We start from the raw sequence: 72,089 nt of genomic DNA on the forward strand, positions 1-72,089 counted from the left end.
CCTTGCGCAACAGCTCCCAACAACTCGCACAAAAAAGAACAGGGTGTGAAAACAAACGCAACATGTAAAATCCAAAAACAGTTGGGAGTTGTTGGCCAACAATTTTGCGTCCATTACGTTTGCACTGGCTTTAAAATGACTGTGTTGTACTCATCTGTATTTTAAAGCATTGCCCTGCAATGGACTTTTATATAAGATGGAAGTAAAACTAGATAAAAATTCATGACACCACCCCTACCACGTTATACACATGTAGTCGCACCACGAAAAAGAAAATGGAATCAAGGTCAAACACAATATCCTTGCTCCCTGCATGCATATCAACAGGTATCAACCCCCGAGCTCCCATCTAACATCCTCCTTTTATTCTTCAGAACAAATTAGCCTTGGTAATTGTTCTCGATTCACCAACCGGCATGTTTAAAATCGTATCTACATAAGCCACCATCAACTAGCAGTTCTTGCTGTTTCCTGCAGTAAATTGCTTTCTGACCCTGTAGGATGATATAAGATCATCACACGTTAAAGAAAATTCAGTTTTGTCGTTCCCCTTGCTGTTAAAAATAGTTTGTGAACATAAGCTTAATTAATTATCGGGCATGTTACAACTTGAATCAACGTCAACAAAAGAGATATAATTATATTCCCGATGCAGAAGGATCAACAGATATCCACAATAGATTAAAAAATCAGCATATCTTTCATGTTTAAGCCTCCATTAGGTAACTATGCATAATGTTATTTCCATTATCTACGATTACGACCAAATCTTTTTTCAAAATTATACTTGAGTCAGTCTATTTAAGCAACAGAAGACGCTTTCCGTGTTTGCGTAGACTGATTATAAACACGAGAGGGGTTGGGAGAATTCGAGACAGTCTTGCAATCCCGACACGAAGTCGAGGGTCTGCGTAACAACCAATCAGAGTGCGCGTACTAACTTCAGTTATTTTATAAAACTGGCTTGTTCTTCCCTGGTGTTTTTCCGTGGGAAGAAACGAGCTGAGTTTAGATATTTTTTTCTACCCCTACAACAGGCCCAGTGGGAACCGGGAATTCAACCTGAGGAAACCTTTGAAAGTTATATGTGAAAAGGAAATGTTGAAATTACATAGAAAGACTAATAACCTGCTGACTGTTTAATTCTAGTTTCATGTAGATCACAGGTGAGTATATTAAAATAAGGAATAGGCTACATTTGCGGAGTAAGCAATTGCCGTGAGAAATCCAAGGGATGTAAATTCATCTCCCATTTCGAAATTAATCATGTCGAAACTAGGACGGAGATGTTTTCCATTTAACCCTTTACATCTTGAAAAGCTGACAGAACCGACACCGAATAAGCAATCGGGTTGACAATTCGTTTACATAACAAAAAGGAAGTTTAATCTTCGCATGAGTCCGGGCTAAGTGGCCGGGATTTGTTTCTAATGCCTCCGGCCGAGCTTTGCCACCTTCGCTTAATGAATACACCAAAAGTGCTAAAAAGGTTGTTTGTTTCCTATTCATCCTTGAATGAAAAGGTAATGTTTCTTGAAACCGTCATCTTCGTTGAAGCGGAGGGTTTTATGGGAAAACGATCACTTTATCTGATAAAATACCCTGGCTTTAATTAAATTTTTCCTTTCACAGGCAGTGATATTCCTGTCCTCCACGTAAGATCCAAGATAAACTACGGTGGTAATGCTCACCGCCCTGGAGATTTCTTCGCTTTTGTTTCCTAACACGGCGTCGTATCCTTAGTATCTGCTAAGGGCATATTGGACCACTGAACCTGATTCTTAACAGGTCGGTTTCATTTTCCAAACCTAGTTACTTGTCACTGAGAAAACAAATAAGCAACACTGTTGAATTTCTTGCTACGTTCTGGCTACACAGCTGTCTCAAGGTAGTAATCAATATGGTTGTTTTTATGTGAAACAGAATATATTAATATATGCCATTGTCACGATTGTAATATTTCGTTCAACTGAACGCAATTATTTTAAGGTATGATCCTTTAAGTTTTTTTATGACAACTGACAGAGGAACAAAAAAAATTTTTATGAGCATATATATTAATGAAAATTTCATTTTCTTTTCTTTTCTAGCTTGATCTGATGAACATAAGAGTAAGCTGAGTTAACGAGGAAAAAATGTCCCAGTTTCATTTCCTATTGTTATGGTTTTTGATGCACTGTTCGCCAGCTTCCACCATCGACCCGAAACGATTCTACCAACCGGGCAACGTTACTCTAGGTGTCTTGCTTCCTCTTCACGTCAGAACCGCCCAGGATAAATGCGGTGAGTTTTACGCTTTCGGTCTTGGATACACCGAGGCTATAACTTTTGCAATCGAGCGTATTAACAAGGATCCTGAGCTTCTACCAAATGTGACAATGGGCTTCGATATTCGAGACTACTGCGACACACCTGTTCTCGCCATGAAAATAGCCAATGACTTCGTGAAAAGTAATTATCTCAACGAATTGCTTGAAGAACAAGGTGATAAGAAGTTTAGGTCAAAGCTTACAATAAATATGGATTATCTAACGGAACCGATTTCTGCGGTTATTGGCACGGAAGATTCAAGTAGCACTACTCTCGTCTCGAGTTTATTGCATGTGGCTGCCATTCCAACCATAAGTCCTTTCGCTACCAGCGAAGAGTTGAGCTCACCGTATTTTAACTCCTTTTTTCGCACCATTCCACCCGATGGCCAACAAGCTAAAGCCATGGTTGACATAATAGAGTATTATCAATGGACGTATATTGCAGCCGTAGCCGTTGACCATTCCTACGGTCGTTACGGCTTACGTGCGTTGGAACGAGAAGCTTATGATCGAAAAACGTTCTGCATCGCGTTTTCGGAGTACATCACTCGTTCGGGATACAAAGGAAAAATAACATCAATCGTCAGAAAACTCAAAGATGCTCAAAACATCAAAGTGGTCGTCTTATGGAGCAACTATGAACCTGCAAAAAGATTTCTGGAAGAAGCGACTGCGCAGGGGCTTGAAGGACGAACATTTCTTATTAGTGAAGCAATAGCTTTCATCAATCCAGACGTTTTGGAAAAAAACGCTGTCATACTCAAAGGAGCAATAGGAATAAGGCCTTATCTATTCACAGACCATCTGTTTGAGGATTATCTTAAGGGAATCACACTAAATAAGACTCGAGAAAGCGCAAATCCGTGGTGGAAGGAGTTTTGGACAAGCCATCTAAACTGCTCCTCAATGTCTGAAGGTGCTTGCCTTAACCCGGCAAAAATAGACGATCGAGCCTTCGCCAAACTGCATAACGCGTTCATTCCTTATCTGACAGACGCCGTCCATGCCCTTGCACACGCGCTGGACTCTTTACTGAAGTGTAAAAAGCCCGGAGGTGGACCTTTAGCGAGTGGCTACTGTCCTGAGCAAAATGCAAACTTCACACCTGAAGCCATGCTTCTAAAACTCAGGAAAGTGAGCTTTCAAGGCATAACAGGGCAAGTGCAGTTCACCGAAAGTGGTGATCCCACTTTTTCGTCGTACGATATCGTGAACTTTCAGAAACAGGCCGAGAATTATGAAAATGTTAAGGTGGGGACATGGACAGGGGGAACTCGTACCAACCTCACAATCAACGACAAACAAATAAAATGGACTAATGAAGAAAGTGAGCCTCCCATATCCACGTGCAGCCACCGTTGTCCTCCGGGAACTAAGCAGACGATCACTGTGTCCTGTTGCTGGGAATGTATTAAGTGTCCAGTGGGCTCCATCAGTAAACAGCATAGCTCTCCCAACTGTACAAAGTGCCCACAACTGCATAAATCAAACGGCGACGGTACAGCATGCCTGCCTTTGCCAGTTATCAACATCAAGTGGTCAGATGTTACTGCAGTGGTATTTTTAATCCTAACGGTTATTGGATTGCTTGCAACAGGCATGGCCATCTTTGTTTTTATAAAGAACCAGAGTACACCATTGGTGAGCGTATCCAATCGCGAACTTAGCCTTCTTTTGCTTGTCGCCATCGCTTTGTGTTTTGTTCTCACCTTCCTCCATCTTGCTCAGCCCACAAAGACGTTATGTTGTATTATTTATCCCCTAAGGTACTTTATTAATACGACCTTTGTTTCCATCCTCTTCTTGAAGACAAACCGTTTGGTCCGCGCTTTTCAGACCAACATCATTCCAAACTGGTTCAAGCGATACATCGTGGATCGCAAACGTCAATTTCTTGTGGTCCTGGGACTCAACATAGTTGAAGTCGTTCTGGCAGTGTTGTGGCTAACTCTTGATCCACCTTACGAGCACCAGGAGATACGAGTACAGACACACGTGTTTTACACCTGTATGCCATTCAGATCAGCTATCGGAAGTGTCCTGAGGGCAACTATGTTTAGCTATTTCATTTTGCTGTCTCTAGTATGCGCTGGTTACGCCTTTAAAGCCAGGCGACTTCCGGAGAACTTTAACGAAACGAGATACATCGGGTTGGCGATGTACGTGCTCCTGATTTCCTGGGTGTCATTTTACCCGGTGGACACGTCCCTGGAGGGTTTTTACACAACCATTGTGGCCTGTGCCACCGCCCTCGTCACTGCATATGGAATTCTTTTGTGCGTTTTCGCGCCAAAACTATTTGTCATCCTGCTTCATCCAGAGCAAAACACAAACGAGTTTATGAAAGCTGAAATTGGACAGTTCACGAAGAGGGCTACGTTTTCAACAAGAATCCAACAAGCGAAGGTTCAGCCCACAAACGCGATTAAAAACAATTACACTTAGCTAGACAGTACATCGCAAACTAGACAGTTACCAGATCAGAACTAAACAAGAACGCTCTTAGTAGAGTTGAGTCTCGCTTGATTGGAGCCCATGGGGCTTGGAGATAAGTTTTGTTGTCAAAGGCGCTGGTGCTGTTATGCTATTTTTTCGTTTTGAATACAAAATGTCGGAGTGTTATATGTCATAATAAGGTAAATACTCAAAACGTAAAAATTACAAAAAGAGACAGGCCGCGCATCTTAGCTTCACACCAGTGTGAAAATTTTTGAAAACTTTGTACAAAGTGATATTGCTCCAGTGAGGAGCGCTCTTTCAGGGATTTTACACTCAAAATATTTAACGATGATTTTTATTAGTAGAAATACAGCTGTTTGCAAAAATTTTGAACCTCCCAGATATATAAACATATATTGACGTGATCTGTTAATATGGTGAGGTGTAATTTACCCATTGGCAAATATTGTTTTCTTTTGATATAAGAATACATACATGATGATGCAGTTACAGGCAGCTGTGAATTTCTCCTGTGTAAGTTATAGCAGAACCTGACATTGCATGCAGACAGTTAATTCAGTTCGCGCGTATTCCTGTTGAATTTTGTTGTCTGTTTTATAAGATATCAAAATCGCGTGAAAGTAATTACATTTTCCATAGCTGCTAAACATCTGCTTTTGATATCTCCGTGCAGTTGATGCTTACGCGATCCCAGATCACAATTTCTAGAGCTGTACACAACATGCATTTTATCATAGTATCGCTGGGATAAAGCGTTCCATTTTCCAGGAAAATTTCATTTTCTCGTCAAAAAAATCACTGACTCAGTCAGACTCGGAGTAGTTTACTTAAATTTAGTGCCCAGTACAGCGAACGGGGTTATATTCTGTGAAATTTATCTACAGTCTGCGGCCCACAATGACATCACCACGATCCACGATTTATTTTGAATTGATTTTATGTCAAGTTTTTCTAATTGATCGATCCTCGATGCTAGTTTTCCAGTAAACCTCGAAATTTTGCTGATTAAAATTGTTCTTTTTTTTGTTTTGACCACTGACGTAATCTCTTGCTCTAAAGTAATCAACGCTTTCCAGCGATAGAATTCGTGGATCGACCCGTTCCGGAAAAGCTCGATATGGGATGATGTTCTATGGACATGGATCGACATGAACTACTGCAAGTAGAGTGCGTGATGGTCAAGTACTAAGCTACCCTTATAAACACATCCGTGACATATACGTAACGTCAGACAGGTAGTTGAAGTTTCTTCCAGTAGTAGTCGAAGGTTAACTGAATCATTGATATCTCAAGTTCTTATAAAGTGCAACGCGACGTCACAGCTTAACAACTACGAAAATCGATCAATTAAATACATTCAACAAACTGAATTTTTTTAACCGTAGATTTCCAGTAATTGCGACAATATTCTGAGAAACGTAACGCCTCCATACACCACAAAACAGGATTTTTCCGATATAATATTTCCTCATCGAGTTATTTACTTTTTAATAGGCGTGCATAATTAAACGAAAATCAGCGGCCTCGAATCGGGGAAAATTTGAGTCGAAAAAGGTAAAAACGTTATCAAATTACATGCCAATTACGTCATTTCAGTCATCGCCGAAAATAAACCGCATGATCATCGAAAGACTCATCTACATACAACAAAAGTCGTCACGATTCTTATCCCCAGTTTCCACGGTCTCAGGAACCTTTGGGGAAAAACCGACGAAAAAAACGCCTGCATGTTTAGAGTCTCGCTCTGCTAAGGCAAGCTCGACCAATCAATTTCGCTACGTAACTTTATACTGAAAGGTACAAACAAGTCGCAGTTACTTCGAGGTGAAAATACTCCTCCTCATAGGAATCACCCTTTCAAATTTCTGGCACCCAAATTGTGGAATGTTAGTGTTAAATGAAGACTTGAAGAAGCTGTGTCATGAAATTCATGACAATTCAAACAGCGAGACTGACTACCACCGAATTTACACTGAGTGAAACATAAAAATAACCGCTCAAAACAATGGGTGAGAACAGAACATAAGGTATAACACAGCAAAAACCAAAGGTCAAGCATGGATGGACAAACTTTCGCTTATGCTTTTTAACAACTCGTTAGCCTAAAAGTTCATTTTTGGTTTTCTTGTAGAAATAGTGCTTGGGAGACATATCTGTCTGACACGATGTTGTCATTTTGCCATTTACAACGGTAATTTATAAAGTTCTATTAATAGCAAATAAGGATGCTTAATTTGCCATTATTATTACCACGCACGAGCTTGGTCTACTTTAGAAATACATAGCGAAATTTATTGAAACATTTTGTTAATTAATTAATCTAATTATTCGTCTCAAATTTATACTTAATTGTACTTTAGTTTTAAATTTTGATGAGAATAAACAATTTTCTTCTTTTTTCTCGCAAACAGGTGATTCTACTCTTAAATACTAGTTTTAAAATGTTTTTTCCTGGATCGAGTATATCAGCTACCAACATTAGGTCCCAAACTTTAGAAAACTGATGGCAGCAGCTAATCAAACGGAGATAACCACACCAAACACAAAAATAGAATAAAAAAGCCGAAGCAAAGAGTTCTAAACCCTTTCTATTCTCACGTCGACTCCATAGTTCGGGATCAGAGTGACACCAGCAAGAATTTCCAAAGGTACCTGGGTCTCGGGTGAAAGTTCAAACTTGTACTTCATCAAGAATTTAACAAAGCAATCTTGATCTCTACGGAGCAAATCTCATTCCAATGCAGGACCTTGGCCCTAAACCGAATGGCAAAACCTGATATTTGAGACGAGTGCCTTTGGCGGGGCTTTGGAATCTCTCGGGATCAGTTCTGGGTCGGGTCAGACATCATTACTCTAAGTTTCGTAACCTGCGAAAAGAAAGATCTGACACCAGCCATTTATTTGTTCATCGGTGAGTTTGGATGATCCCTTTTCATCTGAGTCCTCGTTCGCTTTCAGCATCAAATGCATCAAATCCAGTTGTTTTCCTGTTGGCCCAGTTTTTCTCCTTTGTTGTAAGATCTCTGAGGCGACCTTTTTGAAGTTAAGCTTGGAGTGCGCATGATTTGTGCCAGAATCCTCAAAAGATATATTGCAAAAGAAAGCCGTCTTAAAATGTCTATTATCCAAGGAGTGCGAAAAACCTCCTTCACGTTTTTAAATTTGTCTTTTGGAATGTCGTTTCGAAACCAAGCGCGGTGGAGAGTATAACTTCCAGCGTCATTCTACTGAAGGAGTCTAACATGTCTACATATTCGCTTAAAAGTACTGATTAGAATGGTCTGCGGCTTCAACGGATAGATAAGAGCCAACATCATATGTCCAAGTTGAGTTGGGTCAACTAAGTTGACTAACAAAATTACAGTTCTTTGATACAGATTTTAGTGCGCGATGGAGGGTTTATATTAAAGCAGTTACTTAACATATGAAAACTCATCTCATGCTAAACTATAATCCCTCAAACATTTTCAGAAGACTTGGCTCCCGTGCTCATGTGCTTAAACAGTTCTGAATCGTAGAGGAAAAAGTAAGGGGAGATATAAAATTGAGCGCATTTTACGAGAAACTATCCCTTACTAGCGTTTTCATTAAATTTGAATACTTTTCTAAGCTTTCCAACTGAATGGAAATCAAACAAATTTCTCACAATTTTATTGAAAATTAAATGTGAAGCATGGGCTGCATTCTGTTCGTTCGAAGTGTAATGATTCATGAATTTGCCTTTAACTAGATATAAATGCGACAATGCAGAAAAAAAGGCCATTTAGAACAAATTCAGTTCAAATAATAACCCCATTTACCTGTACAACGCCTTCTAATGTTTGCATCAATCTCTCAACCTATCTTCGATCAGGGATACCATCCCTTTCATTTTCTTTGCGCTGAATGACGGGGTGAGCGTTGCGCAGATGCAACTCCAAGCTTCATCGCGTTTAAGAAAAAAAAACGCTTTTGGCAATTGCCCTTTAGTCTTAATTACCGCAAAGCGATTTCGGAAGATCCAGAAATCTTTCACCAGAATCTTCTTCAGGATGTCAGGATCAGCAATAACAAGACTTGGCTTTCCAAACATACTAAAAGAAAACACTTTGCCATGATTTTTAATGTAGTAACACAACAAAAGGTGTACTCCATTAAGTCTTCTTGCATCAAGCATATTACCAATTATGGCCCAACCCTTGGTGTTTGGAGCGTTGGTTTTCTTGCGAAGGGCACAATTACATGCTTTTTGCCACCAGATGAACAACAGTACAACAACTCGAGCTGTTATGAACGCAGTGGGCAAAGGTTTTACTAAACTTGAGTTAAAATCTACATCAAGACCATCCATTGTCCTCTATCAAGATAAAGAGAAAAGTATGATACAGTGAAAACCCGCGACTAAGAACTTACATTTTCCCAAGTTAGCCTTAACAAGTCCTTATAAATGGTAATGTAAAAAGGAAAATGTTGGAAATTATAGCGGAGCTTCCGCCCGCGCTTTCGCGGCGGAGCCCCATTGCTAAGAGAAATTGGAAACCTATGAAAACAAGAAAATTTGGTTATGACATAGCGTACGCCCGCCCGCCAACCCGTGTACATGTACACACTACATGTAAGCTGATGTCAAAGGTCACATTAGATCTTGCACAAATTGGCACTAGCCTGTCAGTTATGTAAGCCATCCTCTGTATGAAGATGAATTGACAGCTGTCAAATTCAGACATTTGCTGATAAATATCACATAACCATCTCGCGGCCTCAGAAGAAATGCCAGTCGTTTTGCCCTTACATGTAAGCTCTGTAATATGTCACAATTACCAACACAAAAATGAAACTACGCTTTCACCGCGGAGTGCTGTCAGTAGTTTAAAGTTATATGTGCAAGCCAAATCGAGGTCAATTGACAGTTGTCGAAATGGAACATGTGCAGACCACTATCACAAAACTTACAAAGTTGGCTCAGGTACACGATTCGGCATTTAGCCCCTACTACAAGCCGCAATGAAGTATCTTACACTACGCTGTCATATTCGCAGTCCATTTATTCGAATATTCGCCATTCTTATGAAGGTCAATTGACAGCTCTCAAACAAGAGCATCCTCTGGAATTTTATTTGATCACGGGCTCAGTTCTGTTTTTTTAGAGCAGGCAACACATCTTAACGACACATCAGGCGTGTTAGGCTGATTTAGACGGTACGATTTTTACTTACGATTATCGTGCGCGACTAGCATGCGTCATGACTTCACGACAGATCGTGTCATGCAAATTAGACCCACGTAATTCGTACGACACGTTGTGGCTGTCGTAAATGAAAATTGTGCGCGTGGGGATGGTCGAAAGTCATGACGTTTGCTAGTCGCCCACGATAGTCGTAAGCAAATATCGTACCGTCTAAATCGGCCTTACACACTTGGTTAATTTGTTTGAATTATCTAATAAATGACTGAAAGAGTATATTTATCAGTCATTCACTGAACGTTGACCCCATCAGGAGTATGTTTTCTTTCTGTTTGCCAAATTATTTTACGAGGAAAAGGCAACGAAAAATGAATAGAAGATCTCTGAAAACAGAAGCAAACTCTCACTTGGCTTCACGGAGTAACCCCGACCATTGCACAATCGAAACACAACTCGCCACAAGACGAAAACAGAGTGCAGCTAATTAATTGAACGTCAGCCTAGAAGTTCATCCCCATTCATTACATCAGTCATTAATGAGGAGTTCACCATTACATGAGACATTAATGGCAGTTTGATACTTGTGGATATTTAAAGCTGCATAAAAGCAAACTATTTTTTAGTTTGTTATTATTGTACATGGACGGCTTCGTGCATTTATTACTATGCTGAGTTTTGCAATTAAATTTTCGTTTTGATTTTTACCCTCTACGGTATGTTGGGTTTCTAAAGTCTAAAGCTCGATGGCCGGAGAGCATCTATTTATTTCAAATGTGTTTCAACGGGAAAACTGAAACCCTTTCTCAAAAGACGGTAAATGAACGGCTCCAAAGGTTACGTGGGGATTTGAATATTTTTTTTGTCATGGCTTTAAGATGATAAGTTTTCAAGTTTATTGCTTTTATTAGAAGTATATAAACGGATGCTTCGCCTTTAGCCCTGGTTAAATCTATATATTACACCTGTAGTCGCACCACGAAAAAGAAAATGGATTTAACGTCAAACATAACTCCCTTGCTCCCTGTGTGCACATCAACCCCCACGCTCCCATCTATCATCTTCCTTTTATTCGTCAGAACAAATTAGCCTTAGTAATCGTTCTCGATTCACAAACCGGCATGTTTAAAATCGTGTCTACATTAGTCACCATCAACTAGCAGTTCTTGCTGTTTCCTGCAGTAAATTGCTTTATGACCCTGTAGGATATCAGATCATCACACGTTAAAGAAAATTCAGTTTTGTTGGTCCCCTATGCCTGCCCATATGTAGCAATATTTAATCCCTGTTGATTCATATTTGATTTGGACATGATTTCTTGTAAATTTAAACCTCGCATCTAAAATTTATTTAAATTTAAAAGAGTTTCATTTAATCCTTTGGAAATTTCATTTAAACTTCTTACGGAAATCCATTTAATCTTCGATTAAATTATGGTTTAAACTTTGACATTTTCATTTCAATTCATTCTATCCATTTAAATTTAAACTTTGGAATTCCCATTTAAAATTTACTGAAAAATGTCTGCTGAATTCTAACTTTATCTTTTAAATTGAAACGTTAACAAATTTCTTTTAAACTTACCAATGTAAATTATGTTTAAACTGCGAAAGTAAAATTCATTTAATCTTCCTGGGGCGAGCTCGGCCGGGATCACGTGCTCTTGTCACATGGCAAGGTCACATATCGTATCCTCGGCTGCCATTTTTATCTGCAGTAGAAAGTGTGGACGAAGGAACGAAAGGAAGAGTGAGCGAATTACTAAGCGAAGCATCAAGGCTTCTGTCTTCCAGCACCTCTTCTAATGCTGCTTCAAATTCCTCTCGTCCAGCTGCGATACCACAAAAAACATCGACTAGTTTTGAAAACTAGCTAGCTTTAATTTGTACCCTTATTCTTCATATTGGTATTCTTCGTTTTAAATAAGAAACTCTTCTTCAGTAATTGAGCCTTCTGCGAAAGAAATTACATGCGAGTTTCGCATATGACTTCACCATCCTCTGTTTTGTTGTCCGATCTTAAATTGCAAATTTTCGCGCCTTCTTACCGTCATGGGCCGAGGCCGCCCGTAAAGCATCCAACCGTCCCAGTCTACGGTAGAGAGCTATCTTAAATTCCCTAATCTTCTACAGAGACCGGTGGATGAACTCATACATTGTTCACAGCCCCCTATTTTCCCGTAAGATCGTCGAGATCGAGCGCTATGCGTTAGGGGTTGTCATCTTGGATGAGTGTCAAAACTACTTAGGGGGCGGAGGAAGGTTTGGGAGGAAGCGATAAAAATAGAGGGACTGTAATAACATCACTGCAGCTCGCCTTCAGGAGGCATGGCAGGAATTTTACGCCTTTAACCATTCATTCATTAAGAAACTCTGCTGGCAATGAAAAACATGCCAGACACATTTAGCATTGATTTCGCGTGTTTTCAAATATCTCCTTTCGAAACAGTGATTTTATACAGTTTCTGGGACATACCACAGATTAAAACGGTCAAACCTCCCGATAAAAAGCCAAGCATTTCTGACAGGTACTCTTTCTTGTGTCGGCGTAGCGTTAAATTTTAATTCGTTTAGGAGAAACGGTGTTACAACATTCCCCTGGCCGAGCTGCTTCAAAAGCATGTTGGCTTATGTGATTCATCTGCAAAATGCCCAAATTCCTTCGTGTGTTCGCGCAAGATGTGCCTTATGCTATTATGAAAGTGTACGTTTTATAGAAACGACGACTTGTCAAAGCCTTGTCAGTGTCGGCAACTTAAACTAAACCCGTTGTCACTTGACGCAAATTAACATCATCTATTGTCTAATTACCAATCAAACGCCTGCGTTGCTGGTACAACGCACTCCGTAAACGCGAGCTGCAGTGATGTTATTACAGGCCCTCTATTTTTCTCGCCCCCCACCCCCTAGAGCTACATGTATACATGATATCCGATGTCCGCCCCCTTGGTCATTTGAAAATCAAGATGGCCGCCATTAACTGTAAGACAAGCTATATCACAACCGCTATCTCACCGAAAAATAGGGGGCTATGAACGGCTATTTCGCTCGGCATCCCCTGAGCACGCCTGAGAGTTTCGTTGATTGTCGCCTGCGGTATCGCAGCTGGACAAGTGGAATTTGAAGCAGCATTAGAAGAGGTGCTGGAAGGCAGAAGCCTTGATGCTTCGCTTAGTAATTCGCTCACTCTTCCTTTCGTTCCTTCGTCCACACTTTCTACTGCAGGTAAAAATGGCAGCCGAGGATACGACATGTGACCTTGCCATTTGACCTGAGCACGTGATCCCGGCCGAGCTCGCCCCAGGAAGATTAAATGAATTTTACTTTCGCAGTTTAAATATAATTTACTTTGGTAAGTTTAAACGAAATTTGTTAACGTTTCAATTCAAAGGATTAAGTTATAATTCAGCAGTTTAAAGTTAAATGGATAGAATGAATTAAACGAAAATGTCAAAATTTAAACCATAATTTAATCGAAGATTAAATGGATTTGCGTAAGAAGTTTAAATGAAATTTCCAAAGGATTAAATGAAACTCTTTTAAATTTAAATAAATTTTAGATGCGAGGTTTAAATTTAAAAGAAATCATGTCCAAATCAAATATGAATCAACAGGGATTAAATATTGCTACATATGGGCAGGCATAGTCCCCTTGCTGTTAAAAATAGTTTGTGGACATAAGCTTAGTTAATTATCGGGCATGTTACAACTTGAATCAACCTTAACAGAAAATATATAATTATATTCCCGATGCGGAAGGATCAACAGATATCCATAATTGATTAAAAAATCTGCATATCCTTCATGTTTAATCCTCGATTAGGTTTACTTAATGTTATTTCCATTATCTACGATTACAACCAAATATTTTTTTCAAAACTTTACTAGAGTCAGTCTATTTAAGCAATAGTAAACGTTTTCCTAGCCCGAATTTCATCCGATTACTTCGAGTCGTTATTACTCCCTCAGTAACGTCTGAATCGACCGGCCGTTAATGTCGTCCAGTGACGTCACTACTCCTTGCATGACCTTTGCTTTAATTCATGCAAAAAGTAAGACATGATTTTCAAGTGGCAAACCGAGAAATATCGTTTGGAAATGTCTACATGATACAGATCGATCGTAATTCATGTTTAACGTTCAAACTATCAACTGCATGCAGTACAACTCCGGACCGGTTGCCCTGAATTCTATAATCAAACTCGGTCGCAATCACGCAATGAAATAAACACACACACGAAACACTTAGTTCAAAAGCACAATGATTTGCGTTAATTGAAAAGAAGCTATTTGGTCTTAACGAATAAAAAAAAACAGGGAAACAAGAAAGAAAAGCTAACAGAATCATTACACTTGACGGTGAAAATAGCAAGAAGGTTGAATTATAACATTGATCTCAAAAAAATTCGCGTAAACAAAATCACCGGCCGCCGAAACCACAAAGCGGCTCTAAATGAAAAACCTACCGACTCTCCGCAATCATTCTTCATTCGCAGTTCAATTTAGCATTTCAGTTTCGAAGACAAGGGCAATTTTGCTGTTCGAGATAAAGATTAAGCTTATCGAAATGTTTGAACTACACGAAAGAGTGCCAGGGATGCGATCCGCTGAATATCAAGCGACAATCCCGCTAAAGTTTTTCGGGTAGTGAGTGACGTCACTGGACGGCATTAACGGCCGGTCGATTCGGACGTTACTGAGGGAGTAATAACGACTCGAAGTAATCGGATGAAATTCAGGCTAACGTTTTCCGTGTTTGCATAGACTGATATAAACACGAGACGGGTTGGCAGAATTCGAGACAGTTGTGCAATCCCGAGACGAAGTCGAAGGTTTGCATAACAACCAATCAGAGTGCGCGTACTACCTTTAGTTATTTTATAAAACTGGCTCCTTCCTCCCCTGGGCCCGGTTGCATAAAACCTACACTTAAGTGCCCACTTAAGTAGGTCACTTAAGAATCCGTTATGGGTACACTTACGGGTGTTGCATGGAACACACTTAGCACTCTCGTAAGTTTCTGTTTTACGTGGTAACTTACTGGCTCACTTAAGGGCACACGTAACTTTGTTATAGTACTTTTAATTATTAATTTGACTCACTCTATTTTTTTAAATTAAGTTAACCATCGGTGAGTGTAAAGAAAGTGTCAAGTCGTTTCGAACACCTTTTTAAGCCTCTCATTCAAATAAAGTTTACATGAAATCGTTATTTTACTTCAATATCCACTGGAAATGTTTGTTGTTCTTCTTTTTTCTTAACGACGGCTTTAAATTGTACATCAGAGGTTAACAAAGCGCATTAGAACGGAATTACGTAAAGAAAAAAAATTTTTTTTCACTTCTCGGTAAAAGATCTCGTTAACTTTAGTAAAAACAGTAAGGATACGGGACCTACATAGGTCCCGTAAATTTAACTGCTAATTTTCCCGTAAAAAAGGTTTTATGCAACACCCGCAATTTCTGTTGCATAAATGACACTTAAGTGGATACTTACGAAAATCGTAAGTGCAGCCACTTAAGTGAAACTCCTAAGTGGACCACGTAAATTATTTAATGCAACTCACTTAAGTTACGAGTACACGTACGTATACCCGTAACTGTTACGGGCGTTTTATGCAACCGGGCCCTGGTGTTTTGCCGTGAGAAGAAACGAGCTGAGTCAGATATTTTTTCTACCTCGACAGCAAGCCCATTGATAACCGGGAATCCAACAAGAGGAAAACTTTGAAATTTATATGTGAAAACGGAAAATGTTGAAATCATATGGAAAGACTAATAAGGTGCTGTTTAATTCTAATTTCATGTAGATCACAGGTGAATACATTATATTAAAATTAGGAATAAGCTAAAATTGCGGGAACACAACATGCCCTCTGAGTAAGCGATTGCCGCGAGAAATCCAAGGGATCTAAATTCACTTCCCTCGTTGAAATTAATCGAGTTGCAACTGGAACGGAGGTGAAAAACTGTCGTGACAGAAGCGACACCGAATAAGCAATCGGGTTGACAAATCGTTTACATAATATAACAAGAAGGAAGTTGAGGACTCCGGGCTAAGTGGCCAGGATGTGTCTTTAATGCCTCCGACCGAGCTTTGCCACCTTTGCTAAATGAATATACCAAAAGTGCTAAAAAGGGTTTTAGTTTCCTATTCATCCTTCAATGAAAATGTCATGTTTCTTGAAACCGTCATCTTCGTTAAAGAGGAGGGTTTTATAGGAAAACGATCACTTTATCTGATAAAATACCCGTGCTTTAATTAAATTTTCCTTTCACAGGCAGTGATATTCCAGTCCTCCTCGTAAGATCCAAAGACAAACTGCGGTGATAATGCTCACCACTCTGCAGATTTCTTCGTTTTTGTTTCCTAATACGGCGCCTTCCTGGCTTAGTACCTGCTAAAGGGCATATTGGACTACTGAACCTGATTCCTGATAGGTTGGTTCTCACTTTGCGAACCTCACTTAACACTAAGAAAACAAATAAGCACACTGACACTGGTGGTCTTTACACTAGAGCCTTAAAAAGCTAAGAAATATTTCAAGACAAGTAAATTTTAAATTCTTCAAGTAAAAGGAAGCTCAGGTGCACCCAACGTCAATTTAGGAAAATATCTGTTCGGAAGACGATTTGAGATCTAGAATTTTCGGAACATTTGTTGTAAAATGTCTTGCTTGCCTGCCTCTCTTGGGATTTTCGAACATTTAAAAAATGGTATAATTGCCCATTTTTAACGGATTTTTACCCTAAAAAGGTCACTTAGAATTTTCGGGAGCCTTTTTTCTGGCTGAAATTTTCAAAAAGGTAAGTTCTGATCCCTATAATTTTCGGATCACTAGACTTTTAGCTAGGAAATCCGAACAGATGAAAAATTTTTAGGGGATAAAGATATGCCAATATCTACCGTTTAAATACTAAAATACGTTGAACATGCTATGTTTAAGTGGTTTTGAATAAAATTCTCGTTGGGTACTCCTGAAATCTTCACACAGAACCTATTTTTTTACTTCAGGTTTACTTAAGCCTATTTTTCCACTCAGCATAATTAAGATTGATTGACATGCTTAGCCTTTCTCAAAACTCAAGAAACCGCAAGTTCCCTAAGTAGGTCATTTCAAGCCACTTGGAACTTTCTTGAATCGTTTCAACTTTCCGACTTTAATGAGATGCAAAGTAAAGTTACTTGAGATTTTACTTAGGCCTAATCACACACGCATTAATGGTTAAGTAAAACTTAGCAGCTCTTAAGTCTTACTTAACAGCCTAGTGTAAAGACAACCACTGTTGAATTTCTTGCAACGTTCTGGCTACACAGCTGTCTCACGGTTGTAATCGATACGGTTGTTTATCAGTGAAACAAAATATGTTAATATTATGTCATTATCTCGATTGTAACATTTCGTTCAACTGAACGCAATTATTATAAGGTATGATCCCTTTAAGTTTCTAATGACGACAACTGGGGAACAAAAACAACTTATTATGGGCATATATATTAATGAAGATTTTCGTTTTCTTTTCTTCAGTTCTAGCTTGATCTGATGCACATAAAAGTAAGTTGACTTAACGAGGAAAAAATGTCCGGCCAGTTTCATTTCCTATTGTTATGGTTATTGATGCACTCTTCGCCAGTTTCCTCCATCGACCCGAAGCGATTCTACCAACCGGGCAACGTTACTCTAGGTGTCTTGCTTCCTCTTCACGTCAGAACCGCCCAGGATAAATGCGGTGAGTTTTACGCTTTCGGCCTTGGATACACCGAGGCTATAACTTTTGCAATCGAGCGTATTAACAAGGATCCTGAGCTTCTGCCAAATGTGACACTGGGCTTCGACATTCGAGACTACTGCGACACACCTGTTCTCGCCATGAAAATAGCCAATGACTTCGTGAAAAGTAATTATCTCAACGAACTGCTTGAAGGACAAGGTGATAACTTTACGTCAAAGCTTACAATAAATATGAATTATCTAACGGCACCGATTTCTGCAGTTATTGGCACTGAAGATTCAAGTAGCACCACTCTCGTTTCGAGTCTACTGCAGGTGGCTGCCATTCCAACTATAAGTCCTTTCGCTACCAGCGAGGAGTTGAGCTCACCGTATTTTGACTCCTTCTTTCGCACCATTCCACCGGATGGCCAACAAGCTAAAGCCATGGTTGACATAATAGAGTATTATCAATGGAAGTATATTGCAGCCGTAGCCACTGACCATTCCTACGGACGATACGGCATACGCGCGTTGGAACGAGAAGCTTATGACCGAAAGACATTCTGCATCGCGTTTTCGGAGTACATCACGCATTCGGGATACAGAGGAAAACTAACATCAATCGTGAGAAAACTCAAAGATGCTGAAAACATCAAAGTGGTCATCTTATGGAGCAACTATGAACCTGCAAAAAGATTTCTGGAAGAAGCGACTGCGCAGGGGCTTGAAGGACGAACATTTCTTATTAGTGAAGCAATAGCCTTAATCAATCCAGACGTTTTGGAAAAAAACGCTATCATACTAAAAGGAGCAATAGGAATAAGGCCTTATCTATTCACAGACCATCTGTTTGAGGATTATCTTAAGGGAATCACACTAAACGAGACTCGAGAAAGTGCAAATCCGTGGTGGAAGGATTTTTGGACAAGCCATCTAAACTGCTCCTCAATGTCTGAAGGTGCTTGCCTTAACCCGGCCAAAATAGACGATCGAGCCTTCGCCAAACTGCACAACGCGTTCATTCCTTATCTGACAGACGCCGTCCATGCCCTTGCACACGCGCTGGACTCTTTACTGAAGTGTAAAAAGCCCGGAGGTGGACCTTTAGCGAGTGGCTACTGTCCTGAGCAAAATGCCCACATCACATCCGAAGCCATGCTTCTGAAACTCAGGAAAGTGAGCTTTCAAGGCATAACAGGGCAAGTGCAGTTCACTGAAAGTGGTGATCCCACTTTTTCGTCGTACGATATCGTGAACTTTCAGAAACAGGCCGAGAGTTATGAAAATGTAAAGGTGGGGACATGGACAGGGGGAACTCGTATCAAACTCACAATCAATGACAAACGAATAAAATGGACTAATGAAGAAAGTGAGCCTCCCATATCCACGTGCAGTCACCGTTGTCCTCCGGGAACTAAGAAGACGACCACTGTGTCCTGTTGCTGGGAATGCATTAAGTGTCCTCTGGGCTCCATAAGTAACCAGCACAGCTCTCCCAACTGTACGAAGTGTCCACAACTACATAAATCAAACGCCGGCGGTACAGCATGCCTGCCTTTGCCAGTTATCAACATCAAGTGGTCAGATGCTACTGCAGTGGTATTTTTGATTCTAACGGTTATTGGATTGCTTGTAACAAGCGTGGCTTTCTTTGTTTTTATTAAGAACCAGAGTACACCATTAGTGAGGGTATCCAATCGCGAACTTAGCCTTCTTTTGCTTGTCGCAATCGCGTTGTGTTTTGTTCTCACCTTGCTCCACCTTGCTCAGCCCACAAAGATGTTATGTTGTATTGTTTATCCCCTAAGGTACTTTATTAATACGACCTTTGTTTCCATCCTCTTCTTGAAGACAAACCGTTTGGTCCGCGCTTTTCAGACCGACATTATTCCAAACTGGTTCAAGCGATATATCTTGGATCGCAAACGTCAATTTCTTGTGGTCTTGGGACTCAACATAGTTGAAGTTATTCTGGCAGTGTTGTGGCTAACTCTTGATCCACCTTACGAGCACCAGGAGATACGAGTACAGAAACACGTGTTTTACACCTGTATACCATTCAGATCAGCCGTCGGAACGATCCTTAGAGCAACCATGTTTAGCTATTTCATATTCCTGTCTCTTGTATGCGCTGGTTACGCCTTTAAAGCCAGGCGACTTCCAGAGAACTTCAACGAAACGAGATACATCGGGTTGGCGTTGTACGTGCTCCTGATTTCCTGGATGTCATTTTATCCGGTGGACACGTCCCTGGAGGGTTTTTACAAAACCATCGTGGCCTGTGCCACTGCCCTCGTCACCGCATACGGAATTCTCTTGTGTGTTTTCGCGCCAAAACTATTTGTCATCCTGCTTCATCCAGAGCAAAACACAAACGAGTTTATGAAAGCTGAAATTGGTCAGTTCACAAGGAGTTCTACGTTTTCAACAAGAGTCCAACACGCGAAGGTTCAGCCCTCGAACGGGATTAATAATAATTACAATTAGCTAGACAGCACATCGCAAACTAAACAGTTACCAGATCAGAACTACATAAATTTCGTTACTTCACTTTATACTGAGAGGCACAAACAAGTTGCAGTTACTTCGAGGTTGAAAATACTACTCCTCATGGGAAACACTGTCAAATTTCTGGGACCCAAATTGTGGAATGTTAATGTTAAATGAGGACTTAAAGAAGCTGTTTCATGAAATTCATGACAATTCAAACAGTGAGACTGACTACTACTAAACTGAGTGAAACAAAAATAACCGCTCAAAACTTTAACAGAAGGTATAACTAACACAGTAAATACCAAAGGTCAAGCATGGATGGACAAACTTTTGCTTATGCTTTTTGGAAACTCGTTGACCTAAAAGTTCATTTTTGATTTTCTTGTAACGTTTGAAATAGTGCTTGGGAGACATATCTGTCTGACACGATGTTGTCGTTTTGCCATTTACAACGGTAATTTATCAAGTTTTATTACTAGCAAATAAGGATGCACAATTGTCATTATTATTACCACGAGCTTGGTCTACTTTAGAAATACATAGCGAAATTTATTGAAACGTTTTGTAAATTAATTAATCTAATTATTCGTCTCAAATTTATACTTAATTGTCTTTAGTTTTAAATAGTGATGACAATAAACAATTTTCTTCTTTTTTCTCGGACTTCTGGCAAACAGGTGATTCTACTCTTTAATCCTAGTTTAAAAAAATGTTTTTTCCTGGATCGAGTATACCAGCTGCCAGTATTAGGTCTCAAAGTTTAGAAAACTGATGTTAGCAGTTTATTAAACGGAGAAAGACACACCAAACTCAAAAATAGAATAGGAGAGCCGAAGCAAATAGTTCTAAACCCTTTCTATTCTCACGTGATTTCGGGATCAGAGCGACACCAGCAAGAATTCCCAAAGGTAGCTGGGTCTCAGGTGAACGTACAAACTTGTTCTTCATCAAGAATTTCAGCAAAGCAATCTTGATCTCCGTTAAGGTGACTCGACCCAGTTTTTTTGGGGGGGTACCATCCTACTTTGAAGCTCTCTGGTATCCCCACCTTTACTTTTATTGTAAGTCTAACACATAGAATGGATAACATATAGATCAATCTACAATATAACATAACATTTTTGGCGATCGGAGTAAATGTCACGTGGTCATAATGCCACGCCCCTTTGAGGTCTGAGTCGAAAATCTGCTGTTGCCGGCATTTTTTCGTGAAAATCTCGCGGCTACACATAGTGCGCATTAGTGCCTTACGCTGAACAGAGTTTCACTAAAATCGCAAAGACCCAATTCGAGAAATTCAGCGGTTTCCAAATTTAGGTCATAATTTATGCGAAAATGATAAGCAAACTTTACACGGATTATATCTAATAAACTATGAGATTCATATCTTTATTTTGGGCATCGTTATAACAGATGGGTCCTTGCAAGTCAGCAAAACGCTTTAGGGCCTTGTAAATGCGCGCGATTTCGAGCAAAGCAAACATATAAAAATTATAGTTTACGCTATTTGTTGACGTTTGTCAGCGTTTAAGAGTCCTTCTCACGAAAAAAGCATTTTCTTAAAAATTCGTAGTTTTTTTTCCTTCAAATTTTTTCAGGGCCACAATTGATTAACTAACTACCCGGACTCTGAATTTCATGGTGATTGAAAAACTGTGACATTATCTTCTATAAGCCCAAACTTGAGTAAACATTGAAGATTTTTAGCGTTTTGGCTGAGTTTGTTCTTTGGGAGTTGTCTATTGTTTCTAGTCTGTCATTATACAGCATTCTTGTTCAGCACGCGTGCAATGACCGCGCTTGGCTGACTTCCGAATGCTCACCGAGATATTCCCGTCACGACTTGGTTTAATTATTGGCTTGCATTAAACCTATGAAAAAATGATATTTTTTTAATAGTAAGTAGACTTAGTGTGTAGCACTTCTTGATTTTTTTGCAAAGGCACAAGAAGCACGAGAATTGATTAAAAATTGTGAGTTAAACCTCTATGTATCACGCGATGGCCTGTCTCACTGTACCAAAATTATTATATCTCGGTGAGCATTCGGAAGTCAGCCAAGCGCGGTCATTGCACGCGTGCTGCACAAGAATGCTGTATAATGACAGACTAGAAACAATAGACAACTCCCAAAGCACAAACTCAGCCAAAACGCTAAAAATCTTCAATGTTTACTCAAGTTTGGGCTTATAGAAGATAATGTCATAGTTTTTCAATCACCATGAAATTCAGAGTCCGGGTAGTTAGTTAATCAATTGTGGCCCTGAAAAAATTTGAAGGAAAAAAAACTACGAATTTTTAAGAAAATGCTTTTTTCGTGAGAAGGACTCTTAAACGCTGACAAACGTCAACAAATAGCGAAAACTATAATTTCTACATGTTTGCTTTGCTCGAAATCGCGCGCATTTACAAGGCCCTAAAGCGTTTTGCTGACTTGCAAGGACCCATCTGTTATAACGATGCCCAAAATAAAGATATGAATCTCATAGTTTATTAGATATAATCCGTGTAAAGTTTGTTCATCATTTTCGCATAAATTATGACCTAAATTTGGAAACCGCTGAATTTCTCGAATTGGGTCTTTGCGATTTTAGTGAAACTCTGTTCAGCGTAAGGCACTAATGCGCACTATGTGTAGCCGCGAGATTTTCACGAAAAAATGCCGGCAACAGCAGATTTTCGACTCAGACCTCAAAGGGGCGTGGCATTATAACCACGTGACATCTACTCCGATCGCCAAAAATGTTATGTTATATTGTAGATTGATCTATATGTTATCCATTCTATGTGTTAGACTTACGATAAAAGTAAAGGTGGGGATACCAGAGAGCTTCAAAGTAGGATGGTACCCCCCCAAAAAAACTGGGTCGAGTCACCTTAAAGCAAATCTCATCCCAATGCAGGACCTTGGCCCTAAACCTGATATGAGTGACGAGTGTCTTTGGCGGGGCTTCGGAATCGAATCTCTCGGGATCAAATTTTTCTGGGTCAGGTCAGACACCAAGGCATGGTCACGATGTAAAAAATACACAGGAATAATGACTTGTAGTCCTGTTGGGATATAAATGTCATTAAACGTGTAGTCGTCGACACATTAGATTAGACTAGATTAGAACTTTAATAGAATCATCCTCGGAAGGTTAATTTTTCAGACACTATTTACGGTTAACCTGAGCCAAAGGTGGATTTGGTCGCAGTGACTCATTTATAACACAATCCAGATACTCAATGTCATGAGAAATGTCGTACAGAGAGCTTTCAGGGTTTCTCTTGACTGCTTCCTTGATGTCCTCTCTTAATTTGTCCTGTACATTCTCGTTAAGGGCCAGCTGGTAGGTGATATAGGCCAAAGTATTGTTCAAAGTTTCTTAACCCGCGAAAAGAAAGATCTGATAATAGCCAATTATTTCTTCATCGGTGAGTTTGGATAATCCCTTTTCAGTAGAATCCTCGTTCGCTGTCAGCATCAAATGCATCAAATCGTGTCTTCCCTCAAGAATATCTAAGATCTCTGAGGCGCACTTTTCGAAGTAGCTTGGAGAGCGCATGATTTGTGCCAGAATCCTTAAAAGATATATTCCAAAAGGAAACCGTCTTAAGATGTCCATTATCCAAGGAGTGCAGAAAACCTCCTTCACTTTTTTAAATAACAGGCTTTTATTTAATTGTCGTTTTGAATGTCAGTTTCGACACCAAACGTGGTGGAAAGTATAACTTCCAGCCTAACATGTCTACAGATTCGTATAAAATGCAAACACAACGTTATAATGACTGCTCGAAAGTATTTATTAGAATGATTTGTGGCCAGCCACTTAACGGATAGATAAGAGCCAACACCAAGTTGAGTTGGGTCAACTAAGTTGACTGACCAAATCACATTTATTTGATGCAGTTTTTTGCGCCATGGAAGGTTTATATTGAAGCGGTTACTTAACATACGAAAACTCATCTCATGCCAACCTATAATTTCTTAAACATTTTCAGACGACTTGGGCGCCCTGTGCTCCTGTGCTAAAAATTAAGTAGTAAGTAAGTTGAAGTAGTAAGAGGAAGAGATAAGATTTAAATTGAGCGCATTTTCTAACCTTTCCAACTAAGTTGAAATCAAACAGATTTCTCACAAGTTTATTGAAAATTAAACTTGAAGCATGGACGACATTCTATTCGTTCGAAGTCTCATGACTTACGAACTTCCCTTTAACTGGATGTAAATGCAACAATGGAGAAGACAGGCCATTTAGAACAAGTTCAGTTCAAATAATAACCCCACTTACCTGTATTGACAACGCCTTCTATAAACTTCTGCATCAATCTCTCAAACGAATCATCGATCAGGGATACTAATCCTTTCATTTTTTGCGCTGAACGACGGGGTAAGCGTGGCGCGGATGCGCCTCCAAGCTTCATTCCGTTCAAGAAAAACGCTTGTGGCAATTGATGTCCCTTTAGGCTTAATTTACGCTCAACAACAGAAAATCTAGAATATCTAGCGTAATTGAACAATAGCTCAACAACTTCAGCTGTTATGAAGGCAGTGGGCAAAGGTTTTACTAAACGTGAGTTAGAATCTACATCAAGACCACCCATTGTCCTCTATCAAGATAAAGAGAAAAGTGTGATACAGTGAAAACCCGCGACTAAAAACTTACATTTTCCCAAGTGAGCTTAAACAAGTGCTTACATAAATGTTATTACGCACAAATTTAGGCTATTAAGGTTTTTAAATAAGTTCTTATCTGAAGAAAAAAATACAGTGTGGCTAAAGGTAACCTATGTACAGAAGTCCCTCCCCTCAAAAAAGCCGGCGAGAGAGACGTCTGTGAGTCGCCGTCGTTAATCATGTTCCGGTATATATTCGCACAAATTGTTTTTGGTATTTTTCCTCTAACAGTTGAAAAGGTATTGACAGACCAACACGACTCTGGACTCTTGTATAGCACGTACGCAGTAATTCCCTCGGACGTTCTCAACCTTTGTAGCTAGCTAGGCTCTAACTAGAATTTCTGCCTAAAATGTCATTTATAACGGGTACATTATGCTTTGGAGGATTCTAACACGTACAATTTCTTCCGTCTTTTTTAACTCCTAGAGCCGGTCTGTTTCCTGTGCAAAGATTTCCTGCAGATTTTGGTTTAACAGAATTTTGATCTCGCAAGCAATGTTTGCATTTCCAATACAGCGTTTTACGCAGGAGTTGATCCATTCGATGATTTCGAGCAGGTTTCACGTTAAGGATCGTTCACTTCTCTTCAGCAGGAAATCCTAGCTCTACTTTTGTCTAATCAGTTTTACGAGTCCGGCGTCTGTACACAGGCTCGGCCGAAAAACTTCCACGCAATGTCCACGCTGAAATCCAGATAAAAGATCTCTCATTAAGCGTTGCATTCTGTACGTCCTTCTCTTTTATTTACAATAGCCACCGGCAGCAAACAGATGCACCCGCAACCGGTGCAGCAAACATCGGTGGTCTTACTTCACATGCCTATTTGCAGAGAGCCGAAGTACAAGTAAACGTATATAAATGTGGTAGGCAACACCGAAAATTACTTGCGTCATGCCATTAACATCCATGCAGTCAGAGGCTTTCCCCCATATTACGGGGGGAAAGGGAACACAATTAACGGCGGCGATTCACAGACGTCTCTCTCCACCAATTCTTTCTGAGGGAAGGGGGCGTCTGTACAAAGGCTTGCTAAAAGCATTTATTGGTATTCAGGTTATTCCTTATATAAAATGTGCATACCATTACATTGCAGTTGGAGTGATAAGGCACCTATGTCTCCAAAGAGGATCCTGAAGGTTAACTTAATTTAATTGCCCAATTGTACAGAATTTTTCTTACAGATATTAGAAAATAAGAACCTGTTTCAAGTTTTAGGCTAAACAGGTTCTTGTATGAAGGGGACTAAGTAGTAAAAATTTAGCCTTAAAAACACAGTTCTTAGTCTTACTGTATACCATTGAGAGCCTCTGCTGCTCTTCCATTGAATTAAATTTCTTTATAAGTTTAAAACTTTGATAGAGATTTGGGAACTTATCAATTGAAATCCCAGTGCTTTCTCTTGGCCGATTCTTGGGCTTTCCCGCCTCTAGTTTTTCCGTACTCATACCATGTAATTTGATACGCATTTTGCCTCAGCGATCAACGTTTTGTAAAAAAAAAACAACATTTGTATTTGAAATAATTTCAGCAGGAGTTGAAAGGGAATATACATTAGCTACCGAGTACATTTTAAGGCTTATATCTTAAACGTTACTGCTAGCTGATAAAGTTAGTAGAATTTTTTAAGGGAACAGCTTATTCTCGGTTTTCACATGACGTCATCAAAATTCTAACTAAGGAATGAGCTTCTACTTTCATAAGGTATTGCAGTAGCTAAACATCTTTAATTACACATCTCCGGTTCGAAAGGTTCTTCGTTTCGCGAAAGGGACGCTTGAATTTTCAGGCTTTTGGGTGACGCGGCATTTAGCTGGCGGCCGGAAAAGCTCTTATGTAGGTTAAAAGCGTTACCGATTTTTTTTAACTCCTTGCATCTCTCAGAATAAAGATCACTTTAATCTTTATGAGTTCATCAAAGGATGTATTCACGCCGGTAGGAAAACTCAACGACACATGTTTCTGTTGCTTTCTCGCCGCCATATTTGAGCCCCACCTGACACCAACATGGCGTCTCCATACAAAGCTTTGTAAATTTGGGTAAAACATTTTCCCGAATATCACGAATATGGAATATGTAGTTCCAGAAAATATCCATACCCCCAAGTCCCTGGAATTTCCGTAATTTTCCAGCTTGGTTAGGCACCCCCCTGGAAACTGATAGTTACGTCCAAAATCCTGTTGTGCTATACTATTATACGAAAGTTAATTATTTCTGAGATAAATTGCCAGAAAAAAATCCTTTTTATTCATGTTAGTACAGTGTCTAATAAACTCTCCATTTTGCCCTTTCAAAGGTCTCCCTTTGAAAGGTCTTCCTCGATTAGGTATGCTTAACGTTATTTCATCTACGATTACAACCAAATCTTTTTTAAAAAATTATCCTTGGGGTCTACTCAAGCAATAGAACACGTTTTCTATGTTTGCGTAGACTGATATAAACGCGAGAGTGGTTGGGAGAATTCGAGACAGTTGTGCAATCCCGAGACGAAGTCGAGGGTTTGCATAAGCGTAAGCAAATATGTTTAAAGTTTATTGCTTTTATCAGAAGTGTATAAACAAAAGCTTCGCCTTTAGCCCTGGGGTAGGAATCGTTAATTACAACTAAGTTTGAATCATGTGTAAATGTTTGTTTTACCGTACGAATTTTTTCCGTGGCCGGAACGGAGAGAATTTGTAACATCTTGAAAAGATATTAACCGGTCAAAATTGTCACGTGACCTATCTTGCTTAATTACTTATTAAATAAAAACGTGAGTCAACCATTCCGGCCAGATTCAAGCGAGAAATGATGATAAAATAACAAAAATACTGTTAGTTTTTAACAACAATGTGGCATCTCGCCACCCTATTTTTAGTTTCCTTTTCTTTCCTGGACTCGACCATAAGTGGACACGTGACACAGATATCTGATTTCTTACGTTACAGTAAATTTAAGGTTACCGATTTTTCCGAGGTTGCCAAATTTTAGAAGGTTGTGATAAATTTTCACAAAGTTATGATCATTACAAGATTTTATCCAAATTAGCCTCAGGCCATACCTTAACATGCTTGAGCACCCCACAAAGGGGACTGTTAAAGTTTTGCATGTATTAAAGCTCCACTTTCAGTTTGGGTGTAACAGAAGACTTTGAGCTCGATGGCCGGAGAGTATCTGTTCATTTCAGATGTGTTTCAACGGGAAAACTGAACCCCTTACTCAAAAGGTAAATCAAAGCCTCCAAATGTTAAGTAGGGATTTGAATATTTCTTTGTCGTGGCTTTAAGATAATAAGTTAAAAGTTTATTGCTTAATTAGAGGTATATAAACGGATGCTTCGCCTTTAGCCCTGGCTAAATCTATATATTACACCTGTCGTCGCACCACGACTGAAAAAGAAAATGGATTCAAGGTCACTACTGAAACATAACTCCCTTGCTCCCTGTGTACATATCATCCCCCCGCGCTCCGATCTCTCATCTTCCTGTCACAACAAATTAGTCTTGCTAATCGTTCTCGATTCACAAACTGGCATGTTTAAAATCGTGTCTACATTATCCACCGTCAACTAGCAGTTCTTGCTGTTTCCTGCAATAAATTACTTTCTGACCCTGTACCATGATATGAGATCATCACACATTAAAGAAAATTCAAATAGAAATTTTGAGAACAGAAAGTGAACGAGGAAATGAAGTGATGTATAACTATGCTTGGCTTCAATTATTGTAGAGAACCCGGTCCCCTTGCTGTTAAAAGTTGCTTGTGGACATAAGCTTAATTGATTATCGGGCATGTTACAACTTGAATCAACGTTAACAGAAATTATATAATTATATTCCCGATGTGGAAGGATCAACAGATACCCATAACTGATTAAAATCAGCATATCTTTCATGTGTAAACGTCGATTAGGTAGACTTAATGTTATTTCCGTTATCTACGATTACAACCAAACCTTTTTTCAAAATTAAACTTGGGTCTATTTACCGGGCGGACCATTAGAAAAGGTATAGGGGGCTGAAGAATTTTTGAGCCGCAGGAATTTTTTTTTCGGTATCAAATTCCTTGTATGAATTTTTTTCAGGCTGTAGCATGAATATTTTTTAGGGTTCATTGGCGTGCATGAATTTTTTTCCATTTAATTTTCCCTTGCGGGAATATTTTTTTTGTATTTGCGCCCACCCCCCCCCCCCCCCTCCCCCCATAAGTTTTCTAATCAGGTCCGTCCCTAAGCAATAGCTTCTTTCTCATGGCTTTAAGCAAACACGTTTAAAGTTTATTGCTTTTATTAAAAGTGTATAAACGAAAGATTCGCCTTATATTATGAAAAGACAAGATTTATAGATTTATATTATAACTAATAATCCTAACATATATATGCAACTGGAGTCTGTCAGATTGGAATAGGTAAACACTTTCTTATTTACGCAATTTGGAAATTTTCTATCCCTAAAAGAAGTGCTAGGATTATTGTCAGTCGGCAGTTTAGAAATTTTAATGCGGATTTCTTTAGATTTGAGCTTAGCCTAGCTCTGTGGGACATAATTCAACATGAGCCATGAGCATGACCCAAATTGTGCTTGGGAAATTTGGAAAGAAATGTTTCGTAAGATTGCTGATGCTCATGAGGCAGTTCGCAACAAGAAAAACCGTAACAACCATAACCGGCGGTTAACGCCAGAACTTAATATATTAATGTTTGAAAGGGAGAAACTTAAGTCCCCGCGGAGCCAAGATCTGGAACATGCTTCCTCTGGCCCTGAGGACCAAGCATGACTTAAATAAGTTTGGTTTTGGCCTAAAAAGGCAATTGAGATCCAAGCCAAGTGAGCCTCTAATACTTTCGCTATACTTAGTTGTTTCCATTTTTTTTTATCTGTTATTGTTTTTTGTGTTGTTTTTTTTTTTCTAAACATCAGGGCCCCATTCACACCTGCTTCGCTGAACTGCATGGGCACCCCTTGCTAAAAATTGTTCAAAATAAATAAATAAATAAAAATGAAAACTAGCGGAAGTAAAAAAAGGAGCACCCAACGACCGAATGCTTCCAAATACGCCAGAAGTGTGTCAAATGGTTTTTTCTATGCTTTAGAAGCCTGTTTGGTTAATTTGGAGTTTTCATAAAAACCGTTTATCTGTTCGGATGTGTTAGGGAAACTTTGGTCGTCACGAAAGTTTTAGGTGGCTTTTTCGTCTCATTCGAAAGTGTTAACTACCCGGACCGGTCGAGAGTATGAGGATATAAAGTAGCCTTGCTTTCATTAGAAAATTTTAGTGGACGTTTATTAGAAAATTTTAGGGGACATTAACCTATGGTAGTTAAGGTAGTCGTAGTTAAGCTATTAGAAAATGCCTAAATATTTTAGACCAATGGAACGGTTATCTACAAAGTTTTAGCTTTTCACAAGCTTTAGAAATTTCTGGGCAATATGTGCTCCTTCGAACAGTTATTTTACAGAAAAAAGTCGCTTGGTGCCCCTGGTATAAAGTTGCTCGAAACAAAGTTAATGAAGGTATTAAAAGTGCTAAAGCCTCTTATCATAATAATTACTTTACAGAAACTCTAGGTAATACTAGGGAATCTTGGAAGGGGGGTGAACATGATCTTGGGAAAAAAATCTTCATCACGCAGAGATAAATAACATTAAAATCGAGGACGTAACTCACTCTTCCTCAAGTGAAATCAGTAATGCTTTAAATCATCCTTTTAAGCAAGTAGGGCTACGTCTAGCTAATGACTTTCCTACTATGGATACCAGCTTTAGAGAGTATATCACCCATACCCAACATATATTTGCCATTAATGAAATCAATAGTAAAGATGTGTATAATATCATTCAGTCATTCAATTTAAACAAGGGTAATGGCCTTGATGGAATATCATGCAAGCTCTAATTGAAAGAAGCTGCACCAGTTATCACACCTTCTTTAACATTTATCATTAATTTATCTATCAGGAGCTGTATATTTCATGATGACTGTAAGGTTGGAGAGTAAGTTAGATCCTAATAATTATAGGCCTATATCGGTTCTGCCGAAGAGAAGATTATTAACATTCATTCAGCTTTATAATTATCTAAATGAGCATGGTCTTCTCGCCGATTCTCAACATGGTTTTAGACCAACGCATTCAACTCTTACTGAACTAAAATGACTGGTTAAATATCGACAATGGTTGACTGAACGGTGTACTCTTTCTAGATCTAAAGAAAGCTTTTGATACTGTCGACCATAACATTTTTACTTGGAAAGCTTTCCTGGTTCTTATCTTTCGAACCGCAAGCAGCGTACATGCATAAATGGTCTCTTCTCAAACGAACACTTAATAAGCTGTACACTCCCTTGCGGGGCTTTTCAGTCATACAAGACAAAGCTATAATTCATTCATCAAGTATACATAAAAATAACTACCTAAAAAAAGGAAGGAAAAAATTACCCAAGTTTCTGTTCAAAATTCTTATGAAACAATAAAAGGTTAAAACCTACGACACGCTCGAGGGATCAAGAAATTTATGTAACAATATTTGCGTCAGTTTCAGTTTAAAATCCCTACAAAACTTAATTTGAGGTCTCTATCTAGGCTGCTCCACAAACTGACAACTCTGTACTGGAATGATCGCTGACCAGCAGCTGTTTTAAATAAAGGGATAAACAATTGTTGTGAATTGCGTGTCACGCGGCCAAAGAGTTGGCCCCTGGTAACTAACTTGGATGCTCTCTCCTCCGCAGAGGTTCCCCCTGGGTATCCCTATAAAAATAGTAATAATCGAAAAAATAGAAACCGCGCGGGGGACGATCGTACCCCATCGTGCCCCGCGCGCTCTCTTTTTCTTTCTCCCCAGCCTCTCCACAACACAAAGAGGGCTCTGCGGAGGAGAGAGGCTTGGGTGTGAGGTAATCTGGAACACAACCTGTCAAACATTAAAACACAAAAACAGGTAATCAGCACAATTCCTGGAGAGCTGGAGAGATATGATCGAATTTTCTTGCTCCACTAATTATCCGGGCGGCAAAGTTCTTTACGTGTTGCAATTTACGCGTATTTCTGGCAGAAGTGTTCGACCAGCAGTAGCCGGGCAGTAAAATAATTTACAGCAAAAAAGCACGTTGATTAAAATCACTAGAAGGTCTGAATTAAAAGCGTGTTTTGCGCAATTTATCTGGGCTAGCTTAGAAATACAAGAAACAGAGAGAGCTGAGATATGGTAATCAAATGTCAGGGTAGGATCAAATATTACTCCTAAGTCCTTAACGGAGTCCGTAGGTAAAAGTTTCTTGCCTAGGAAAGAAAGCTTAAAGCTTAGTGGTTTACAAATCATCTGTCATGTCCACTGTCGAACACCATCCGGCTTTGTCTTATCCGGGTTCAACAGGAGTTACCGTAAAATTCCGAAAATAAGTCCCTCCATGTATAAGCCCCTCCAAATATAAGCCCCCCAAACCGGTAAAGCAAAAAACCCTCCGTTAAATCGCCCCCCCCCCCCCCCAAATATAAGCCCCCTGGGGGCTTGTAAAGTTGCCCTCAAATACAAAGTAAAACAAAGTAAATTTACTTCCAACTATAAGACTAGCACAATCGATTTTGAAACGTAAATTTCCCTCCGTAGATAAGCCCCTCCGAATATAAGCCCCCCCAAAAATAAGCCCCTCAAAAAGGGCCTTTGAAAAATATAACCCCCGGGGCTTATTTTCAGAATTTTACGGTAGTTCTCAAAGCAACAATCAATCGTAAGACTCCTCTACTGTGAAGGAGAGAATTAGTTTCGTGTCGTGGACATAACACGTGCTTGAGCACGTCTCACTGACTGCTGGCAGATTGTTTACGTAGATACTAAAAACCAGGACTCGGAGCATGCTACCTCGTGTAGGTACACGATCCGGCATTTCGCCCCCACTACAAGACGGACTGAAATGTCTTACTCACACTAAGCTTTCATAGTCGCAGTCCATTTATTCGAAAATTCGCCATTCTCATGAAGGTCAATTGACAGCTGTCAAACTGGAGCATCCGCTGACCATCATCACCTGACTGTATGGCGGGCTTATTTTTCTACCCATTGAGGTCATGTATTTTTTTAATTCCGCTGATATTTTATTTGATCACGGGCTCAATTCTGTATTTTGAGAGCAGGCGACACATCTTAACGACACATCAGGTGTGTTTGGCCGATTTGGACGGTACGATTTTTGCTTACGACTATCGTGCGCGACTGGCATGCGTCATGACTTCATGGCAGATCGTGTCGTGTAACTTAGACCAAAGACATTAGTACGACACATTGTGGATGTCGTAACTGAAAATTGTGCGCGTATGAATCGTCGAAAGTCATGACGTATGCTATAATACGGCGATCAATTCAAAACGTAAATGGTCCGCAACCTTTAACATTCCCCCATCCCACAAAGGGCGCTGTTAACGTTTTGCATGTAAAGCTCCACTTTCCATTCAGTTACGGTATAACGGAAGACTTTGAGCTCGATGGCCGGAGAGTCTATTCATTTCAGATGTGTTTCAACGGGAAAACTGAAACCTCATGAAACCATATTGCCGCGCAATGTAGGCGAAAACTGTCAAATGCTGTATAACCCTCTAAAATTTACATTTTTGACTATATTTGGGTGTAAGTAAGACCCCATATTTGGGCAGTGACGTCATGGTCTAGTATAAACAACTCGTGGTCCGAAATTGGGTGATCCAATGTGCAGCTGTTCGTTGTCTGTTCAAGAGGACCTAACAGGTGGGCAAGCTATAATACGATTTCTAAAGTTTAAAGGGCCATTAGTACTCTGGTTTGCTTTATAAATTGCGTTTAAAGCAGCACCTGATCAAGGAATAGGCTTTTACGGTCAAATTTTTGTAGGAACCAGTTTGTTCGCAGCTCGATAGTTCGCTTCTCGGCACACAACCAGGGTCTTCAGTGTTCTTTTTTACTTTGTAAATCGAGTTTTAAGCGGTAGCTGATCAAGGAATTGAGCCAGTCCTCACCTCCTGTGAGGAATGCAACGCACTTGCGGACCTTTTGGTTTTTTGGAATTTATTTATGCCTTTTGAGAGATTTTTATCAACCAGCATGTTCTTTTGCAGCTCGATTTACATTGAGACAGCCCTAAACTTCCGTCAGGAATGCAACGAATGTACGGCCATTTTGTTTTGAAGATTATCATTATGCCTTTCGAGAGATTCTGTCCTGTGACACTCGCTCATTAGAGCTTTGTATTTCATTCAAGTTCTTGTTTTTATACTTCTGATACATTTCGCCCCATTCTTGCACTTTTCACAAATTTTGCTTTACACCAATTTTTTCATATGTATATTACCATGCGAAATATTTTCTTATCCCTGATGATACTGTCAGATCGGTGACAACTCGGAATTAAATTTTTATTTCTAATTTCATCAGTCAAAGGTCTCAGTTGAACTATACTTTACTCTCTAACGTTTATAGTTTTGAAACGGAATTTTCCACATAACATAACTGCTAACTTGTTCCAATGTACCAACAAAGCTTCGAGCCATCATGTTGTTATTGTTTAATAAGAGTGAAAGCCTAGGATGTGCCAAAGTTGTTGTTTCAAAGTTGGGTGCCATCCTTTTCTATAGCTGAATCCATTTTAAACCTCTAAAATTATGTAACAATTTATGTGGCACATTCTACAAAAGATAAACGAATTTGCCTCGTTGGCACTTACCAGAAGATACCCCTACTTATGATACTTACTTGAGAGAAACTTTAGGTAGTACTAGGGAATCTTGGAAGGGGGTGAACATGATCGTGGGACATTAAAATCGAGGACGTAACTCACTCTTCCTCAAGTGAAACCAGTTTTAAATCATCATTTTACACAAGTAGGGCCACGTCCAGCTAATGACTTTCCTGCTATGGATACCACTCGCTTTAGAGAGTATATCAGCCCTACTCAACATGTATTTGCCATTAATGAGATCAATAGTAAAGATGTGTATAATATCATTCACTTTTTAAATTTAAAGAAGGGTAATGGCCTTGATGGAATATCATGCAAGCTCTAATTGAAAGAAGCTGCACCAGTTATCACAGCTTCTTTAACATTTATCATTAATTTATCTATCAGGAGCTGTATATTTCCTGATGACTGGAAAGTTGCGAAAGTAAGTCAGATCCTAAAAATTATAGGCCTATATCGGTTCTGTCGATTGTCAGTAAAATAATTGAGAAGATTATATTCATTCAGCTTTATAATATCTAAATTAGCATGGTCTTCTCGCTGATTCTCAACGTGGTTTTAGAGCAATAATAAAGGATTAAATTAACTGCAAAAACCGTGGACGAAGATCCTGCTAGTTGTAAACGTTGGATCTCTAGAAAAGAGACCAAATCAGCCAAAATATAAAGAACCAAGAACGAGAGGTCCAAAGACTACTGCAAAGCTGATTTAAAACAACGTGTATTGTTTTTAATAACAATATTTCGGCTGGCCATACCAGCCTTCTTCAGGTTTACAGATGTTACTGAACTTATGTAGCAATCACAATATTATATAGATGGAGAATGTCGCAATAAAAGGGAGAGGCGGAAATGACGTACAACATAAAAACTGGAAAGAAAAAATACTATTCACTGAACGGTGTACTCCTTCTCGATCTAAAGAAAGCTTTTGATACTGTCGACCATTACATTTTACTTGAAAAGCTTAAACTTTATGGAGTAGAGACACCCTCACTTTCCTGGTTCACTTCTTATCTTTCGAACCGCAAGCAGCGTACATGCATAAATGGTTTCTTCTCAAACGAACGGTTAATAAGCTGTGGAGTGCCTCGGGGGTCTATACTTGGGCCTCTGTTATTTATAAGCTACATGAATGATCTCAAAGCCTGTTCTCTATCATCCTATGCCAAGATGTATGCAGATGATACATGCCTTACGGCATCTGCAACTGACCCTGAAATGTTACCGTTTAAATTAAATCATGATCTAGAAATACTACATTCTTGGCTTAATGCCAATAAGCTTAGTCTGAAACGAAGGACCTTATACTAGCTAGCAGATACAGGCTCAATCACATGAACCGTAATTTTGAGGTGAATGTTAATGGACAGTCTCTGTCTAGAGTGAGCTCCTATAGATATTTAGGGATTGAGGTCGATGAGACCGTAAACTGGCAATCACAAACTGATACTATGGTAAAGAAGATCTCTGCCGGTCTCGGAGGTAGGAGTAGGTTCGTGATTATGTTTTCCGCCAGATATTAATTAGGATGTATGAGGCTGTTATATTGCATTATTTTGATTATTACAGTGAGGTGCGCGGATGCTTAGCTAGCTGCCTGTCTGACAGACTCCAAAAATTGCAAAATTGAGCTGCAAGAATAATAACTTATTTAGGCTACGAACATCGATCCATTGATTTCTTGAATGACCTCGGTTGGGAAACTCTTGGTCAAAGGCGCAAAAAGCAGTTGGCGGTCTGCACTTATAAGTCTATTAATAAACTAGTTCCAGTAGGCCTAAAATCTTTGTTTGAACCTATCTTACAAGTCCATGCATACACCCTTGGAGGAAGCTCAAACAATATTTTTATTCGAACACCGGAGACAGATGCTACAAGGAATAGTTTCTGTTATAGTGGGGCAGTGCTATGGAACGGACTGTGCCAATGAAATTAAAACGCAGCCTTCAGTTGCTTCCCTTACAAACAGCCTCAGACTGCTGGATTTTAGATAGGGCTTTTTAGTCCTGTTTTCACTGTTCATTAATTCCTCAATTCGTATGTTTATATTTTATTAGTATATATATATTACCTGGTTTCTAGACTAATTCAGTATTAAATTTAAATTTATTGCAATTTAAGTCATCACTCTCCGAAAGAGCATTGTACTGAGATAAATAAGGCTTTGATTTGGCTGATTGGCTGATTATACTAATAAGAAACTATAAGAAGCATGTACATCACACGTGTGTACATCAGAATGGGGAATAGGCTAAGTTTGCGGGGACACAACATGCCCTCTAAGTAAGCGACTGCCATATAAGCAATCCAAGGGGTGTAAATTCATCTCCCACTTTTGAATTAATCATGTCGCAACTGGAACAGAGATGTTTTCTATTTAACCTTTTAAATCTTGAAAAATGGACAGAACTGGCACCAAATAAGCAATTGGGTGAACAAGTCGTTTACATAACAAAAGGAAGTTTCATCTTCGCAGGACTCCGGGCTAAGTGGCCAGGATTTTTTTTTAATGCCTCCGGCCAAGCTTTGCCACCTTCGCTAAATGAATATACCAAAAGTGCTTAAAAGGTTTTTAGTTTCCTATTCATCCTTCAATAAAAATGTAATATTTCTTGAAACCGTCGTCTTCGTTAAAGCGGAGGATTTTATTGGAAAGCGATAACTTTATCTGATTAAATACACGCGCTTTAATTAAATTCTCCCTCCACAGACAGTAATATTCGTGTCCTCCACATAAGATCCAAGATAAACTACGGTGGTAACCGGCCCGACACTCTAGAGATTTCTTCGCTTTTGTTTGCTAACACGCGCGGCTGTATCCTTAGTACCTGCTAAAGGGCATATTGGACTACTGAACCTGATTTTTGATAAGTGGGGTTCATTTTCCAAACCTCACTTGTCACTGAGAAAAAAAAAAAGCAACCCTGTTGAATTTCTTGCAGCGTTTTCGCTACACAGATGTCTCAAGGTAGAAATCGATATGTTTGTTTATCAGTGAAACAAAATACATTTAATATATGCCATTGTCTCGTTTGTAACATTTCGTTTAATCTGAACACAATAACTATAAAGATATGATCCTTTAAAAAGGATCATACCTTATAATAACTACCTTAAAAGGTTTTTAATGACAACAAAGGACGAAAAAAAAAATAGCTTATTAAGAGCATATAATTTATATTAATGAAGATTTTCGTTTTCTTTTCTTCTCTAGCTTGATCTGATGCACATAAAAGGAAACTGACTTAACGAGAAAAAAATGTCCCACTTTAATTTTCTATTGTTATGGTTATTGATGCGCTCTTTGCCAACTTCCTCTATCGACACAACACGATTCTACCAACCGGGCAACGTTACTCTAGGAGTCTTGTTTCCTCTTCACGTCAAAACCGCCCAGGATAAATGCGGTGAGTTTTACGCTTTCGGCCTTGGATACACCGAGGCTATAACTTTTGCAATCGAGTGTATTAACAAGGATCCTGAGCTTCTACCAAATGTGACACTGGGCTTCGACATTCGAGACTACTGCGACACACCTGTTCTCGCCATGAAAACAGCCAATGACTTTGTGAAAAGTAATTATCTAAATGAACTGTTTGAAGGACAAAGTGATAACTGTAAGTCAAAGCTTACAATAAATATGGATTATCTAACGGCTCCGATTTCTGCCGTTATTGGCACTCAAGATTCAAGCAGCACCACTCTCGTCTCGAGTTTACTGAATGTGGCTGCCATTCCAACTATAAGTCCTTTCGCTACCAGCGAAGAGTTGAGCTCACCGTATTTTCACTCCTTTTTTCGCACCATTCCACCGGATGGCCAGCAAGCTAAAGCCATGGTTGACATAATAGAGTATTATCAATGGACGTATATTGCAGCCGTAGCCGTTGACCATTCCTACGGTCGATACGGCATACGCGCGTTGGAACAAGAAGCTTACGACCGAAAGACGTTCTGCATCGCGTTTTCGGAGTACATCACGCGTTCGGGATACAAAGGAAAAATAACATCAATCGTGAGAAAACTCAAAGATGCTGAAAACATTAAAGTGGTTGTCTTATGGAGCACCTATGAACCTGCAAAAAGATTTCTGGAAGAAGCAACTGCGCAGGGGCTTGAAGGACGAACATTTCTTATTAGTGAAGCATTAGCTTCCATCAATCCAGACGTTTTGGAAAAAAATGCTGTCATACTAAAAGGAGCAATAGGAATAAGGCCTTATCTATTCACAGATCATCGGTTTGAGGATTATCTTAAGGGAATCACACTAAATAAGACCCGAGAAAGCGCCAATCCGTGGTGGAAGGAGTTTTGGACAAGCCATCTAAACTGCTCCTCAATGTCTGAAGGTGCTTGCCTTAACCCGGCCAAAATAGACGATCGAGCCTTCGCCAAATTGCACAATGCGTTCGTTCCTTATCTGACAGACGCCGTCTATGCCCTTGCACACGCGCTGGACTCTTTACTAAAGTGTAGAGAGCCCGGAGGTGGACCTTTAACGAGTGAGTACTGTCCTGAGCAAACTGCCAACGTCACATCCGAAGCCATACTTCTGAAACTCAGGAAAGTGAGCTTTCAAGGCATAACAGGGCAAGTGCAGTTCACCGAAAGTGGTGATCCTACTTTTTCGTCGTACGATATCGTGAACTTTCAGAAACAGGCGGAGAATTATGAAAATGTGAAGGTGGGGACATGGACAGGGGGAACTCGTATCAACCTCACAATCAACGACAAACAAATAAAATGGACTAGTGAAGGAAGTGAGCCTCCCATATCCACGTGCAGTCACCGTTGTCCTCCAGGAACTAAGCAGACGATCACTGTGTCCTGTTGCTGGGAATGCATTAATTGTCCTTTGGGCTCCATCAGTAACCAGCATAGCTCTCCCAACTGTACGAAGTGCCCACAACTGCATAAATCAAACGGCGACGGTACAGCATGCCTGCCTTTGCCAGTTATCAACATCAAGTGGTCAGATGTTACTGCAGTGATATTTTTGATCCTAACGGTTATTGGATTGCTTGCAACAGGCATGGCCATCTTTGTTTTTATAAAGAACCAGAGTACACCATTGGTGAGGGTATCCAATCGCGAACTTAGCCTTCTTTTGCTTGTCGCAATCGCGCTGTGTTTTGTTCTCACCTTGCTCCATCTTGCTCAGCCCACAAAGATGTTATGTTGTACCATTTATCCCCTAAGGTACTTTATTAATACGACCTTTGTTTCCATCCTCTTCTTGAAGACAAACCGTTTGGTCCGCGCTTTTCAGACCAACATCATTCCAAACTGGTTCAAGCGATACATCGTGGATCGCAAACGTCAATTTCTTGTGGTCCTGGGACTCAACATAGTTGAAGTCGTTCTGGCAGTGTTGTGGCTAACTCTTGATCCACCTTACGAGCACCAGGAGATACGAGTACAGACACACGTGTTTTACACCTGTATGCCATTCAGATCAGCTATCGGAAGTGTCCTTAGGGCAACCATGTTTAGCTATTTCATTTTGCTGTCTCTAGTATGCGCTGGTTACGCCTTTAAAGCCAGGCGACTTCCAGAAAACTTCAACGAAACGAGATACATTGGGTCGGCGATGTACGTGCTCCTGATTTCCTGGGTGTCATTTTACCCGGTGGACACGTCCCTGGAAGGTTTTTACACAACCATCGTGGCCTGTGCCACTGCCCTCGTCACCGCTTATGGAATTCTTTTGTGCGTTTTCGGGCCAAAACTATTTGTCATCCTGCTTCATCCAGAGCAAAACACAAACGAGTTTATGAAAGCCGAAATTAGGCAGTTCACAAATAGTGCTACGTTTTCAGCAACAAACCAACAAGTTGATGTTCATCCCGCAAACAAGATTTAAAATAATTACACATAGCTAGACAGCACATCGCAAACTAGACAGTTAACAGATCAGAACTACAAAAATTTCGTTACTCCACTTTATACTGAGGGGCACCAACAAGTTGCAGTTACTTCGAGGTTGAAACTGCTACTCCTAATGGGAAAAAAACTCTTTCACATTTCTGGGACCCAAATTGTGGAATATCAGTGTTAAATGACATTTCAAACAGTTAAAGAACCACCACAAAACTGAGTGAAACATAAAAATAACCGATCAAAACATGAATAGAAGGGATAACTACCACAGCAAATACAAAAGGCTTTTTAACAACGCGTTACCGTAAAAGTTCATTTTTGATTTTTTTTGTTAACCGATCAAAACATGAATAGAAGGGATAACTACCACAGCAAATACAAAATGCTTTTTTACAACGCGTTACCGTAAAAGTACATTTTTGATTTTTTTTGTAAACGTTTGAAATAGTACTTAGGAGACATATCTGTCTTACCCGACGTTGTCATTTTAATTTGTCTTCTATAATGGTAATTTATAAAGTGCCATTAATAGCAAATATAAGTTTCGTAACCCGCGAAAAGAAAGATCTGACACTGGCCAATTATTGCCTCATCGGTGAGTTTCAGTTGAATCCTTGTTCGCTGTCAGCATCAAATGCATCAAATCTTGTCTTCCTGTTTGCCCAGTTTTTAGCTAGTTTTTCTCCTTTGCTGTAAGATCTCTGAGGCGACCTTGGAGTTCCAGAATCCTTAAAAGATATATTCCAAAAGGAAACCGTCTTAAAATGTCTATTATCCAAGGAGTAAGGAAAACTTTCTTCACTTTTTTAAATAACAGGCTTTATTTGTCGTTTTAAATGTCAGTTTCGAAACCAAATGCGGTGGAGAGTATAACTTCCAGCGTCATTCTACTGAAGTAGTCTAACATGTCCACAGATTCGCCTAAAATGCAAACACACGGCTACCCATTTTAACGGATAGACAAGAGCCAACACCAAGTTGAGTTGGGTCAACTAAGTTGACTTACAAAATTACAGTTCTTTGATGCAGATTTTTTGAGCGCGATGGAAGGTTTATATTAAAGCGGTTACTTAACATAAGAAAACTCATCTCATGCCAACCTATAATTTCTTAAACATTTTCAGACGACTTGGGCTCCCTGTGCAAAAAACTGTTATGAACTCTCGTAGAGGAAGTTGTAAGGGGGAGATATAAGATTCAAATTGAGTGTATTTTACGAGAAAGTATCTTTTACTAGCGTTTTCATTAAATTTAATGACTTTTCTAAGCTTTCCAACTAATTTGAAGTCAAACAGATTTCTCACAATTTTATTGAAAATTAAATTTGAAACATAGACGGCATTCTGTTCGTTCGCAGTCTTATGATTTATGAACTTGCCTTTAACTGGATGTAAATGCAACAATGCAGAAAAAAAGGCCATTTAGAACAAGTCCAAGGCGATTAAAAGTTGATTGTTTCTGTAATAAAGAACTAGAAAAATTCTTTTTATTACTGTAGTACAGTGTCTAATAAAATCTCAATTTTGCCTTGTAAAGGTCTTCCTCGATTAGGTATGATGTAAACAAGGCGCACAAATGAAAAAAAAAAACACTTTTAAACAAATTTAAACTTTTGTAATGTTAACTAGCTATCAACTGTTGGATTATGATGTTGCTTAGAATAATTTTAATTTTTCCTCCTAAAATTAACATTTCAATCTACCGTTCTGTCCTTAATTTCAACAATATTTTTTTTGGTTTTCTATTTAAAAAGCAATAACACACTATGATGCAATAATATAATACGGCGATCAATTCGAAACTTAAATGGTCCGCAACCTTTAAAATTCCCCCCACCCCACCCCACAAGGGGGGCTGTTAAAGTTTTGCATGTGACGCAGTTACAGTTTAGTTTCGGTAAAACAGAAGACTTTGAGCTCGATGGCCGGAGATGAGTTTATTCATTCAGATGTGTTTCAACGGGAAAACTGAAACCCTTCCTCAAAAGGTAAATCAAAGGCTCGAGATGTTACGTAGGGATTTGAATATTTCTTTGTCATGGCTTTAAGATAATACATTTACAGTTTATTGCTTTTTTTAGAAGTATATAAACGGATGCTTCGCCTTTAGCCCTGGCTAAATCTATATATTACACCTGTAGTCGCACCACGAAAAAGAAAACGGATTCAAGGTCAAACATAACTCCCTTGATCCCTGTCTGCATATCAACCCCCGCGCTCCGATCCCTCATCTTCCTGTTATTCGTCACAACAAATTAACCTTGGTAATCGCTCTCGATTCACAAAGCGGCATCTTTATCCACCATCAACTAGTAGTTCTTACTGTTTCCTGCAGTAAATTGCTTTCTGACCCAGTAGCATGATATAAGATCATCACACGTTAAAGAAAATTCTAATAGAAATTTTGGGAAGAGAAAGTGAACAAGGAGATGAAGTGATGTATAGATATGCCTGGCTTCAATTATTGCAAAGAACCCGTTTTGTAGGTCCCCTTGCTGTTAAAAAATAGTTTGTGGACATAAGCTTAATTAATTATCGGGCATGTTACAACTTGAATCAACGTTAACAGAAAATATATGATTATATTCCCAATGCGGAAGGATCAACAGATATCCATAACTGATTAAAAAATCAACACATCTTTGATGTTTAATTTTAGTTTCATGTAGATCACAGGTGAGTACATTAAAATGAGAAATAGGCTAAGTTTGCGGGGACACAACATGCCCTCTAAGTAAGCGACTGCCATAAGAAATCCAAGAGGTGTAAATTCATCTCCCACTTTTAAATTAATCATGTCGCAACTGGAACAGAGATGTTTTCCATTTAACCTTTTAGATCTTGAAAAACTGACAGAACTGACACCAAATAAGCAATCGTGTTAACAAGTCGTTTACATAACAAAAAGGAAGTTTCATCTTCGCAGGACTCCGGGCTAAGTGGCCAGGATTTGTTTTTAATGCCTCCGGCCAAGCTTTGCCACCTTCGCTAAATGAATATACCAAAAGTGCTTAAAAGGGTTTTAGTTTCTATTCATCCTTGAATGAAAATGTAATGTTTCTTGAAACCGTCATCTTCGTTAAAAGCGGAGGGTTTTATTGGAAAGCGATCACTTTATCTGCAAAAATACCCGCTCTTGAATTAAATTTTTCCTTGACAGGCACTAATGTTCCTTTCCTCCACGTAAGATCCATGATAAACTATGGTGGTAATGCTAAACACTCCGGAGATTTCTTTGCTTTTGTTTGCTAACACGGCGGCCGTATTGTTAGTACCTGCTAAAGGGCATATTGGACTACTTATCACAAACTATGTGTGATACAACCAGTTACATTTAGCTTTAATTCTTCACTCCCTTGAAAGTATATTTCTTCACATGTTCATATTTTCGATTTCTTTACTCGGTTCTACACTTGAGGAATTCATCGACATCAATTCGCGTAAAATTTCGATGATCTACACTTAGTCTACACACTCGATCAGCTCCACGACTCCGAACGACTATACAGACCCTAGACCCTCGTGCAAAGTTCAGTTCCCAGATCATGTGACGAGTTTTCCCGCCACAAAGAAGCAATAATTTCCTTACACACTCCCCGCCTTGATTGACACAGGTCAATCAACAAACGAAACGAATAAAATAACAAATGAAAGGAAAAGAGTTCGCTGTTCTTTGACTTAATCTTAATGTTCACTAACATGCTCCTGTCAAGCATTTCGCATGAACGTAATCGGGAAATCAGTGTTTCTGCTCTGACGCTCATTCCCGCACTTGTGATTCGACTGCCACAGGATAAAACGTATTTAGGGGTCTTGTCATTTGCGTTGCCTCCTGCTTCTCTTAATCAGTTTAATTCTCACGTATTCCATCGCTATTCGACTGCTTTTCGCACAAACTGTGACGTCACTAACTTTAACACCTGGAAGTTGATCTGCTGCAAATGTAGTAGGTCGCGTAATCTTCTACTAGCTGGCAACTGCTGCTACTGAGACTTTTTATCGGCCGCGGGAGTGATTCGTTCTTGTCGTTTTGGGAAATTGGATTTTTATGCTTCTTACAGTGTTTTAATGTTTACATAGTTAGTATTTGTGTATTTTTTAAGGGCACACTTAATTTGGAGCCTCGCTCTGTTGTTTGTCCCGCACCTTCGTCTCTCGTTCTTATGACTTGTTCAAATGTATTTTTCCCTAGTCTTATTTTAGCACTGTAATCATGGTGAAAGCGATTGAATAATAAATAAATAAATAAACTCTTTTTCAGACAGCGCTTTGTTGATTTAACGAGACTTTCAAAGAATCCACTCCACCAGGGTGCTAATGCCATAATAAATTTCCAGGATATGCTATACTCTGCTAACAACCTTTTTGAGCTCTTCACTCTTGAAAGCGGAAACATTGTCCGATACAACAAGCCTTGGTACATCTCGTCGAGCAGTGAAAGGTTTGAAGCTTCTCACAAATGCTTGAGTTGGCATATTTGGAACCAGGTCTAGATGAACTGCGCGACTAGATGTTCACGTATATAACATAATGTAAGCCTTGTTCATAACACGACTCTTGTTGTACACATCCTTGACATAAATGGGACCCGCAAAGTCTACTGCTATATCTGAAAATGCGAAGTCGTCAGACAATCTGAATTCAGATAGTTGAGGGATAGGAGGCACTCCATAGGGACGACCTTCAGGTTTCTTGCATACTACACAATAGCTTAATATCTTCTTAACTGTCTATCTTTCTTTTAACGACCCAATATTTCGAACGCAGTTGAAGTCGTTGAACCAGTGTCTCTGCTACTCCAGTTTGCATGACTTGTTCATGGCACTTGAGAATCACCAATCTCGTAAAGTAATGTTCTCTAGGCAGAAGCACAAGAAATGTAGTGTCATAGGGTAATGATTACAGACCTATTCTTCCTTGACATCTGACTACACCTTCACTGTCCAGGGTCGACTTTATTTGTTGGTACTTGTCACTGTTCAGAATACCCCTTAGAACGTGTTTAATCCTCAGCTTGCTTGTACACTTAGAAGGATTCTTCTTGATCAGTTGATTCGTCCTTCTTTCTTTTAAATTTCTAGACAAATAGCAACACAAGTGAAGTAACTGTTATGACCTTCGTAAGGAAAATATAAGATTTCTTTGAGTGCAGTGGCTTTAACTCCTCTTGATGCAGTGTCAGCCAGGTTTTCTGACGTAGGACAGTACCTCCATTGCTCAGGCGGTGCATTTCGTCTGATTTAGCTCACGCGATTCTCCACAAACTGCTTGTATTCCTTATGTGTTTCTCGACTAAAGGTTTTCAAGTCCTAAAATATCTGCAAATCGTCTTGAAAATACTGGACTGTATATCACTGGTACAACGTAAGAAGTGACGTACACACTCATTGCATCTATTGCTCTGATGCACAATTGCACAATGTCACCTTCCTTTACAGATGCTGAGTGTCACCAAATGTTTTGATTAACAAGGTTTCCTCACCAACAGTAGGTAAGTTTCACTGCCAACCTATCTTGCTGGTTACATAAGATCTGGCTACAAGAGTCAAAAATGACTCTACTATACATTTCAGTGTCCTGATAATCAGGTCTAGAAGCAAAGGCTTGGGGTGTCTACAACAGTACACAGTTATAATTACTGCCAATATGCATTGTTGATGTTCCAACATCTCTGGACCTCTCCTGGGAAGTTTCGGATCTAATAAATGATGCTAATTCAGCTCCTGAACCACTAGGTTGGACTGGCTTCTTTAGACATCATGTGTGACTATCTGTGAAAAACCAGCTCTTCAGTTAAAACATTTGGCCTTTGATTGACAACCTGGTGTACTACCCTTGCTTTCAAGCAAACAAAATAGTTACCTGCCTGCCACTTCGTCTCAGTATAGTTCTTCTAGCCTTTGGTTCAGTAATGGTACTACAGGTGATGGACGTGTGATCTTTCTTGCAAAAGATACATTGCAGAGTACACTCTTCACTACTTGCATAAAGTGCAGATGAGAAAAGGAGCTGTTTCAATCTTCCCTTATGCTGATCACATCAAGGGTTAGAATTGGTTGGAACTCAGATTTCAGTGCATTTAACAGCACATCTAGGTCCCAAGTTTCTTTACTGCCAAACTTGCGACTGATGATTAATCTCAACTCACAAGGAATTTTCTCCATCACAACTGGAGCTAATAAATTTCTAAAAGACTCTGATTCGACTCTGGGTTTTATTTTCCAAATCTCACTTGTCACTAAGAAAACAAATAAGCAACACTGTTGAATTTCTTGCAACGTTCTGGCTACACAGCTGCCTCAAGGTTGTATCGATATGGTTGTTTATCGCTGAAACAAAATACATTAATATATGCCATTATCTCTTTTGTTTGTAACATTTCGTTCAACTGAACGTAATTATTATTTAACAATTATACCTCGAGCCCGAATGGGCTCTGAGTCAATAGCTCATGAGGCCAATCATAAATATAATCGTTTTAGTAAAATCCAACTAGTTGGTGAAAAATATCGAGACAAAGCCATTTTAGCAAGTTAAAGCTAGACTAAAAGCCATTGTTTTAATTTCAAAGCCGGCGCTTTTCGCTACTAGTGGGCTATAACACATAGCCTAGTAGTAGCTCACACAATCAGAAGGAAGAATTGATAGTAGACCATTACAGTCAAACTAGCTGAAGCGTTCCCGTCGCTAACGAACTAATAAATTCATTTACGGAAAAATGATTTCGTTTGTTGATTCAATAATCCATTCATAAAATGAACAATCCAATATTCATATTTAGCCTCGATTCCATAATCGAATGTTGATTCGATTACTGTTTTTTGAAAAACCACACATTTTTTCTTCTTTTTTTCTAAGAGTCGAGTGCGGACGAGTTCTGAAGTTCAAACACAAACAAACTGTTACATGTACGCCGTTTTGCTTTCAGTAATCAGTGCAACGGACTTGACCTCTTAGAAAACTCGATAGTCAAACTAAGGTCAGTGTATGTGCCGTGATTGGTGGATTTCGATCCCCGGCCTTTGTCAGTTTCTTTGCGTTTGCGGTCTGTCTCTTCTAGCTGTTATTTTGATTAAAGGCAATTAAAAACGCAACCGTAAACGGCAGGAAAAGGGAAGCGAATACGATTGAACTCAACAGACAAGAATAAAGAACAGGTAGATTTTGTTCATAAACCAAATCAACATTTAATTATTGAATCGAAGTCCAATTTGACTGTTGGATTATTCATTTTATGAATGGATTATTGAATCAACAAACGAAATCATTTTTCCATTAATGAATTCATTAGTTTGCTAGCGAAGGGAACGCTTGACCTGGTTTGACTGTAAGTGGATTTTTCTAAAGGGTATGATTCTTTAACGTTTTTAATGACGACAACTGAGGAACAAAAAATGAATTATTAAGGGCATATATATTAATGAAGATTTTCGTTTTCTTTTCTTTTCTAGCTTGATCTGATGCACATGAAACTAAACTGACTTAACGAGAAAAAAAATATCCCAGTTTCATTTCCTATTGTTATGGTTATTGATGCACTCTTCGCCAGCTTCCTCTATCGAACCAAAACGATTCTACCAACCCGGCAACGTTACTCTAGGAGTCTTGCTTCCTCTTCACGTCAGAACCGCCCGGGATAAATGCGGTGAGTTTTACGCTTTCAGCCTTGGATACACCGAGGCTATAACTTTTGCAATCGAACGTATTAACAAGGATCCTGAACTTCTACCAAATGTGACACTGGGCTTCGACATTCGAGACTACTGCGACACACCTGTTCTCGCCATGAAAATAGCCAATGACTTCGTGAAAAGTAATTATCTCAACGAACTGCTTGAAGGACAAGGTGATAACTTTAGTTCAAAGCTTACAATAAATATGGATTATCTAACGGCACCGATTTGTGCGGTTATTGGCACTGAAGATTCAAGTAGCACAACTCTCGTCTCAAGTTTACTCAATGTGGCTGCCATTCCAACCATAAGTCCATTCGCTACCAGCGAAGAGTTGAGCTCACCGTATTTTAACTCCTTTTTTCGCACCATTCCACCCGATGGCCAACAAGCTAAAGCCATGGTTGACATAATAGAGTATTATCAGTGGACGTATATTGCAGCCGTAGCCATTGACCATTCCTATGGACGATACGGCTTACGCGCGTTGGAACGAGAAGCTTACGACCGAAAGACGTTCTGCATAGCGTTTTCGGAGTACATCACGCGTTCGGGATACAAAGGAAAAATAACATCAATCGTGAGAAAACTCAAAGACGCTGAAAACATTAAAGTGGTCATCTTATGGAGCAACTATGAACCTGCAAAAAGATTTCTGAAAGAAGCGACAGTGCAGGGGCTTGAAGAACGAACATTTCTTATTAGTGAAGCAATAGCATTCATCAATCCGGACGTTTTGGAAAAAAATGCCGTCATACTAAAAGGAGCAATAGGAATAAGGCCTTATGTATTCACAGACAATCTGTTTGAAGATTATCTTAGGGGAATCACACTAAATAAGACCCGAGAAAGCGCCAATCCGTGGTGGAAGGAGTTTTGGACAAGCCATCTAAACTGCTCCTCAATGTCTGAAGGTGCTTGCCTTAACCCGGCCAAAATAGACGATCGAGCCTTCGCCAAACTGCACAATGCGTTCATTCCTTATCTGACAGACGCCGTCTATGCCCTTGCACACGCGCTGGACTCTTTACTGAAGTGTAAAAAGCCCGGAGGCGGACCTTTAGCGAGTGGGTACTGTCCTGAGCAAAATGCCAACTTCACACCTGAAGCCATGCTTCTGAAACTCAGGAAAGTGAGCTTTCAAGGCATAACAGGGCAAGTGCAGTTCACCAAAAGTGGTGATCCTACTTATTCGTCGTACGATATCGTGAACTTTCAGAAACAGGCGGAGAATTATGAAAATGTTAAGGTGGGGACATGGACAGGGGGAACTCGTACCAACCTCACAATCAACGACAAACGAATAAAATGGGCTAATAAAGAGAATGAGCCTCCCATATCCACGTGCAGTCACCGTTGTCCTCCGGGAACTAAGCAGACGATCACTGTGTCCTGTTGCTGGGAATGCATTAAGTGTCCTTTGGGCTCCATCAGTAAACAGCATAGCTCTTCCAACTGTACGAAGTGCCCACAACTGCATAAATCAAATGGGGACGGTACAGCATGCCTGCCTTTGCCAGTTATCAACATCAAGTGTTCAGATGCTACTGCAGTGGTATTTTTGATCCTAACGGTTATTGGATTGCTTGCAACAGGCATGGCCATCTTTGTATTTATAAAGAACCAGAGTACACCATTGGTGAGGGTATCCAATCGCGAACTTAGCCTTCTTTTGCTTGTCGCAATCGCGTTGTGTTTTGTTCTCACCTTGCTCCATCTTGCTCAGCCCACAAAGACGTTATGTTGTATTATTTATCCCCTAAGGTACTTTATTAATACGACCTTTGTTTCCATCCTCTTCTTGAAGACAAAACGTTTGGTCCGCGCTTTTCAGACCAACATCATTCCAAACTGGTTCAAGCGATACATCGTGGATCGCAAACGTCAATTTCTTGTGGTCTTGGGACTCAACATGATTGAGATCAGATCAGCTATCGGAAGTGTCCTTAGGGCAACCATGTTTAGCTATTTCATTTTGCTGTCTCTAGTATGCGCTGGTTACGCCTTTAAAGCCAGGCGACTTCCAGAGAACTTCAACGAAACGAGATACATTGGGTCGGCGATGTACGTGCTCCTGATTTCCTGGGTGTCATTTTACCCGGTGGACACGTCCCTGGAAGGTTTTTACACAACCATTGTAGCCTGTGCCACTGCCCTCGTCACCGCAAATGGAATTCGTTTGTGCGTTTTCGCGCCAAAACTATTTGTCATCCTGCTTCGTCCAGAGCAAAACACAAACGAGTTTATGAAAGCTGAAATTAGGCAGTTCACAAATAGTGCTACGTTTTCAGCAACAATCCAACAAGTTGATGTTCATCCCACAGCCGGGATTTAAAATAATTACACTTAGCTCGACAGCACATCGCAAACTAGACAGTTAACAGATCAGAACTACAAAAATTGCGTTACTCCACTTTATACTGAGAGGCACAAACAAGTTGCAGCTGCTTCGAGGTTGAAACTGCTACTCCTCATGCGAAAAAAACTCTTTCAAATTTCTGGGACCCAAATTGTGGAATATCAGTGTTAAATGACATTTAAAACAGTAAGAACTACCACAAAACTGAGTGAAACATATAAATAACCGACCAAAACATGAACAGAAGGGATTACTACCACGGCAAATACAAAAGGAAGCATGGATGGACAACCTTTTGCTTATGCTTTTTGAAAACTCGTTAACGTAAAAGTTCATTTTTGATTTTTTGTTAACTTTTGAAATAGTACTTGAGAGATATATTTGTCTGGCACGATGTTGTCAATTTAAGTTACGATTTACAATGGTAATTTATAAAGTTCCATTAAAAGCAATAAGGATGCACAATTGGTATTATTGTTAACACGAGCTTAGTCTACTTTAGAAATACATAACGAAATTTATTGAAACATTTGTAACTTAATTGATCTAATTATTCGTCTCAAATTTGTACTTAATTGTACTTTAGTTTTACATTTTGATGACAACAAACCATTTTCTTCTTTTTCCTCACAAACAGGTGGTGTTACTCTTTAATCCTAGTTTAAAAAATGTTTTTTCCTGGTTTGAGTATATCAGCTACCAACATCAGGTCCCAAAGTTCAGCAAACTGATGGTAGCAGCTAATTAGACGGAGATAGCCACACCAAACACAAAAATGGAATGAGAGAGCCGAAGCAAATAGTTCTAAATCCTTTCTATTCTCACGTGGACTCCATGTTTCGGGATCAGAGTGACACCAGCAAGAATTTCCAAAGGTACCTGGGTCTCGGGTGAACGTACAAACTTGTACCTCATCAAGAATTTCACCAAAGCAATCTTGATCTCCATTAGAGCGAATCTCATCCCAATGCAGGACCTTGGCCCTAAACCGAATTGCAAAAACTGGTATGGGTGACGAGTGTCTTTCGCAGGGCTTCGGAATCTTTCGGGATCAAATTTTTCTGGGTTGGGCCAGACGTCATGGTCACGATGTAGAAAATACACTGTAATGATGACTTGTAGTCCTGCGGAGATATAAATGTCATTAAACTTGTAGTCGTCGACACATTCACGGTTAACCTGAGCCAAAGGTGGATTTAGTCGCAGTGACTCATTCATGACACAATCCAGATAATCAATGTCATGAGAAAGGTCGTACAGAGAGCTTTCAGGGTTTCTCTTGACTGCTTCCTTGATCTCCTCTCTTAATTTGTCCTGTACATTCTGGTTCAGGGCCAGCTGGTAGGTGATGTAGGCCAAAGTATTGTTCGAAGTTTCGTAACCCGCGAAAAGAAAGATCTGACACTGGCCAATTATTTCTTCATCGGTGAGTTTGGATAATTCCTTTTCAGTTGAATCCTCGTTCGTTGTCAGCATCAAATGCATCAAATCTTGTCTTCCTGTTGACCCAGTTTTTCTCCTTTGCTGCACTGTAAAATGAAAAGAGCCAAATCGGCCCCAATTTCTCGAGGGCCGATTTGGAACATGCTGAGCCGTTTTGGACAGAAAGAGTCAAAACAGTTCTAGATGGTACCAATTCGGCCCATCTAATTTCTGAATTGGCTACACTAAAAGCTACTTTGGCACTTCCTCTCAATTTGGCCCTTTCGATAGCCAAATTAAAATTCCGATTTGGCCCCAACAAGGTCTACTCGGAGCGACCGCCTTTTGCCGTCAAAAGGGGCGCAAGGAGACCGCGGTGTTCGGTTGAAGTAACTATACGTCTGACACAATCCAAAGTACGGTCCGTTTAGTCGAGTAAGGAACTAAGATAACTTTGACGTAGACCGAAAACCGTGACGACAGTCGGAGACTGTAAGGTAAATCATGGTTTCGAGCGAACCTTTACCTCGAGCGAAGGTGCAAATCGGAAACAAAACTACAATCACGCTCCCGAATGTTCTGCACGTGATTTCAATATCGATAACATTACATGATGCGTCACCCAAACTAAACGCTGGGAGGGCGTTACAGTACAATATCCCTCGGTATTGATAGCAAACGAAGACCTAGCCATCATGTACATATATTTTCTGATTCATAAGTAAAAGGTTTTTAAAATTTCGAACGCCTGCCACGCAGGCTAAAATTGACACGACATGCAAACAATCGAAAACCACCCGGTTCACGCAACCCCTATGGGTGATACCCGCTGAAAATGCACCAAATTACGCGGGCATCACCCGCTGAATTACGTACTATAGTACGGGCAATATGGCGGTCCATAGGCTACACAACTATCTGTGCAAGTAACCGTTATATTTTAGATAAAATAAATACAATTTCGCCTCTTTGATACAGTAGAAATTGAAAGACTAAAATATTCACGACTATTTGATATAAAAAACGCAAATTTTCAAACAATTCCAGCTCATTCCGCATAACTCGAGGACGAGTAACGAATAGGGCGAAGTTAAATTGCTCAAAGTGAAGTTTTACTTCATTGTGTTGGGTTAAAATCCATCCGTGATTTGAGATAAAACGTCTTTAGTAAACAATTGTAGTTCTCAACATGGAAAATGAAATATTCTGGGTTTCGGGAGTGCGGTCTGGCTCACGTCTAATAATAGGATGCTGATACGACGGGCGTTTTTAAGACCGGCAAATTCGAGAAAGAAATTTTATTACAGTTCCCCCCAAATGAAGTGTATTTCTATGATATTCACATCAAACTGTTCCGAATCGTGCAATAGAAACGTTTTAAGCAAAAATCTGGTCTTCTGAAGGCGCAAAGTAAAGAATTTTGGAATGGCAAGTGAAGCGTGTGTGACATCCTATAGGATGCCGATTCACGGGCGTTTTTAAGGCGGGCAAATTTGAAGAAAAAAAATTTATTACAGTTCCCCCCAATTGAAGTGTATTTCTATGATAGTCACATCAAATTGTTCCAAATCGTATAATAGGAACGTTCAAAGCAAAAATCTGGTCTTCCGAAGGCGCAAAGTAAAGAATTTTGGAATGGCGAGTGCAGTGTGTGTGCATGCAATGCAGACATCCTATAGGATGCCGATTCACGGGCGTTTTTAAGGCGGGCAAATTCGAGAAAGAAATTTTATTACAGTTCCCCCCAAATGAAGTGTAATTCTATGATATTCACATCAAACTGTTCCGAATCGTGTAATAGAAGCGTTTTAAGCAAAAATCTGGTCTTCCAAGGACCCAAAGCAAAGAATTTCTGAATAGCAAGTGTAGCGTGTGTGAGATCCTATAGGATGACGATTCACGGGCGTTTTTAAGGCGGGCAAATTCGAGAAAGAAATTTTATTACAGTTCCCCCCAAATGAAGTGTATTTCGATGATATTCACATCAAACTGTTCCGAATCGTGCAATAGAAACGTTTTAAGCAAAAATCTGGTCTTCTGAAGGCGCAAAGTAAAGAATTTTGGAATGACGAGTGCAGCGCGTGCAGACATTCTATAGGATGGCGATTCACGGGCGTTTTTTTTTAAGGCGGGCAAATTTGAAGAAAAAAATTTATTACAGTTCCCCCCAGTTGAAGTGTATTTCTATGATAGTCACATCAAATTGTTCCAAATCATGTAATAGGAACGTTTAAAGCAAAAATCTGGTCTTCCAAGAGCCCAAAGTAAAGAATTTTGGAATGGCGAGTGCAGCGTGTGTGACATCCTATAGGATGCCAATTCACGGGCGTTTTTAAGGCGGGCAAATTCGAGAAAGAAATTTTATTACCTACAGTTCCCCCCAAATGAAGTGTATTTCGATGATATTCACATCAAACTGTTCCGAATCGTGCAATAGAAACGTTTTAAGCAAAAATCTGGTCTTCTGAAGGCGCAAAGTAAAGAATTTTGGAATGGCAAGTGTAGCGTGTGTGACATCCTGTAGGATGCCGATTCACGGGCGTTTTTAAGGCGGGCAAATTTGAAGAAAAAAAATTTTATTACAGTTCCCCCCAATTGAAGTGTATTTCTATGATAGTCACATCAAATTGTTCCAAATCGTGTAATAGGAACGTTTAAAGCAAAAATTAAAAGCAAATTGAAAGCAAATGAAAGCAAATTGTTCCAAATCGTGTAATAGGAACGTTTAAAGCAAAAATCTGGTCTTCCGAAGGCGCAAAGTAAAGAATTTTGGAATGGCGAGTGCAGCGTGTGTGACATCCTATAGGATGCTGATTGACGGGCGTTTTTAAGGCGGGCAAATTCGAGAAAGAAATTTTATTACAGTTCCCCCCAAATGAAGTGTAGTTCTACGATATTCAGATCAAACTGCTCCGAATCGTGTAATAGAAGCGTTTTAAGCAAAAATCTGGTCTTCCAAGAGCCCAAAGTAAAGAATTTCTGAATAGCAAGTGTAGCGTGTGTGACATCCTATAGGATGGCGATTCACGAGCGTTTTTAAGGCGGGCAAATTCGAGAAAGAAATTTTATTACAGTTCCCCCCAAATGAAGTGTATTTCGATGATATTCACATCAAACTGTTCCGAATCATGTAATAGAAGCGTTTTAAGCAAAAATCTGGTCTTCCAAGAGCCCAAAGTAAAGAATTTCTGAATAGCAAGTGTAACGTGTGTGAGATCCTATAGGATGCCGATTCACGGGCGTTTTTAAGGCGGGCAAATTCGAGAAAGAAATTTTATTACAGTTCCCCCAAATGAAGTGTATTTCGATGATATTCTCATCAAACTGTTCCGAATTGTGTAACAGAAACCTTTTAAGCAAAAATCTGGTCTTCCAAGGGCCTAAAGTAAAGAAGTTTAGAATGGCGAATGCAGCGTGTGTGACATCCTATAGGATGCTGATTGACGGGCGTTTTTAAGGCGGGCAAATTCAAGAAAGAAATTTTATTACAGTTTCCCCCAAATGAAGTCTATTTATATGATATTAATATGAAACTGTTCGGAATCGTATCATATGAGCGTTTAAACAAAAAAACTGATCTTTTGAAGGCGCAAAGTGAAGAATTCTTGAATGCGCCATTTTCTCATAGACCTTGCGCGACTTGTTTACCCCTTAAAAATTTTACATAACCATTGTCTTAAATTTATCTTGGGACGACTGTAATACCCAGGAGAGATTGGAAACAATGGTTGTGCAAAATTTTGGGTTCATTACGGTCTATGAGAAAATGGCGAATTCAAGAATTCATCCAGGGTCACGTCATTTTTGGAACGGGGAAATTCGAGAAATACATTTGATTACAGTGCGGGTAAAAGGAACTTTATTTCAATATTAATAAGACCAAAAAGATCGGAATCGTATAATAGAAACGTTTAAAATGAAAATCTGGTCTTAATTCTAAATGCGCAATCATCCCAAACCATCTGGGCCAATGACATACATGATGGGATGGACTGGTAATTTTAAGGGTGGGCAAATTCAAGAGAGAGACTTGATTACTGTTTGCCTAAAATGAAGTATATTTCAGGATGTTAAGATCAATGTGATTTGAATCGTAAAATAAAAATGTTTTTAGCAAAATATGTTTTTCTGAAGGCGCAGTAGCCGCGGTTAAGAGTTGATCCCTTAGTTAAGCCACACCTTCGGGCCTTCGGCCCTCTTTACTTTATTGTCGCAAATGCAGGGGACGTATTAATTAACTGCAGAGATGAGTTAACTGACCTTGAGTATTGAGCATTAAACTTTCCTACACAAGTGAAAAAATCGAAACTTCTGACATCCCCTTCAGCTTGTTATCCCTGCTCCTAGAGAAATATGGAATACTTTACATAATGTGCACGAAACACCACTATTTGACAGCTGTACTTGATGGCAGTTAGTGAAAATACACTGATTTCACTGAGCGCATCGAAATGCTGGACTATTCCTCGTAGTAAACGGCTCTAAAGGCCAGCAATGCGTAGTTGCCCCAATATTCCACGACAAATACAATAAAACCCACAAGTAAGATTCTGCAGTTGCTCACTGAGTTAGCCTTTACAGATTCCTCATTTGAAATCTGCATACCAGATTAGCATTTTTTCTGTATATTTTAGTGGGGATAACTCCGTAATCTTTTAACTTTTAAATTTTTACCTTTTATAAATTTTAGATTTTAGCGAATTACAAATTCACCTTATGATACCATGTATAAACTCATTTTATAATTTTTTTTCCTATTTTTTCAGTGTCCCCAATTAGCTTTTATAAGCTAAAGACATCGACACTTAAATAAAGTTGTTATGTTATGTTGTTATCTTATACCAAAAAGAAGAACTGAATTGCTGACTTGTCCAATTACACTCACTTCTAACAGTTTTACACTCTTGGCACCTAAGTCTCCACAACATTTCCTCAATGTTGACTTATCTTCAGTATTTGCCCAAGAGCACAGAATGTCTTTTTATAGATTTTAGAGAATTAATGAGAACCTCTTTCAAATTTTAGCCTAACAGGTTCTTAAAACTCAGGTTCTTTATAGTCGGGCGGGATTTAGTGAAAACACACACTGATTTATACATTAACTCATCGAAGTGCCCACTGAACATTTCCAAATTATTAGAAAGTGGGATCCAAGCAGGGAACAAAACTGCCTTTTTGAGACACAATGCTTTCACGGCAGTTCTTCGCATTCGTTAAAGAGATGGGATCTAGGCGTCAAAAATGTCCATTTGGCCCATATTTCATGCAAACTGGTGGAAATACACTTATTTCACAGCAATTCACATGGTAAATTTTTAGGGAGTTATTATTACTCAAACAATAGGGTCAAAATGTTAGGTACAGGATAACCCCTTTTATGGGGTTACTTTAACTCCAAATTTCACTCCTAAAAAAGATTTCCGGTTTTAACTCCCAGTCTGGAGTTAAAATAACTGCGAAAATAGGGTTATTTTACTCCTTACATGGGTTGTTTCTACTCTTATTGGAGCTACTTTAACTCTGTTCAAGTGGAGTAACAATTTTAGGTACAGGATAACTCCTTTTGGGGGGTTATTCCAACTCCTCAATATCTAGGTGATTTTTACTCCTAAAAAAGAGTTCTTTAAACTCCTTTTTGGAGTTAAAAAAACTCCCCCCACCGGCCCCTCCCCCCCCAAAAAAAACTCCATTGTAAGGAGTTAAATTAACCCCACTTGACTAGAGGAGTTATTATGGAACCGCCGGAATATATAGCTTTTTTTAAAAAAAAAATTGGAAGATCTCAGCCATTCTCAGGGACAGAATTCGAAATGCATATTGGCCATAATATTCCAAAAATTCTAGGGGAAACATCTGATTTCACGGCAGCTCATCAAAGTACCAAACTATTTCGCGATTATTAGAAGATGGGATCCAAGGACCCAAAAATGCAAATTTAGCCCTATATTTCATGGAAACTAGAGGGAAGGCCCTGATTTCACCTCACTTCATCGAAGTAACGAAATATGTTTCACTCACATAAAACACAATAATTTCACAGCAACAAACACTGCCAAAAACAATTCATTCATGTGCTGGACTATATTTCGCATTTATTGAATACTAAGAAATTAGGATGAAAAAAGCGTTTTTGGCACCATATTTTCTGCAAACTATATTGATCAGAGTGACATACACTACTTATTTCGAAACAATTTATTCAAGTCCTGGACTATAAAACTCCGTAGTGGCGGGAGCCGATTAGGTCCTGATAGTGGCCCACACTCCAAATTAAAGGCCGACGAAAATTCCGCATATTTACCCGGATATTCAATGAAAAATAGTAGGAAACACTCATTTAACCGCAACCCGTTCAAGAGCAGGGGTTTTCCCCATGCATCACAAAATGGGATCTGCAGGCCAGAAATGTGTAATTTCCATATAATGTCTCCTTCACGTTTTTAGAAAAACACTGATTTCACAGCAATTCATTTGAGTGATGGACTATGTCCCAATCCGACGAAAATGGGATCTAGGGACAAGAATGCGTCGTGGCCCAATATCTCATGATAGAATAGTGTCAATAGTGAAAACACAGTAATTTCACTGCAACCCCAAAACTCCGCATATTAAACCGGATCCGTTTCAGGAAAAGCAGTGGAACACTACTCATTTTCAAGGGCTGGAGTTTCCCCCATGCATCATAAATGGGATCTAAGAACCGCGTATTTGTCAAAATATTCCATGTACGTCTCCATTCATGTCCAGAAATGGATACAATGGCGAAAATGGCAAAAATGGCGAAAAATCGCCAGCCTCTGACGGTTTGAGTTGGATGCCAAAAGTGGCCCCTTGGGGACTGGCGATTTTGGCGAAATTGGCGATTTCGACGAAAATCGCCAGAGGGCTTGTGATATCCAGAATTTGGCAAATATTCAAATTGGATGCCAAAAGTGGCCCCTTCAAATTATATAACTAAAGACGTCCCTTAGGGTGCAAAGAAAGTCAGTTTTACAGCCTGCCATTCATGCAGGCAAGCTGTAGCTAGCAATTAAGTACTAGCCCACAAGTCATTTCAACTAGCCCCCAAACCCCTTTTTGAATTAGGAGCCGATTACAAACCCTTTTTTGCTTACGGTTTGGCGATTTTAGCGATTAATCGCCATTTCTGCCATTTTCGCCAATGCGTGCATTTCTGGTCATATCTCATGTACAAAGGTTGAGGGTAGGTGTTAAATAGGAAAGGGGAAATTCGGGCGCGGGAGCGCGAGGGGCGCGCGAGGAGGGGGAAAATCCATGGGAATTAGTGAAAGTACTTCTTTCACAGCAGTTCATTCCAGCGCAGCGGACTATTTCGCATTTCGTATAAAATGGGATGCATTATATGCATTATCATAAAGTATTTTTTGCAAACTAGAGGAAACATAGCGATTTCACGGCAGCTCATCATCCAAGTCCCAAACTATTTCGCAAGAAAAGCGTAGTGGCCCATATTTCATGAAAAGTAGGGGAAACATACTAATTTCACGTCAACCCCAAAATTCTACATCTTCACCCGGGGCACTAGCTGACGGCAGCTTGCGTATTGAATGGCTGGACCTTCCCCCCACCATTTGGAGATCAGATATCCAGAAACGTACGCAACAACGACATCTCTTTTGAGTCAAGTTTGAATTTTCGCCAACCCTTAGGTGATTTGTCGTCAACTTTGCCATTTTTGAATCGTTGTATGCAAGTTCGCCATTTTCGTCGAATCCCCACTTTTCAAGAGAGCCCTGTCAACATCTCAATAGAACTTTTGCCAACCATATCGCCATTTTTGTCAAAATCGCCACTTTTCAAGGGGCCGCTTTAAACCGCCATCTCTTTAGAATTTTCACTAATTAAACCTTTGGCATTCGCCATTTTTGAATTATTCGTCATTTTCTTCAAATTACCCTCTTACCCTCTGGCGAATTTTTCCAGATTTTCTATTGACGCCTTTGCTGGTTCCTTTCTACAAATAAGTGTGCATTAGGACATGGGATCTAAGGACAAGAAATAACATCCCGAATACCTGAACAATGCCATGTCAATATGGTCAAAATCACATTCTGTTTCGCTATCCAGTGCATCATCCTCAGTTTCCGGGAGTAGCAGTCAGACATTTCCTTAGCCTCGCCCTTATCGTTGTTGAACGGAATACTCATTGATTAAAAAATAAAGTTTGGGAGGGAGATGTCTTCAATGTGACATTGCAAAAATGTTTGACCTTTAGAAGTTGCCCCTCAAAAGGAAACAGTTTCATTTTCCGAAATATATTTTACTTTCTCCTCTAGCAAACTGAACGAGATACCGTGGCATCTATGAAAGGCTGGTTTTCACTAGCGACGGAGTCTAAGTTGGAGACGTAATCAGAAGCGTAGAGCTTATGATCTAGTGAAAGCAGCGTTCCGATTCCGCTTACGTCTCCGTCGCTTACGTTCCGCTTATGATCTAGTGAAAACCAGATTGTCGGAGTCGCAAGCAGAAGCAGAAGAACAAAACCAATCTCAAAGCGTGGGACCGTGCATTGTGATTGGCTTATCCTTCGGCTTCTGCTTCCGACAATCTGGTTTTCACTAGATCATAAGCGGAACGTAAGCGACTGAGCCGTAAGCGGAGTCGGAAGAAATGGAAACGTTCTCATTCTTCTGACTCCGATTCCGTTGCGCTTTTGACTCCGCTTACGACTCCCACTTTTTGATTTTCACTGGTCATAAGCGCTCTTACGATTCCGACTCCGTCGCTAGTGAAAACCAGCCGTAACGAAGCCGAAAACGTCGCGTGTTGCCCGTTTAAGTGTTCAATAAAGGCTGGATTTCACTAGCGACGGAGTTCGGAGTCAGAGTCGGAGTTGTAAGAGCGCTTGTGACCTGGTGAAAATCAAGAACAGAATCGTACGCGCAGTCACAAGCGCGATGAAATCCGCAGTTTCCCTTTTTCTTCCGAGCCCGCTAACGACTCCCGTCGCCTACATTCCGCTTATGTTTTAGTGAAAACCAGATTGTCGGAGTCGGAAGCAGAAGCGGAAGGCTAAAACAATCACAATGCACGTTCCCACGCTTTGTGATTGGTTTAGTTTATCCGCTTCTGCTTCCGACTCGGACAATCTGTTTTTTTACTGGATCATAACAGGTGTCATAAGCGGATTGTAAGCGGCGGAGTCGTAAGCGGAATCAGAACGTTGTTTTCATTACATCATAAGCTCTACGCTTGTGATTACAACTCCGACTCCGTCGTCGCTAGTGAAAACCAGCCTTTACGTTCCTCTTATTTTCTGAAGCAAGGTTACGTTTTTTTTTAGCTCGATGCAGTAGATGCAAAGCTCTACGTCAGGGGCGGATCCAGAATTTTTTTTAATTAGGGGGTCCAATCTTTGATTCGGAATCCTGAAACGAACAGATCATTTGAGAGTACCCTCCCAAAATTACATATTTTTCAAATATGCCTGAAATTTAATCGTGCCAAAAGGTACCGCGCGTTTCAATGAAAAATCAACCAGTTGAATCGTGATATGCGATCCTATAGATACAAAACTTTCAGGGTCAAACAAGCAATAAAAAACAACCGCAGGCCTGATAGGGGCGGGTCCGGACCCCGCCCCGACCCTCTCACTGCATCTGCCACTGTACGTCTTACGGTTATGGGGACTGGCAAGTTACAACCCACAAACTCTTTTTGCAGCCAAAGGTCTGCTTTCGGTTAATTCACTTGACCCCCAAGGAACGTGGGAATGGCCATACCACACTCAAAATGTAAGATTAAATACAAAAGTGTGCCGCCTTTGCCAGTTTCGGCAGCCTTTTTTATGTAGTGTAATTTTACAAAATGTAAAAAAAACACATTAATGGAATATAATTTGTCTTCAAGTTAAGTGTATGCATTTGCCTTTCATAAGAATATTTGGTTTAAAATTACACCCACAACTCAACAACATTTTCTAAAATTTGAAATACGGCATCAATCTAACAGTTTGTGTATAAAACGGTGAATCACACAGGGCCGAGTTGTTCAAAGCTGGGTTAAGATAACTCAGGGTTAGTGCGAGATTTGAATTCAGATTTGAAAGCTTAAAAAGCATTTCAGTTTTAATTCTTTTTGTCTACAAGTTGATGATTGGAAGCTCTAAAAATAACAGAGAAAATTACCCCAGAAAATGCTTTTGAACGCCAGAATAAGAAACCCGGGTTAAATTTAACCCCGGGTTAAGCGTTAATCGGCCTTCCAACAACTGGGCCCAGAACTACAAAACATAGAAAATAACCTTTTTTACTCACTATAATTAACTTGTCCTCTACCAATAACTTGAAACAAAGTTGATGGTTAACATCTGAAACTTGCATTCAATGCAGTTCATCAAAGGATGGGCACAGAAAAAAATGGGCCTTAAAAAGTCTGCATCCCTTGTTTGTTTTGCTTTGCTTTTCAATCTTATGAAACACTTCTTACAAAATTTGTATCCCTAATCCTCAAAAGAAAGAAGACATGCTTCTAGAAGCAAGGAACACGATTTTAATTGAAAACTCATTTACTCATCTTTCTGCCATATAATGCAATGTAATATTATTCTTTTGACAATATATAAGACTCGGGCACTAGTTTTATGAACTTTGGGTGCCTTTGATAAGGGTGACACAAATGCAGCTTCTTTGCATACTTATTTCAATCACATAAACAGTGACTGTAGCAGACATATAAATTACATGAAAGTATTAAAGCCAGCCCACAGATAGCTAGCCTCCCATGCAGACATTCCTAGGCCATGTTCTTTGAGGAGGATTGTGTGATGAGCCAAAAGAAAGACAGCGTCAGTGGAAGGCTAACTGATAGCAAAACTTGGGTTTAGTAAAAGGCCACTAAGGATTTAAGCTGTGAGATGGCTTCCAGAGAGTAACATCTCTCCCTCTCTTTCAATGGTTTCTTCTCTGTGACAGTGCATTCTTTCACTTCCTCTAATCCCTTGTCCTTTGTAGCAGACACCTGCATGTAAAATGAGATTGGGAAAAGAGATTTATTTGATCATTGCTTTTAGAGAATATTACTTGCACATTTGTCTGTGTTACACAAGTAGTAGTATTGTTAACAGCTTTGTTTTCACACCATCATGTATTATGTTTTTGCTTCCCCAAAGTTTCACTTTGCAATTCAGGAACTTAAATTCATCCTGTAAATTGTGAGCATTTCTCTCCTCTAAATACCTGCTTTGTTGGGATCTTCATATAACACAGGTTGGAAATGCTAAGGATATTATTTTGAATTTTAAAACATATCACCACTCCCTGTGTGTATGGATTAATAATTTTATAGTGAATGTTTCTGACTTCTTAATGTAAGTCAGGCTGATATCTCCCAATAACACTGCCTGGTCGGGGGACAAGGGCCATGGTGGAAACAATAAACACAGCTAAAAGATTTTAGAACTTGGTATCAAAAATTAAAAGCTAAAGATATTCAAATGCAAAATAACTCAAAACATTTGAATGCCAACTCTGGCATGGTTGGTCTGGAACCCCTAAGATTAAGCTTGGTAAATTCAAAAAACTTGGCAGGTTCACAGATGCAAACATGTTCATTAACAACCACTTGAAATACTAAAGAACTGAAAAAGGCAAAAGAGTAATATTTAAGTTATGTGCTGTAAGAGTACAAAAATATATAAAACACAGTAATCAATGCACATTAAGCAGATGTGTAAATCAACTACATTGAACTTAAAGAAATCATTGACGAGTGGCTTTATAGCACCACATTTTAAATCATAGGAATAACAATAAATACAAAAGAGGCGAGGGAGAGCAGGATGTTAAATGAGCACTGATGTCTGTCAAGCACTTTGCAGGGTTCTTGGTAAGATGAAAGAGTATTAATACAGTTGAAACCCTCTACAGAGGCCACCTTAGGGACAGAAGAAAGTGGCCATTGTAGAGAGGTTGAAACAAGAGTGAATGTATGGACTGTCCGCCAAAAAATGGCCGTTATAGAGACGTGACCATTGTGGAGTGATTCGTGGAGGTTCAACTGAATATATAATTCTCCTCCTCGTAAACAAAAATTATGGAATGCCATACTCAGGAGGAAGTGACTGGCTGAGTAAGGAACCACATCAGACAAGTTGCAATCTAGCAGTCCTTGGTTCGAGTCCTGCTGTGGTCACTTGCCTGATTTGTTCTTAGTCGCAGCCTTGATTGTTAATAGTTTTAATGGTTGCCTCCAGTGCCAGTTGGGGTTTTGAATCCTGTTACATTCTAATTGTTGAATTATTTGTTTCCATAATGATTTGCGTGGAGTGCCTGTAGAAATAGCTGGAATGCATACTAAGTGCACTTTTCACAATAACAAATCTGGCACATAAAGCATGAAACAAGGATCAAAGATGCATTTTTTAGCCCTATATTTCATGCAAACTAGTTTAAATAAACTTGTTTTTCAACCATTTCGAAAGGAAATCTACTGAAAATTACAAACCAACAATGGGGGCAGCTTCAAATGCATACATTGGTTTCAAATGGGATCTGTACAACCACAGAATAACGGGAAGTAAGGAAAATCTTTGTGATGGTAGTGCACACAAGCTAATACAGAAACCAAGGCTTGTTTAGAGGCAGCTGGGGATGCACGTGATACTAAGGCAGGTATATATTTATAAAATCATGTTAGACCGTCTGCTGCAACTTCTATATATAAAATTTAATAAGATAATAATTTGAAAAAAAAGCAAAATGATAAATTGTAATGACTGACAAATAACGTAGTTGACCAAGGGATCTGAGAGCAGTTTCTACTTCTAGCCAAGTTTAAGCAACTTCAAGAGATGAGATGCAGTTAGAGCAGCTGAGAATGCAAATGCTTTCTTTTAGTACCTACCACGTACATTATTTCAAAAATAAAATAATTAGCATGAAGTTTAAAAGCATAAGGGGGATTGACTGGATTTACAACAATTTGATTTGAAGTCCGGGTTGAACCTGTAGAAATTTACATTTTCAATCAACTCGTACTCAGTATTGCAACTTATACCAACTTACGTACCGGTGATTTGATAAATGCAAATTTTGCATTTAAGTATCTCTACAGACACAAACAAAAATTCGCAAATTAACGACTCTGTATATATACAGAGTGAAACTTCGCAATTAATTAATTGCGAGTTTTTTACTCACTCATATATACGAAGCAAAATTTTGCAATTAGTTAATCGCGAGGTTTTACGTACTCTAAATACATATTAATTACACTGATACAAATCTCGCACCTAACTATTTTCTTAACTGCGAAATTTCTGTCTGTTTATGGTAAAAGACTCAAATCTCGCAAATAACTATTTTTCCTTAACTGCGAAATTTCTGGCTGTTTATAGGAAAAGACTCAAATCTCGCAAATAACTATTTTTCCTTAACTGCGAAATTTCTCTGTTAACATGAAAGAACACAAATCTCGCACTAAACTATTTTTCCTTATCTGCGAAATTTCTGTCTGTTTATAGTAAAAGACTCAAATCTCGAAGTTAACCATTATTCCTTTACACTGCGAAATTTCTCTCTGTTAATAGTAAGAAACACAAATCTCGCACTTAAGTATTTTTCCTTAACTGCGAAATTTCTCTCTGTTAATAGTAAGAAACAAAAATCTCGCACTTAACTATTTTTCCTTAACTGCGAAATTTCTCTCTGTTAATAGTAAGAAACACATATCTTGCACTTAAGTATTTTTCCTTAACTGCGAAATTTCTCTCTGTTAATAGTAAGAAACACAAATCTCGCACTTAAGTATTTTTCTTTAACTGCAAAATTTCTGTCTGTTAATAGTAAAAGACTCAAATGTTGCACTTAACTATTTTTCCTTAACTGCGAAATTTCTCTCTGTTAATAGTAAGAAACACAAATCTCGCACTTAAGTATTTTTCCTTAACTGCGAAATTTCTCTCTGTTAATAGTAAGAAACACAAATCTCGCACTTAACTATTTTTCCTTAACTGCGAAATTTCTGTCTGTTAATAGTAAGAAACACATATCTTGCACTTAAGTATTTTTCCTTAACTGCGAAATTTCTCTCTGTTAATAGTAAGAAACACAAATCTCGCACTTAAGTATTTTTCTTTAACTGCAAAATTTCTGTCTGTTAATAGTAAAAGACTCAAATGTTGCACTTAACTATTTTTCCTTAACTGCGAAATTTCTCTCTGTTAATAGTAAGAAACACAAATCTCGCACTTAAGTATTTTTCCTTAACTGCGAAATTTCTCTCTGTTAATAGTAAGAAACACAAATCTCGCACTTAACTATTTTTCCTTAACTGCGAAATTTCTCTCTGTTAATAGTAAGAAACACATATCTTGCACTTAAGTATTTTTCCTTAACTGCGAAATTTCTGTCTGTTAATAGTAAGAAACACATATCTTGCACTTAAGTATTTTTCCTTAACTGCGAAATTCCTCTCTGTTAATAGTAAGAAACACAAATCTCGCACTTAACTATTTTTCGTTAACTGCGAAATTTCTGTCTGTTAATAGTAAGAAACACATATCTTGCACTTAACTATTTTTCCTTAACTGCGAAATTTCTCTCTGTTAATAGTAAGAAACACAAATCTCGCACTTAAGTATTTTTCTTTAACTGCAAAATTTCTGTCTGTTAATAGTAAAAGACTCAAATGTTGCACTTAACTATTTTTCCTTAACTGCGAAATTTCTGTCTGTTAATAGTAAGAAACACATATCTTGCACTTAAGTATTTTTCCTTAACTGCGAAATTTCTCTCTGTTAATAGTAAGCACAAATCTCGCACTTAACTATTTTCCGTTAACTGCGAAATTTCTGTCTGTTTACACAGTGAAAAAAAAAAATCTCGCACTTTACCATTTTTCGTTAACTGCGAAATTTCTGTCTGTTTACACAGTGAAAAAAAAAATCTCGCACTTAACTATTTTCCGTTAACTGCGAAATTTCTGTCTGTTTACACAGTGAAAAAAAAAAATCTCGCACTTAACTATTTTCCGTTAACTGCGAAATTTCTGTCTGTTTACACAGTGAAAAAAAAAAATCTCGCACTTAACTATTTTCCGTTAACTGCGAAATTTCTGTCTGTTTACACAGTGAAAAAAAAAAATCTCGCACTTAACCATTTTTCGTTAACTGCGAAATTTCTGTCTGTTTACACAGTGAAAAAAAAAAATCTCGCACTTAACTATTTTCCGTTAACTGCGAAATTTCTGTCTGTTTACACAGTGAAAAAAAAAAATCTCGCACTTAACTATTTTCCGTTAACTGCGAAATTTCTGTCTGTTTACACAGTGAAAAAAAAAAATCTCGCACTTAACTATTTTCCGTTAACTGCGAAATTTCTGTCTGTTTACACAGTGAAAAAAAAAAATCTCGCACTTAACCATTTTTCGTTAACTGCGGTATCTGTAGTTAACACCCTCCTCGCTCTGCAGAATTCCATTGAATTCTTCATATCCTACTCAGCCTCATTAAATAATCGCTAAATATCAAAACTAGATCTTAAAACAAAAAAGCACATCTCCTGGTTAAGTTAGAAGTTTTTAAAAATATATTTTGCACAGAATGAATTATAGAATGTACTTCTACTTCACGAAAATATGGCATCACTACCGTAGAACCACTTTTTTCATTACAAGAAATATTTTATTATTGACAGATATCAAGGTACCTGTAAATAATTCTTGTTAGTGTTGTTGACCAATTTCTTTTTATTTGTGAATGGTTAATACGTCAATTGTTCGTGTAAATTAAATTGAAGAATACTATGGATCATCAGAATTTCCAATTTATGATTAGGAAGTGTTTATCAGATATTTCTCTGTGAGTTTGAAGTTGCTGACCTTTTTTTGTAGTTAAATCATCAAGTTGTTCACGTACATTGAAATGAATAATATCGTACATCCAATTAAAAAATGGCCACTAGTTTTATATTCTTTTGTTTATATTAAAATCACCCTGAGTAAGCTTTTTTTTAAAAAATACATTCTTTTGAATTTTTATCCTGAGAACATGGTTAGCCAGGCTCATTTTAATGTAAACAAAGAGTATTTAAGTTGGTGGCCATTTTTGTATTGGGTGTAAGGCGGGCCGTTGAGAGGATCCATTTCATTTAGGACTTTTCCACCAGATTTTTTTCTTTTCATCAAGACACTTCATTAAGTTGTTGACCAAATTTTTTTCTCGAATTGTTCTTGTCAATTGAGGGTGTGTTTGTCTCATCGTATGGAATAAGAATACCCCAAAGTTCTCGCAACTCTCATCTGCTAGGATTTTTGGAACACTGGAATGCTGATAGTATCGCAATATCTTACCTCAAGTAGATTTCGATAAGCTACTTTGTAAAGAATGCAAAAACAAAATATTCATTCAATGAATTGTAGGGATTATGCCATCTATTCCTTTTCTGGAATAGACACCCTGAATTGAAAAGTATCATGAGGTTCTATTTCGATTACGACATCAACTGTTTTTTCAAAATGACTTTGTAGAAGACAATCATGGGTAACAGCGTCGCAAGCTGATACCTTTTCAGTTGCCATGGCAATTGGAAAAATATTTAATAGGTAGTCAATGCAAAATCAAAAGTTGCAAATTCGGCAACCTGTGTTTGGTGATCAAATGTAAAGTAGCCTTACTAATGATGTATAACCATCAATTTATCTCTGCTTATGCGCTCTGGAGACCTGAGGATGGTCTTCAATCACAGTCTTCTCATTATAGCTTGGTGTTTGACACCTGCAAGAGGCATATTCTTGGCATTTTTAGGTATGATATCAGTAATCAGATTTACTTGAAGAAAGGATGAGTAGACTCCCCTCTCACCAACCTTAAAGATTAAAGTAACAACATCATCAATTGCAGAGCAGTAAATACGTTTTTGTTCAATTATATTCCCGCGTTAATTTTTTATTTTCAATTGTGTGCGGTGAATATATGCATTAGTGGTATCATAATGGTAATGTAGTTGGAAACAATGAGAAAGTGCATGCAAGTTCTCGATCAGACATTTAAGGTTTCAAATTGCAGCTGCATTTAAAAAGAGAGTCGTTAAGGTCACTTTCATTTTCAGTGGGTTTATTATTGATAAATTATATAGCCTCACCTCATTAAGTCCAATAAATATCAAAACCTTGATTCTCATGCATTTTTTTTTCCAATTTATTCTCTATTTATTTTTCAAGAAGTTCTAGAGATGTGTGGTTCCAGAAAATATGCATGAACCTACCAAGGAAGATTTTTGGAAATTCCAAGGGGATCTCAAGGGAAAAGTTTTCAAAGGAAAATATGGAGCTAAACTGGAATTTCCGGAGGGGAGGGGGATTCAACCCATAAAACCTTCCCTGATGGGGTGATGGGGATTTCCTGGAACCACACAATAATAAACATAGTAACATTGTGTTATTATGTCCTTAATTCTTAGCAACACTATCTAGCACAAAAGCATGGATTCTAAAATTTCTAACCTGTGGAATTAATCAATATGCAACACACAAATTAGTGTTCAGGTAATTATATCTAACATGGTTATTTTATTTGCTCTTGTCGATAATGAAAATGTATGCTTCATTCCTTTTAGCTTTTTAAAACTAACATGCTGAAAGAAGGATCAGATTTGATCCTTGATTCCCTGATAAGCATTAACAGACACAACATATTGTTTTTACAATAAAGACGGTTGTTTCGATAGCACTGTTCATTATGTTTTGTGAAAATAAATTGTATTTTGCACTGATTTGCAAAGTTTTATCTTAATATCTACCTTCAAAAAAAACTTATTATTAAATACGAGTTTTGCAAAAACAGTAAATGGCTATTGTAACGAGTAAAAGTTCAATAAACTTTTGCTTGAGAAATAAGCAACAACTGGCATATCACTTGAAAATTTAGCAACGTCGACCACGCAGATGCAACGACTTAAGTATTGCATGTCATATAGCGTGTTTTAAAAAAAAGTTACCCATTTTATATTAGTAGAACAGTTAATGCTGAAGTTTAAACTAAGGCCTGTTTCGAACGTCGTACTACTGCCGTGCCGAACTCGTTTGATCTACTTTAGCACGGCAGTAGCACGGCGTTTGAAACTAAGTCGTGCCACTGCCGTGTAGCACGGCAAAGCTTGCTGTGCTACACCACAGTAGCACGACTTGGTTTCAAACGTCTTGCTACTTCCTTGCCCAACTCGATTCATAAATTATAGGTACAAAAGAAGACATTTTAAATATTCGTTAAACCGCTTTTTATTTGTAAGTTTTAGTTTTCCGCAACAGCTATTTTATTCGTCTGAGTTAAATTCGACGTTTAAAATCTAGTCTTGCCACAGTCGTGCGGAAGTCGAGCCAAATGAGAACGGCAATAGCACGACGTTTGAAACAAGCCTAAGAGAAGTGAGCCTGTTGTCTAGGTCACTGATGATTAATCAACACTTTATTATTTGATGTGGTTTGCAGCATCCCAACACAATTTTTGAGGTACAGCAGAGGTATCCCATGTTTTATAGTTCCTTGATCTATTATTGGTATTCTCTCACTGTGTGATTTCGGCTTTATAATTATTATGTTAGGCACATTGTTTAGGTCACTCGTGATTATAATCAACACTTTATTTTTCGATGTGGTATATATATTAGAAATGGAATTACTCTGCTGCACATCGAAAAAAGTGCTGATTGAGTTGTTTGTCCAAATTTCTCAATTGCAACGGCATCCTCAATCAAGTACATGAACGTTTCAATGTAGGTGCCTCTACTAAGTTTGAGCAAAACTTCCTCAGTCAAGTTAACCCAATGATATTAATATAATGTCATGTATCCTTTAATCCTGAATTCCGTTTCTGTGGCCACTTCTCACACCTATAAGCTGTAGCACTGTCATAATATGTTCTAAATTATTATTCTTACGTCCTTGCTGTTTAGATCTGGTATCCAGTCCAAGTCATCTGGAAATTGCACTAGATACCCTTTTGACTTATCATAATCCATGATGGTGCCCTTAATCCAACCAAGGTACTTCACTTCGCCATTTATATTTTCCTCGTATTCTACTTCAACCCTTGTCCCGATCATTCGCTCCTTATTTGTGTCCCGTTTTAACGAGCGCTTATCTAATCGTTGTCTCTTATCCGGAGGTGTCTGTTCCATTTCGGGTTCAACGTCATTTAGAGAACTGCCGACTCCTTTTAAACTTAATCGTGAACGCTTCCTCTTTTTCCTCTTTTTTTCTCTTTCTTCTTGGGTGTTCATTTCATAGCTTATATTGACGTTTTGCTCGCTTGCAACAATCTTGACTGCATGAAGTCTGTCTTCCATGTAAATATTTTTCATCAACACTGAAATGTTGCTGCATCCCTCTCCTATGGATTGTCGATTTAGTGATTCGACAGGGTTGTTAGTATTGGGAGTCTCCTCCCATTCTTCCTTATCCCTTAGTGTGTGTGCCTTACAAAACATTCGTAATATTCTTTCCCTTGACCACCATTTCACCCAGTGGGAGGCTTTAGACCAGTGTTCAATGGTTATCTGATCACAGACAGCTGCTTGTTTTGGGGTTAACAGATGTTTGATATTGCTCACTTTCCCTTTACCACACAAAACATCAAAGGCTACCTTCACGTCAGCTTTTGTCTTGAAGTCTTGTATGCCGTGCGCAATTTGGCGAAAGATGCTGCACTCCTCTTTGCTTCTAGTAACTATGTCGCTAATGCGATTAACTGATGTTTTCCAATGAACAGTACAACCACGCATAATCTTTTGACACAGTCCTGCACCAATACTTCGTTCAAACCCATTGTATTCAGCCTGGTCAAAATCCACCATAATCTGCCTCAAGTTCTTTCCGTTGCTGAATAAAGGGTGCTTAGTAGTCACATGATCAAATACTTGAGAAATCGCGGTTCCGTATGCATCTCCATCTTGTCTATTTAGAAGCACCCTTGCGACCGCGTTATATGCCATTGTGCTTTCATTGAAGGCTACCATGTTAAGTAAATATGGGAACCCATTATTGTTTGTGTAAGTTATGTCTACATATAAATCTTTTGTTACTGTTAACAGGTCTGCCTGGTAAGGGGCAACAAAAAAAACAAAATTTCTTGATGGTGAAATCAAGTACTCTCTCCCTTCCATCTGGTACTTTCCCATTTTTTCATTAACTTTCCCTAAAAATTCCACGTCAACAGAAGGGTCTCGTATGTTTTCATATTCCTTCCTGAAGTCATCGAATTCCATCACTTGAAGCAGTGGAATTAAATCAGGATGCATCTTAGACCTGCCTTCC

The 72,089-nt window shown here is 39.0% G+C and overlaps 5 protein-coding genes and 1 pseudogene across 5 annotated transcripts; 4 read left to right on the forward strand and 2 right to left on the reverse strand.

Moving 5' to 3' along the window:
* Nucleotides 1-2,117: 2,117 nt before the first annotated feature.
* LOC140935948 (extracellular calcium-sensing receptor-like) lies at nt 2,118-5,057 on the forward strand. Its single transcript, XM_073385523.1, has one exon. It carries the CDS (start codon nt 2,136-2,138, stop codon nt 4,755-4,757), a length of 2,622 nt encoding a protein of 873 aa, XP_073241624.1. The 5' UTR covers nt 2,118-2,135; the 3' UTR covers nt 4,758-5,057.
* A 12,303-nt stretch (nt 5,058-17,360) lies between these two features.
* Nucleotides 17,361-20,711, forward strand: LOC140935949 (extracellular calcium-sensing receptor-like). Its single transcript, XM_073385524.1, has one exon. The coding sequence runs from the start codon at nt 17,512-17,514 to the stop codon at nt 20,131-20,133; it is 2,622 nt and encodes an 873-aa protein (XP_073241625.1). The 5' UTR covers nt 17,361-17,511; the 3' UTR covers nt 20,134-20,711.
* Nucleotides 20,712-20,949: 238 nt separating this feature from the next.
* On the reverse strand, nt 20,950-24,725 carry LOC140934772 (cytochrome P450 3A29-like; annotated as a pseudogene).
* A 12,978-nt stretch (nt 24,726-37,703) lies between these two features.
* LOC140935950 (extracellular calcium-sensing receptor-like) lies at nt 37,704-40,643 on the forward strand. The gene has a single exon (XM_073385525.1). The coding sequence runs from the start codon at nt 37,745-37,747 to the stop codon at nt 40,346-40,348; it is 2,604 nt and encodes an 867-aa protein (XP_073241626.1). The 5' UTR covers nt 37,704-37,744; the 3' UTR covers nt 40,349-40,643.
* Nucleotides 40,644-47,822: 7,179 nt separating this feature from the next.
* Nucleotides 47,823-50,507, forward strand: LOC140935951 (extracellular calcium-sensing receptor-like). The gene has a single exon (XM_073385526.1). It carries the CDS (start codon nt 47,898-47,900, stop codon nt 50,370-50,372), a length of 2,475 nt encoding a protein of 824 aa, XP_073241627.1. The 5' UTR covers nt 47,823-47,897; the 3' UTR covers nt 50,373-50,507.
* A 693-nt stretch (nt 50,508-51,200) lies between these two features.
* LOC140934774 (cytochrome P450 3A29-like) lies at nt 51,201-51,881 on the reverse strand. Its single transcript, XM_073384342.1, has one exon. It carries the CDS (start codon nt 51,879-51,881, stop codon nt 51,201-51,203), a length of 681 nt encoding a protein of 226 aa, XP_073240443.1.
* Nucleotides 51,882-72,089: the final 20,208 nt, after the last annotated feature.

The sequence above is a fragment of the Porites lutea genome, chromosome 4 (assembly GCF_958299795.1).
Source record: "Porites lutea chromosome 4, jaPorLute2.1, whole genome shotgun sequence".
NCBI lineage: Eukaryota > Metazoa > Cnidaria > Anthozoa > Scleractinia > Poritidae > Porites > Porites lutea.

What these genes read in the sequence shown, in the direction of transcription:
- LOC140935948 (XM_073385523.1), top strand. Translation starts at nt 2,136, where the DNA reads ATGTCCCAGTTTCATTTCCTATTGTTATGGTTTTTGATGCACTGTTCG.
- LOC140935949 (XM_073385524.1), top strand. Translation starts at nt 17,512, where the DNA reads ATGTCCGGCCAGTTTCATTTCCTATTGTTATGGTTATTGATGCACTCT.
- LOC140935950 (XM_073385525.1), top strand. Translation starts at nt 37,745, where the DNA reads ATGTCCCACTTTAATTTTCTATTGTTATGGTTATTGATGCGCTCTTTG.
- LOC140935951 (XM_073385526.1), top strand. Translation starts at nt 47,898, where the DNA reads ATGCACTCTTCGCCAGCTTCCTCTATCGAACCAAAACGATTCTACCAA.
- LOC140934774 (XM_073384342.1), bottom strand. Translation starts at nt 51,881, where the DNA reads ATGCATTTGATGCTGACAACGAACGAGGATTCAACTGAAAAGGAATTA.